Source organism: Mytilus edulis, chromosome 3, assembly GCF_963676685.1.
Source record: "Mytilus edulis chromosome 3, xbMytEdul2.2, whole genome shotgun sequence".
NCBI classification, from domain to species: domain Eukaryota; kingdom Metazoa; phylum Mollusca; class Bivalvia; order Mytilida; family Mytilidae; genus Mytilus; species Mytilus edulis.
Window position 1 is genome coordinate 61827827 of NC_092346.1, and position 72089 is coordinate 61899915.

General features: G+C 32.2%; 5 protein-coding genes and 2 long non-coding RNA genes across 10 annotated transcripts in view; 3 read left to right on the top strand and 4 right to left on the bottom strand.

Annotated features, from left to right (window-relative positions):
* Window positions 1-151, top strand: part of LOC139517039 (uncharacterized) — a 2237-nt gene extending 2086 nt beyond the window's left edge. Inside the window, exon 3 of the mRNA XM_071307633.1 lies at window positions 68-151. Within this exon, the coding sequence (XP_071163734.1) occupies window positions 68-78 (11 nt within the window). The 3' untranslated portion in view covers window positions 79-151. The remainder of the gene's footprint in view (window positions 1-67) is intronic.
* A 16221-nt stretch (window positions 152-16372) lies between these two features.
* Window positions 16373-18523, top strand: LOC139517037 (uncharacterized). Of its 3 annotated transcripts, none has more exons than XM_071307627.1 (4): window positions 16373-16490; window positions 17703-17959; window positions 17993-18169; window positions 18450-18523. In XM_071307627.1, the coding sequence occupies exons 2-4, from the start codon at window positions 17713-17715 to the stop codon at window positions 18458-18460; spliced, it is 435 nt and encodes a 144-aa protein (XP_071163728.1). In that variant the 5' UTR covers window positions 16373-16490; window positions 17703-17712; the 3' UTR covers window positions 18461-18523. The 3 variants fall into 3 exon arrangements, with proteins under 3 accessions (XP_071163728.1, XP_071163730.1, XP_071163727.1); XM_071307629.1 differs by having other exon boundaries at window positions 17703-17908; XM_071307626.1 differs by having other exon boundaries at window positions 16374-16490; window positions 17703-18169.
* Window positions 18524-20656: 2133 nt separating this feature from the next.
* On the bottom strand, window positions 20657-23311 carry LOC139517040 (uncharacterized). Its single transcript, XM_071307634.1, has 3 exons — window positions 23223-23311; window positions 21172-21598; window positions 20657-20763 (listed from the first exon to the last, which is right to left on the bottom strand). Exons 2-3 carry the CDS (start codon window positions 21587-21589, stop codon window positions 20750-20752), a joined length of 432 nt encoding a protein of 143 aa, XP_071163735.1. The 5' UTR covers window positions 21590-21598; window positions 23223-23311; the 3' UTR covers window positions 20657-20749.
* Window positions 23312-35660: 12349 nt separating this feature from the next.
* LOC139517041 (uncharacterized) lies at window positions 35661-37296 on the bottom strand. The gene is made up of 3 exons (XM_071307635.1): window positions 37203-37296; window positions 36121-36547; window positions 35661-35767 (listed from the first exon to the last, which is right to left on the bottom strand). Exons 2-3 carry the CDS (start codon window positions 36536-36538, stop codon window positions 35754-35756), a joined length of 432 nt encoding a protein of 143 aa, XP_071163736.1. The 5' UTR covers window positions 36539-36547; window positions 37203-37296; the 3' UTR covers window positions 35661-35753.
* A 7204-nt stretch (window positions 37297-44500) lies between these two features.
* On the top strand, window positions 44501-49626 carry LOC139514910 (uncharacterized). 2 transcript variants are annotated; one of them, XR_011662746.1, is made up of 4 exons: window positions 44501-44544; window positions 47324-47408; window positions 47929-48024; window positions 49407-49626. It is a non-coding gene; the product is annotated as an uncharacterized lncRNA (long non-coding RNA). The 2 variants fall into 2 exon arrangements; XR_011662747.1 differs by lacking the exon at window positions 44501-44544 and adding an exon at window positions 46128-46204.
* Window positions 49627-53782: 4156 nt separating this feature from the next.
* On the bottom strand, window positions 53783-55685 carry LOC139514911 (uncharacterized). The gene is made up of 2 exons (XR_011662748.1): window positions 55547-55685; window positions 53783-54063 (listed from the first exon to the last, which is right to left on the bottom strand). It is a non-coding gene; the product is annotated as an uncharacterized lncRNA (long non-coding RNA).
* A 2608-nt stretch (window positions 55686-58293) lies between these two features.
* On the bottom strand, window positions 58294-63013 carry LOC139514912 (uncharacterized). The gene is made up of 4 exons (XM_071304500.1): window positions 62801-63013; window positions 61352-61522; window positions 60601-60711; window positions 58294-59451 (listed from the first exon to the last, which is right to left on the bottom strand). Exons 1-4 carry the CDS (start codon window positions 62868-62870, stop codon window positions 59435-59437), a joined length of 369 nt encoding a protein of 122 aa, XP_071160601.1. The 5' UTR covers window positions 62871-63013; the 3' UTR covers window positions 58294-59434.
* Between the last annotated feature and the right edge of the window lie 9076 nt (window positions 63014-72089).

Consider the following 72089-nt stretch of genomic DNA (forward strand, 5'->3'; position numbering starts at 1 on the left):
TATTAAAAAAACCAAGAACCGACGTAACCTTTACATGCAACTTATTGTACTATTATTTCTATTTCAGCTCAATATTGAGGAATCCAGTATTCAGAACCAATCCAAAGTGCCAATGAAAGTAAAATTTCATAAATAAATCATCCGAAACCTATATGTTATCTTGTTTTCAATTTTTACTGTCGAAAATATCAAAATATCAATTATCTATGATAATGTTATGAAATACAGCAGAAAGTAAAGAAAGTACAAAAATAAATCGAAACAAATTAAAAAACAAAACACTTACCTACTACATGGTTAAACAATGTTTTATAGATGCCATCAATTGAATTCCGCACTCTGGCATTCGAAAATTAAACAACTGCATATACATATTGAAATAGACTACTTATTACAAAAAAGCATGAAGATGTTTTATATCAGATTTTTATTTCACATATCTGATCCCACAACACTTTCTTTCATTAAAGTTATATATTTCGAAAACTATCGCAATAAATTACGCTGATGAGAGACTTTACTCCCTAAAATGTATGTTTAAATGTAAAGTAAATAAACAAAACCCGTATTCGATGGTAGGAAAAGGTAATTTTATATAAATTATAAAAAAGAACATGTGGTATGATTGCCAATGAGACAACTCTCCACAAGAGACCAAATGGCACGGAAATTAACAGCTATAGGTCACCGTAAGGCTTTTACAATAAGAAAAGCTTATAGTAGCGCATAGTCAGCAATGAAAGGCCCCGAAATTACAAATGTAAAATAGCTCAAATGAGAAAACTAACGGCATAATTAATGTACAAAAAAGGAATGAAAAACAAATACGTAACACAGCAACAAATAACAACCATTGATTTACAGTCTTCCGACTTGGAACAGGCACATACATACAGAATGTTACGGGGTTAAACATATTAGCGGGATCCCAATCCCCCTTACCTGGGGCAGTGGTATGACAGTACAACATAAGAACAAACTATAATAATAATTAGAAATAGGCTTAACCCATCAGTGCGTACTCTTGTGGTGATGTCTGATTATTTCAATTTTAGTGAACATTTAAAAGATTAACACAAACTGTTTTTGTTAAATAATTTGTAATTTCTGTATTTTATAAGTATCCTTAATTATAATGTAATTTATGCATTTTTTATTCAGAAATAACTCATATTTATCAAATGGTCATAAATTGAGAAAAAACGTAATTTTTTGCTGTATATTTATCAAAATTTAAAAAATTGCACTAAATATCTGAGCCGGACCCACTTACCAGATCACCCTAGCTTTAGTTTCTTTATTTTGCATGCTTTCCTTTGGTTTGTAACATTTTGGCGAGAATGCCACAATAAAACTTATTTTTAATTTATACGGAAAAGACTAACTATCAACAAATGTGGCTATGCTGGGATTCGAACTCAAGCATAACAGCCCACGACTCAAACCCCAATACCAGTACTATTGAATATGATTTTAACTCAATGTTAATTTAACATACTTAAAGTCACATGGAACCTCAAATTAAAAAAAAATGATGCATGTTTTTTTATAACTCAATAGACAGTTTTCATCATAAAACTTATGTACATATATTTTTTTCTGAAGACAATTCTTTAATTTTTCCACATTTAGAAGAAGTTAACTTGCTTTTTGTCCTGTTTTTAAAGCTAATACAAACAAATTGGACATTTCCCGACAAGGAAGACACATTTTATATTTATGAAATAATAGACACATACAAATGTAGCATTATTATCGGTTAAGCTATCACTGAATTAGAACTATTGGCTTTAAACATGTACTTTAATTGTTTAACACAACTGATATCACATGTGGAGCAGGATCATATTGCCCTTAACCTTCAAATTCATCAGTTTTCGTTGTAGACTTTTGTAGACTGCTGTTTGTCTTTTAGTAATTTTTCGTGCTTTGCCATGCTTTTGGATTTTTCTCTCTCTATATATGAATTTTGATAGGCCCTTTGTTATCTTTTGCTACTCTTAGCACTTATAAATTTTATATTTATTGAATAACTAATCAATGTGCTACACTAATTATCAGTTGGGTTTTTTTTTCGATCACGAGATGAATATTTTTTGAAATATTTTAATTCATCGATTAGTTATTATTCTAATCACATTGGGCATACTGTTGATACTTATAAATAAATAAATGATGCAACGTCATCGCCAATATCTTGACACCACACCCATTGTTGTATGACGTCAGCAGAGTGAAATTGTCAGGGTTTTTTTTTTGAAAATGTTCGGTATTTCATTGAATACAACATAATTAATCCCGATATCGTTTCTAAATTATGTTTATATGACACAAATTGTTCCATACCTTTGTTCATGGGAGCAGCTTTGGTTGGCTGCAACACAATTATTTGATTCGAAGTTCTTTTTGAGTTTAGTACAGCTCTTTGTAAAATGCAGGCAGAGGGGGATTCATGACCCTTTCAAAAAGACATGAAATTTTATCACAGTAGTAGGATTAACCCCTGAAAAAAAAATTTGGAACTTTTTTTCCAAAAATTGTACTGGTTGCCATGGTAACCAGGGCAGTACTTTTACCTAAAATGGAGGGCTAAATATGTCAAAAATCAACAAATTTCAAATGTCAATATATTTTATTAGGATTGACAACAAAAATAAAACAACATATGTTTTGAGCAAACCAACTCATACATTTTCATATTATATTATCAACATTTAGGTAATCGATATCAGTAAAATGAAATAATAGATGTGAAAATGTGAAAAAAATGCAAATTTGCTATTTCTCAAAAACTGTGATTTTTTAGGCTTAAGATCGTTTAATTTCTTCAGTTACCAGATTCAATTACTTAATTGATGCTGTGCATTATACTATCCAAAGTATACTTGTTTAACAAAAACTTTTAAAATTTTGGGATCTGCGCCCATTTTTTGTTGCAATGGCAACAAAAATCTCTTATTTTTGAAAATCTCAAAAAATGTGAATTTCACTACTTTTCCAAGAAAACCTATATTTTGTCACAAAATAATAGTATAGATATAAGAAGTGTGCCTAATAATAATTTAAATATAGATATCACAGAAAGCTCTTAAAAAATGTGATATATTACAAATTTCTGTTGCCGTGGCAACAAAAAAACTCATATTTGAAATAATTGTAAAAAAGTGAAATTCCCTTCTATTTTCAGTAAGATTATATTTTGTCATTAGATAATATTATGCAATTGGTGGTGTTCATAATAATGATTTAAGTACAGACACTATTTGAAATTTATTCAGAAAAAATAATTTTAGAACCATTTCAGTTTCCATGGCAACAAAATCTATGTAATCAAATGTTGAAAGACACATGAATAACACTACTTTTCCTGGTAAGATTTTACTTTGTCACAAAATCATAACATGAAATTGGTGTTGTGCCTTAAATTGATTAAAGTTTTAAGACATATATGAACCCACTACAAAAGGTAGAATATAAAACCTGTTTTTGTTGTCATGGCAACAAAAACCTTAAATTTTGAAAATGTAAATGAAATGAATTTAACTGCTATTTCAAGTCACTAATATTTAAAACTATGCTTAATGACAATCAATATAATAAATAACAACGGTTTCAAAATGATTTTTGTCTCCTACTGATACTTTTAGAGCTTCTGCTCTTCACAAAAGAATCCCTAAGGGTGACTGGGGAATAGAAATATGGTCACTTGGTCTTCTACCGAACTACTCTTACATTATCAACAAGCAATTATATTTCTCTATATTTACATTTGATTTCATGGAAGGGTCATTTGGCAGGGGCGGATCCAGCCATTTTAAAAAGCGGTTCCTAACCCAGGACAAAGGGGGGGGGTCTAATTACATGTCCCCATTCAAATGCATTGATCGTCAAAAAAAAGGGGGTTATATCATAAATTTCACGCATGTCTGTCATTTTCTAATTTTAGTTTGCCTCAACCAAATGTTATGAAACATATACACAATGCTTATTACCACAACACAGAGATCAAGTTTGAATTTAGTTGGCGTCACTTTAACTGTTCCCGAGATATGCCCGTTATGCGTTTCTTTTCTTTGTTTGATACTTTAAAAATTGTTAAAACCGAGAACCAGATCAGTTTCATAGGCGGATCCTGGATGGCCCGGGCCCCCTTTTGTAGGAAAAATTTGGTTGATTATATAGGGAATCACTGAAGTGTGACTGGAGCGTCCCCCCCCTTACAAAAAGTTAAGGATCCGCCACTGAGTTTAGAACTGTATAGTTTACCTTAAATGACCTGATTAAGTGAAGAAATTTCTAAAAGTGACCATTTGATCTTGAAGAAAAAATTTCTTGACAATGATTTGGACTAACTTGAAAACTAGGCCAATAACCAAAACCTAAGTACATGTTTAGATTCAGCACATCAAAGAACCCCAAGAATTCAATTTTTGTTGAAATCAAACAAACTTTAATTTTGGAACCCGATTTGGACCAATTTGAAAACTGGGCCAATAATCAAAAATTTAAGTACGTGTTTAGATTCAGCATATCAAAGAATCCCAATTATTCAATTTTTGACTTAGTTTAATTTTGGACCCTTTGGACCTTAATGTAGACCAATTTGAAAACGGGACCAAAACATTAAGAATCTACATACACAGTTAGATTCGGCATATTAAAGAACCCCAATTATTCAAATTTTGATGAAATCAAACAAAGTTTAATTTTTGGACCCTTTGTGCCCCTTTTTCATAAACTGTTGGGACCAAAACTCCCTAAATCAATCCCAATCTACCTTTTATGATCATAAACCTTTTGTTTAAATTTCATAAATGTCTATTTAAGTTATGGTGCTAAAACCAAGAAAAATGCTTATTTGGCCCCCTTTTCCTAAATTGTTGAAACCGCAACTCCCCAAATCAATCCTAAACTTCCTTTTGTGTTCATAAACCTTTTGTTTAAATTTCATTGATTTCCATTTACTTACACTAAAGTTAAGGTGCAAAAACTAAGAAAAATGCTTATTTGGGCCCTTGTTTGGTCCCTAATTCCTAAATTGTTGGGACCTCAACTCCCAAAATCAATCCCAACCTTCTTTTTTGTGTTCATAAACCTTGTGATTAAATTTCATTGATTTCCATTCACTTATACTAAAGCTATTGTGCAAAAACCAAGAATAATGCTTATCTGGGCCATTTTTGGCCCCTAATTCCTAAGCTGTTGGGACCAAAACTCCCAAAATCAATCCCAACCTTCCTTTTGTGGTCCTAAACCTTGTGTCAAAATTTCACAGATTTCTATTTACTTAAACTAAAATTAAAGTGCGAAAACCATGAAAATGCTTATTTGGGCCCTTTTAGCCCCCAAATTCCTAAACTGTTAGGACCAAAACTCCAAAATTCAATCTCAACCATCTTTTTATGGTCATAAACCCTGTGTTAAAGGTCATAGATTTCTATATACTTATACTAAAGTTAAAGTGCGAAAACCAAATGTCTTCGAAAGAAGACGACGCCGGACAACGACGCCAACGTTATACCAATATACGACCAAAAAAAATCAATATTTGCGGTCGTATAAAAAGGGGGGATATTCCAGTTTTCAGACAATGCTTTGAACAGTTATCAAACTTTGGTGACGGGTGTATATCTTAAATCATAACCTCCCTTTAGTTTTCATGAATTTGTGATACTAGAACACACCCGTGAAATCGTGGGGAAATATACTGACTGGAGAATTTCAGGAGAGGTATCAAAAGTCGAAAGGTACTTAGGGATTGGGAACATTTTGTTCCCCTCCCCCTATTTTTCAAATACCGGTTTTTATACCTTCTGTTTTTCTGTACTCTTTGAACATATTATAGATAACCATTGGAATTTATAGTAAATTATAACAAATACAGTTATTCATATTATTCATAGTAAATGTATGTAAGCATACAGAAATATATCCGCAGTGACAGCCGTTGATAGTAAACCATAGGCGGATCCCAGGGGGGCCTGGGGGCCCTGTTCCCAATTTCGTTGAAAGAAAATTGTTGCTTTTATGGGGAATCACCCCCCCCCCCCCCCTTTTCCCTTATGAAAAGTTCTGGATCCGCCACTGTAAACTAATTGATAGTGAATAGTAAATATTATTCATTTTCGTTTCGCTCCTAAAATAACCCAAACTGAAACACATTAAGCAAGGATGATACATGCTAGAACTCAAAATGATAGCAGAAAGCAAATTTATATACTTTATTCATAGTCTTTGTATGTCAAAGAACAGAAAAACTCAAACTGGAAGTCTAATCTAGCTTAAAGTTTTGTCCAATGACGGGATAATATTCGGACGCTTTCTTTTTCGTTTTTATCCAAATTTACCCAAACTAAATGATCATAAGAATGGATGACAAATGCGACTATAAATGTTACCTTTAGGACACAGAGGCATGATGATTAATTTATTGTGGAAGGAGGAGAAGCAACACACGAAATGAGGTATTTCGTTTAGTAGTATAGATGACACTGAGAAGTTATTATTCTTAGAAAAAGCGACGGGCGTAACATGCGCTGTTTATTTTTATTTTATGGAATTACACTGTTAGGATCAGTTAAGAGTACATTTGAACTTTGCAGTATATCTGAGGTAGTTAATGATTATTATGTACACCTTAGCTGTGCATGATCCTGATCTATGAAAGATTCAAACAAAAACGACTCAAGCTCCACTCCTCCCCCAAAATGCAACAGGGTATATATTTAAATTTGTTGAGTCTTTTCAATAAGCAAAGACAGTCATGACAGTACTGAGAGTGAAACAAAGCAAAGCATGCAGTTATATTCCCCTTAGAAAACTGAACACTATTAACAGAATTATATGTATTTTTTTACATAAACTATATGATTAAAATTTGATTGACTGGTATGGGTGATATGTGTTACCATGGCAACTGTTGAAATAATACTTAACGATTGTAGTTTAGAGCTTTTATATGCTTCAATGCATGTCTTTTCATAAAGGTTTGGAAACAGTTGAGAACATTGAATTCCCTATACTGCAGAATTCAACAAATAATAACTCTTTTTCCAAGGAGAAAATACGTTAACATGGTGATAAAATTTAAGAGAGCACCACGCAATGGTTTTTTTTTTGGTCAGGTAGTATTCAAACTTGTAACTATAATGCTAGCTATGATTTACATATTTTCAATTTTTGGAAAAACGCATGAGAAAATTTGACAATTCCACAATTCCACAATACTTCATGATTCCGAAAAAAATGAATGTTTTTTTTATTATTTTTTAACAAAAAATCTAAAAGTCGGGGTTGAACTGCAATATTAACTAAGCTCTGAAGCTAAACCAAAGCTATATAGATGAAACCATCATACTTTTATCGGAAAGAGTTAATTTGGTTTGGTGCAATAAATATTTAAAATAAAATGTGCACTTTGCGAGATTTTACCCCAATCCCCTTTTATAAAAAAACGGTTGTATTTGTTAAATATATACATTTTGAATATAAGAGTTAAACCAATCACCTTTGCTATATAAGTTGTATATATGTTGCAGAACATATCTAAGATTAAAAAAAGGGGGACGAAAGATACCAGAGAGACAGTCAAACTCATAAATCGAAAATAAACTGACAACGCAAGAGTGCTATGCTGGTAATCACCATTCCTTGTTTAAATTGATTTGATTGTTTATCTTTATTTCCTCCATCTATTTAAGAATTGAATGCTTCTTTTTGTAAATTTATTGGGGTGTAAAAGCGTTGACCGAAGTACATTTTGTATGAAGCGCGGAAGCGCTTCATTCTAAAAATGTACGCACGGTCAACGCTTTTACAACCCTATAAAGTTACAAAAAGAAGCATTCAATACTTATAATTACATTTTTTAGCTATGATCATGAAAACACGAATTTTATATATTTTATTATTTAATTCATCTGTGCACTTTATTGTTGGAGCACGTGTTATCATGAGTGAAAAGTTGTATTGAGCAATGCAACTGCTTATGGAATAACATGTGATGTGCAGTTAGCCAATCAGAATAAAATATTATAATGAAACATACATCTAATGTAATTATAAGAATATTAAATACAATATATATATTATACGAACAACATAAAGAAAACAAACATATTTACATATTCTAAACAGCGTCTAAGTATAAATCCAATCAAACAAGGATTTATATAGTTACACAATTAAAGGTAATACAATAAAAAAAATCTATTCTTCACCAATTTTCAAACATGCAGGAACAATAATAGTTCAGATTAAATATGTGACTATACAGATAATTTTTGAAGATTTAATATAGTTTAAACATACAATCTACTATAAGGCAAACCAAGAGGCTCCAGACAACAGCATTTAGAGTTTGCATTTTATGATTCATACTTCCAAGTAACGACTCTCAACGATGTCATCATCTTGATTAAAGAACTGACAGATCTTTTAAGTCAAGAATATTAACAATTTTGTAGAATATGTCTATCCGAATTGTAAAAGGGATGTTCAGCGTAATGTATAACGCATAAGTAGATCTGTATAATATAAAACAAGAGGCTCTCAAGAGCCTGAATCGCTCACCTTAATTCTTTTGGTTAAATCTCTCATCAATGATTATTTTGGCTTTTCAATTTATTTAAATGTTTTTTGGATCGTCCTATTTTCTTCAAAAGCCAAAAAAAATAATCATTTTCTCCTATGTTCTATTTTAGCCATAGGAGCTATGTTTCTTGACATACAAGGAAATAAAATATAAAATTTATACTAGATACTCTGAAACTCATTTAGCCTAAGTTTGGCTGAAATTGATACAGCAGTTTCAAAGGAGAAGATTTTTTAAAGTAAGTCAACATGATGAACAAATTGTGAAAAAAGTCTTTAAAGGGCAATAACTCCTTAAGGGGTCAATTGACAATTTTGGTCAAATTGACTTAATTGTAAATCTTACTTTGCTGAACATTATTCCTGTTTCCAGTTTATCTCTATCTATAATAATATTCAAGATAATAACCAAAAACAGCAAAATTTCTTTAAAATTACCAATTCAGGGGCAGTAACCCAACAACAGGTTGTCTGATTCATCTGCAAATTTCAGGGCAGATAGATCTTGACCTGATAAACAATATTATCCCCATGTCAGATTTGCTCTAAATGCTTTGGTTTTTGAGTTATAAGCCAAAAACTGCATTTGACCCCTATGTTCTATTTTTAGCAATGGCGACCATGTTTGTTGATAGATCACAACTTCGGATACAATTTACAAACTAGATACCCTAAGGAACATTCAGTTAAAGTTTGGAAGTATTTGGCCCAGTAGTTTCAGAGGAGAAGATTTTTGTAAAAGATTACTAAGATTTACGAAAAATGGTTAAAAATTGACTATAAAGGGCAATAACTCCTAAAGGGGTCAACTGACCATTTCCGTCATGTTGACTTATTTGTAAATCTTACTTTGCTGAACATTATTCCTGTTTACAGTTTATCTCTATCTATAATAATATTCAAGATAATAACCAAAAACAGCAAAATTTCTTTAAAATTACCAATTCAGGGGCAGTAACCCAACAACAGGTTGTCTGATTCATCTGCAAATTTCAGGGCAGATAGATCTTGACCTGATAAACAATATTATCCATGTCAGATTTGCTCTAAATGCTTTGGTTTTTGAGTTATAAGCCAAAAACTGCATTTGACCCCTATGTTCTATTTTTAGCAATGGCGACCATGTTTGTTGATAGATCACAATTTCGGATACAATTTACAAACTAGATACCCTAAGGAACATTCAGTTAAAGTTTGGAAGTATTTGGCCCAGTAGTTTCAGAGGAGAAGATTTTTTTAAAAGATTACTAAGATTTACGAAAAATGGTTAAAAATTGACTATAAAGGGCAATAACTCCTAAAGGGGTCAACTGACCATTTCCGTCATGTTGACTTATTTGTAAATCTTACTTTGCTGAACATTATTCCTGTTTACAGTTTATCTCTATCTATAATAATATTTAAGATAATAACCGAAAACAGCAAAATTTCCTTAAAATTACCAATTCAGGGGCAGCAACCCAACAGCAAGTTGTCTGATTCATCTGAAAATTTCAGGGCAGATAGATCTTGACCTGATAACAATATTACCCCTGTCAGATTTGCTCTAAATGCTTTGGTTTTGAGTTATAAGCCAAAAACTGCATTTGACCCCTATGTTCTATTTTTAGCAATGGCGACCATGTTTGTTGATAGATCATAACTTTGGATACAATTTACAAACAAGATACCCTAAGGAACATTCAATTAAAGTTTGGAAGTATTTGGCCCAGTAGTTTCAGAGGAGAAGATTTTTGTAAAAGATTACTAAGATTTACGAAAAATGGTTAAAAATTGACTATAAAGGGCAATAACTCCTAAAGGGGTCAACTGACCATTTCCGTCATGTTGACTTATTTGTAAATCTTACTTTGCTGAACATTATTCCTGTTTCCAGTTTATCTCTATCTATAATAATATTCAAGATAATAACCAAAAACAGCAAAATTTCTTTAAAATTACCAATTCAGGGGCAGTAACCCAACAACAGGTTGTCTGATTCATCTGCAAATTTCAGGGCAGATAGATCTTGACCTGATAAACAATATTATCCCCATGTCAGATTTGCTCTAAATGCTTTGGTTTTTGAGTTATAAGCCAAAAACTGCATTTGACCCCTATGTTCTATTTTTAGCAATGGCGACCATGTTTGTTGATAGATCACAACTTCGGATACAATTTACAAACTAGATACCCTAAGGAACATTCAGTTAAAGTTTGGAAGTATTTGGCCCAGTAGTTTCAGAGGAGAAGATTTTTGTAAAAGATTACTAAGATTTACGAAAAATGGTTAAAAATTGACTATAAAGGGCAATAACTCCTAAAGGGGTCAACTGACCATTTCCGTCATGTTGACTTATTTGTAAATCTTACTTTGCTGAACATTATTCCTGTTTACAGTTTATCTCTATCTATAATAATATTTAAGATAATAACCGAAAACAGCAAAATTTCCTTAAAATTACCAATTCAGGGGCAGCAACCCAACAACAAGTTGTCTGATTCATCTGAAAATTTCAGGGCAGATAGATCTTGACCTGATAAGCAATATTACCCCTGTCAGATTTGCTCTAAATGCTTTGGTTTTGAGTTATAAGCCAAAAACTGCATTTGACCCCTATGTTCTATTTTTAGCAATGGCGACCATGTTTGTTGATAGATCATAACTTTGGATACAATTTACAAACAAGATACCCTAAGGAACATTCAATTAAAGTTTGGAAGTATTTGGCCCAGTAGTTTCAGAGGAGAAGATTTTTGTAAAAGAGTACTAAGATTTACGAAAAATGGTTAAAAATTGACTATAAAGGGCAATAACTCCTAAAGGGGTCAACTGACCATTTCCGTCATGTTGACTTATTTGTAAATCTTACTTTGCTGAACATTATTCCTGTTTCCAGTTTATCTCTATCTATAATAATATTCAAGATAATAACCAAAAACAGCAAAATTTCCTTAAAATTACCAATTCAGGGGCAGCAACCCAACAACAGGTTGTCTGATTCATCTGAAAATTTCAGGGCAGATAGGTCTTGACCTGATAAACAATATTACCCCATGTCAGATTTGCTCTAAATGCTTTGGTTTTTGAGTTATAAGCCAAAAACTGCATTTGACCCCTATGTTCTATTTTTAGCAATGGCGACCATGTTTGTTGATAGATCAAAACTTCGGATACAATTTATAAATTAGATACCCTAAGGAACATTCAGTTAAAGTTTTTAAATTTTTAAATTATTTGGCCCAGTAGTTTCAGAGGAGAAGATTCTTGAAATAGTTTACGACGACAGACGACGACAGACGACGACAGACGACAGACGACAGACGACGGACGCCAAGTGATGGCATAAGCTCACTTGTCCCTTCGGGACAGGTGAGCTATAAAAAACATAGACAGTATTTGCCTGTTTTGATAGATATGACTCCTAATTTCACAATCGTCATAAATATGAATTTAAAAATGTATAAGTTACCGCTATTTGTAACAATAATGCTCCGTCAAACATGTATGTATTTTATAGTACCGCTTAGGTTGTGTTCGCAGTTCAACTGAGTATTTCCATTTGTTTTCTCCGTTTATGTCTATAAGGCTGTTTTACAGTTTTTCATCACAGTCGTTTGTCTGGAAAGAAATCAGCCACAAAGTTTTCAACAAAAACATCAAATTCATATTTCATCAAAAATTTTTTTATATAATCTTATTATAAGTAAATGATATTTGACTGGACTCACCGGCTTATATTTGTCCAATATGAAATTGAATATCCGTTTATGTATTGTTGTTGGTTTTGTTGCAATGTCTGAAGAAGTTATATTGGTTTACTGCATTACAGATTTGTAAAACTTTTGCAGGAGAAAAACTGCAGATTAAAGAATCTTCAATCGATGTGGTTATGATAATAGGTTTTTTTTTAATTTCGGTAACTACACTGATTAAAACTCATTTTGAAATGGCAAAAGTGAATTTACTGAAATCTTACTTGAAATAACCAATATAGTTTCCTTTCTTTTAAAAACAAAATGGTATAAGAAGCTTGTCAACTTAAAAGCTGTAAGGTTTCGCTATGTATTGACAGAAAAATGTTTGACTGAAAATGTATTATTTACAACCACTGGGTCGATGCCACTGCTGGTGGAGATTTATTTGTGCTGACATGAATTATCATTGATATGGTTATATTTATAAATTAACTGTTTACAGAATTTAGAATTTTTGAAATACTAAGGCTTTTCTACCTCAGGCATAGATTACCTTAGCTGGATTTGGCAAAACTTTTAGGAATTTTGGTCCTGAATGCTCTTCAACTTCGTACTTTATTTGGCCTTTGGATTCGAGCGTCACTGATGAGTCTTTTGTAGACGAAACGCGCGTCTGGCGTATATACAAAATTTAGTCCTGGTATCTATGATGAGTTTATTTACATTGTATTACACACATTATTACACAAAACTTAACAGAATGATACAATTTCCCGTAATTTACCAATTTTCAACAACTATGCCTTCGAGCACACTGGTCAACTCATTGTAGTGGGAACTTTCCGTTTATGCTAAAACATAAAAGGAACAAAGGAAAAGGTTCACTTATGCCACAAAATGGCTTGAAATATCAACTTTATCAAAAAAGACCAAAACATCACAATTTGGTTCGTAAAGGGGTCTATTCCAAAAGCCTTGATGTTAATTAAATCAGTTCTTTTCAGAAGAGTACATACTATTCTCCAAAGGAAGTCCATTTTGGACATTTTGTCAATTATATAATTATGATGTTTTTGTGCAATTTTCAAACCTAAAAACTTTACGAAAAAATTGGACGCCACCTACGATTCAAAATGTTTTGTAACCAAAAGATTCCAATTATGATATATGATCCCGCTAACATGTTTAACCCCGCCACATTATTTATGTATGTGCCTGTCCCAATTCAGGAGCCTGTAATTCAGTGGTTGTCGTTTGTTTATGTGTTACATATTTGTTTTTCGTTCATTTTTTTTTACATAAATAAGGCCGTTAGTTTTCTCGTTTGAATTGTTTTACATTGTCTTATCGGGGCCTTTTATAGCTGACTATGCGGTATGGGCTTTGCTCATTATTGAAGGCCGTACGGTGACCTATAGTTGTTTAAAATGTCTGTGTCATTTTGGTCTTTTGTGGACAGTTGTCTCATTGGCAATTATACCACATCTTCTTTTTTATATCATAACTTCATAAATTTTAAAGAGGTGCTAACAAAATATGTTTTTGTCTTAATAGTATTATCACTAGTGAAATCATCATTTTGTGAAATTTGATTTTTTTGGCCCGATTAAAAAAATAACATCAAAAATTAAGGGCAAATTTCAACCCTTAGTGAACCATCTCCTTTTACCCCAACCCCTTTTCCACAACACCACCACCAAAACAAAAAAAAAAAAAAAAAACAGAAGATTTTTGTATATATTGAAACCTACATTATATCGGGAATGAACACAAATGGTAATAGAGATCTACTGAACACGATGGCAAACTCTATTGAATCGCAATTACGTTCAGACGAAAGACAAAAGTAAACTGTACACACGACAGCAAACACATTTGTTTTGGGTGACAATCTAGGACACAAATCATGTGTGATAGCCTGTAATATGGTGGGTACAAGATTAAAAACATTTTTTTTTAGGTAAGGCCGTTTCGGTTTTTGAATTCACAGATATGTGCAGTCTCCTTCACCAAATTGGATTCAATTTGTATATCCTACTATTAAAGTTCAATTCGAAATAGCGTAAGTGACTACCAAAGAGACAGACAAAGGATACTAAAGGCACATTCAAATTAAAATAAAATAAAAACAACTTTATACAAAAATAAGAATGTGGTATGAGTGCCAATGAGACAACTCTCAATGCAAGTCACAATGTGTAAAAAGTTAACAATTATAATACTATTAGGTCAAAGTACGGTCACAATTATAGATCAAAGTACGGTCTTCGACACGGAGCCTTGGCTCACACCGAACAATATGCTATCAAGTGCACACCATGACTAGTGTAAAACAATTCAGGGGAACCAACGGTCTAAATCTCTATATAGAAAAAAACCGAAAAACTAGAAACACTAATGCACCACACCAATAAACGACAACCACTGACTTAGGACAGCTGCAAACAAATACAGCGGATTTAAACGCTTTAACTAGCGCCAACCTTCACCAAACCTAAAATAGCAATGTCTCATTACAACAGTAGAAGACGCACAATAAAATTTCAATTGAAATGACTTAAACTAAATTTAAAAGAAACATTAACAAACACAAGTAAGCATACACTTTACGAATGAATTTGATATAATGCACAATGTAGATACAATATTAATAAAAATATATCAACAGTTGATTATATAACATTTTTTATAACTGCTTACAGATCTTTGATACGATATTGCTTGATATGATCTTACTTGTAACTGTGTTTTGTCGTAAGCTGTGTCTGCATTATTATTTTAATGAATGTCTATGGTCCGGCCATATGTTACATTGTATAGACATTATTGTAATTGTGCACGCTTTGGTTAAATATCGTTAAAATTCTAGAACGTTTCACTATAATAGTTTAAGAAATTAAAAAAAAAAAAAAAACAATCCTGCTTTCTCTATTTTTCTCTTTCGGGGACAACAAACAAGTATATGTTTTTATACCTATAATGGTTTACTTTTACAAATTGTTACTTGGATGGAGAGTTGTCTAATTGGCACTCATACCACCTCTTCCTATTATCTATTGACTCATCATTTTTAACCTTTTATTCAAAGGTTTGATAACTTGCTGATCACAGTCAGGAATATCATTAGTAGTTGCTTTTTATTTAGACTCCAGACTATCGGGAGTTTAAAACGTGGATAGCTATTGACATGTATCTTTTAAAAGCCGACAACAATATTTTTTTTATTTAAAACCTCTAAATATCTGTATTTTTTATATTGTTCGGTTGCTGCTTTATGAACATCAACACATTTTCTTTATTTATATAATATACTGGTTTACAAAAGACGTGATGAATGTCAAAGTATTTTCCAAGACCGTACCTTGACCTATAATGGTTTACTTTTATAAACTGTGAATTGGATGGAGAGTTGTCTCATTGGCACTCATACTACATCTTCCTTTATCCATGTAAAAGAAAGATTGGTGAGGACAATACCAAGTGAAGATTAAACACTCTCAAGTTGTAGAACAACAAACATCACCACGAATACACGGCATCAAGCCTAAACCAATAAGTGTATTATTTTTAAAACCACTTACTACTGGCATAAACGCGATATTTTTAAATCGTCATTTTATTGATTTGAAAAAAGAAAAAAATTACCAAATATTTAAAAAATCGATATTAGTTGAACATAAACCTGGTCTTATTCGAATTTCGAGTCCCTTCGTAGCTTTTTGAATTCCAGTTTCTCATCTTTCAAAGTTAGTGTCGATTTGTGCCATTATTTACCCACAAAACAAATGTGATCTTTATGTTCAATAACACGGTATTTTCTTACTTTTCAACTTGGTAGGATTTTCTTAACTATATATGCATGCCCATGCATTTATTGAACACAATAATGTTTTACATTGGATTATTTAACATTTTCCCTATACATATTAAAGAACAAATAGGGGTTCATATTAACTTGATGGTTTATCGTTTCTCTTGTCGTTTTTGTATATTATGAACTGTTAAAATAACACTCGGATGACAAAACAGAGATCATGTGTCCATCCTTCGCTTGTTGCGACAGTTATGCATGTGTCAGTATTGCATAATTGACAACCCTTGTTGTCCACCTTGATGGCTACATGAAATATGGTTACATGCATCAATGGGTGTAGAAAATAATGGGTATATAACCCAGGCAAAAATCTTTATTGGACAGTACATCTCAACTCTCCACCAAAGTAAGTACACTGTAATAACAAGGTTGACGGGTTTTTTTTAAAACACAATTTTTTTCTTCGATTTTTTTTGTTATTCTAAAGTTGTCCATACACATGGTCATGTTATTATAAATACTATTGATAGACAGTAATTTATCTCGGCTTTCCTTCAAAAATTTTCAGACAAGAATCAAAAACAAAATTGTTCCATATGTGAATGTAAAATATATTTTTCCAATTACTTTATTGATTCTTAAAAGTTGAATATTCGTTTTATACGATAAAATCATAATTCTGAAATCAAATATGAAACAAAAAAACGCGACTTCAGGCTAAAACAATACACATACAATTTCAAAGATAGGTATATTTCTTTACATATCTGACGGAAAGTATTCAGTTATAAGGCTTTTACTGATCATATATGTAGTATTTTCATGTCTACCTCTGCTAGCTTTGTTCTATTATCAAACAAAACAAAATTACCGCTAACAATATCAAATATGATATTCATCGTACACGATAAATAATTTTAAGTAAATCTAAAATTTTGCAGAACTATTTTTATCAAGTCAGATAATTTTCTTTTAAATTATGAAAGAATAAAATAACAAAAACACCGAACACCATGGCAAATTTAAAACGGGAAGTACCTTATCTAATGGCAAACACATCAAACGAATGAAAATCAACTAAAATATTCCTGACTTTGAACACACGTACGCAAGGATTATTTTCATTCTGTTGAAGAAAACGTTGTAAATCTTGCAAACTGATTAAGATAAAGATTCCGTATCACTTCTTCGATAAGGGACTGTTTTCCAATCAGATAGTCTTGCTGCTGTCTTAAATTGTGACCATTTTTAATTGAAATTTACGATGTACAATCTAAGGAAAAAAAATACATTTTTTGTAAATGTTATCGAGACAGTACGATCAAATGAAGACAAATTCGTGTTAAATATGTCAACTTTTAAATGGCTCCGAAAGTCAGCAACTAGAAGATAAAACAATGAGTATATACATTTAAAAGTCTGTTATTATTGTCGAATTCCCTTCGGAAAAATTAAACGAAAAGCTGAATAAGAAATAAAATTAAATACATAATAATGATAAACTAGCAACATTAAAAAAAAAATAAAAAAAATAACAAAATTTAATAATTTTGATATAACTTAATCAAGCATTGGACAAACAGAACACATTATAACATTTGTCTATTTATATTTTCAGAACACTCACCATGCTTAGATTCGTCGCTCTTGCTCTCTGTGCCTCAATGGCCTTCGGTTTCGGATATGGAGGTGGATATGGCGGTGATTTTGACGGTGGATATGGTGGTGGATATGGCGGCGGTATCCAAATCGGTGGATACGGTATCGGAGGTGGACAAGGATTCGGAAAAGGATACGGTGGACAAGGATACGGTATCGGAGGTGGTCAAGGATGGGGTAAAGGATACGGTGGACAAGGATACGGTATCGGAGGTGGTCAAGGATGGGGTAAAGGATACGGTGGACAAGGATACGGTATCGGAGGTGGTCAAGGATTCGGAAAAGGATACGGTGGGCAAGGATACGGTATCGGAGGTGGACAAGGATACGGTATCGGAGGTGGACAAGGATACGGTATCGGAGGTGGATACGGACACGGTATCGGAGGTGGATTCGGTGGTATCAGCATTGGAAAAGGAAAATATGGTTAGTATGCGTTGCCTTTACACGTATATCAATAACTAATTGATTTCCATTAACTTGTTAGAGCTTTTTCAGTAATATGATTAGTATTTTATTTATACAGGTCAGTAAAAAAAATAGAATTTAAATATAAAAAAACCATTTAAAACACATTTTTTGGTTAACTTTAAGCAGGTTCCTTTGGAAAGCAACCTATAATTGAATGTTGGAAAAACTCAGGAACAATATAACTTTCACGTGTTTTTACTGTATATATCTTAACGCATATTATTTTATTTTTCAGCTCAGTATTGAGGAACCCAGTTTTCAGAACCAACCAAAGTGCCAATAAAAATAAATAAATCATCCGATACTTAATCAGTTTTCTTGTCTTTTTCAAACAAAAGGTAACTTCAGTCACAATTTTCTAGTTACATATGGTGTTTTTTTAATTGATATCGAATTATAATTTTTTCCTGTTTTGGATTTGCTAACCCTTGCCCACATGAGAATCTTCCCGTTTTTGTGGGGTTCGTGTTCTTTAGATCTACAGTTTTCTCTGTAGAATTTTGTAGTGTGTCGTTTAATTATTTTTCGTATTTTGCCATGGTTTAGTACGGAGCCCCACTAAGTACATGCAAAGAAAAAAATATATTGTGCGCACAAAACAATGTCCATAACCTCCGTAGTTTAGTCTGTTTATAATTTTATATTTTGTAGATTTATGAATTCCAATATCAACTCCAAATAATGTTTTGATACACGTTGTCCTATATCGGGGCGGGGGGGGGGGGGGGGATTTCACTAGTATATTACGCTGTAAACTTTAGCTATGTAAAACTCTTTCCATTGTTACACAAAAGTCTTTCGCATCCCGCTTATATGTTTAACCCCGAAACATTCAGGGGGCCTGTTATAACTGAGTATACGTTATGGGCTTTGCTCATTGTTGAAGGCCTTACGGTGACTCATTGCCAATCATACCACATCTTTTTTTTTATATATTTCGAGCACTTTCAATTTATGTTAATAAATGATAAGACTATAATTTACCGACAAAACAGGTGTTTTGTACTCATTAAAGCGCACGGGAAATCGGTACTGCATATTAAAAAGATAACACTACTGAAAAGAAAAATCACAAAAAAAAGCGAACGCCGAGGAAAACTCAAAACGGAAAGTCTCTAATCAAATGGCAAAATCAAAAGCTCGAACATATATCAAACAAATGGACAACAACTGTCATATTCCTGACTAGGTACATGCATTTTCTTATTTAGAAGATGGTACTGGATTAAACATTGTTTTGAAGCTAGCCAAACCTCTCACTTGTACGACAGTCGCATAAAATTCCATTGTATTGACAACGATGTGTGAACAAACCAAACATAATAGTTAAAATTTCAAAAATTAACGAAAAGCAGTTATAATCTTAATCACTATATAATCAAACAAATGTGTAACAAAAAGGAATATAGACAGAGCACATTAGTAAAGATGAAAGACTTGAATAAAAGAATTTACCATAGCACAATATTACTATGACGGGATGTATAAGTACAGAACCACGTCATATGTAACATAGAAACATAAAAAGGGCATATAGACAAATCACATTAGCAAAAAATTCAAACGAAGAATTCAAAAATTCACCATAGCAAAATAACCCAAATGACGGGATGTATAAGTACAGAGCCACGTCAAATGTACAGTACCAAAAAACAAGTAATATTCATAAAGACAAATATAAGAATAGTATTATAAACACGTTATTAAAGTGACCTATATTTGTTAAATTCAATATCATTTTGTCTCTTGCGAAGAGTTGTCTCATTGACAATAGTACCACATCTTATTTTTATAGTTCACAAGGTAACATTCCACAGGAAGACATGTCATATATTTATATATATTCCCAGTCGATCAGCTATTGTTCTTACTCCTATTTAAATATGCTGTGTGGTTAGCAGAGAAATACAAATTTTCAAATCTTTGGTGTGACCAGGCTTGTGATGGAATCCACCTCCCACACTACAGAAAAAACATATGTGTACGGTATATTTGTTGTTGAAGACCATGTGATGATCACAACCGGAGTATTTTAGTCTTTTTGTTGCATTGGGTTACTGCCTATAATTGACAATCTTGTTCTAGTATATTACATTGATTGCATCTTATCTGATTCTGGACTATAAGTTGAGATGTACATCGACACTGAACAGCAAGAAATGTCTAATATATGGATATAAGAAGATATGTTGTGGGTGCCAAATAAGACAACTCTCCATCCAAGTAACAATTTATAAAAGTAAACCATTAAAGTTCAAAGTAAGGTCTTCAACACGGAGCCTTGGCTCACACCGAACAACAAGTTACAAAGGGTAGTTTGTTTAACTGATGTGTACTTAAATATCAATATCATGTTTTAAATATTCTGTATAAAAGTTCAGGTTGTGAATCTTTAACCTTCCAACTACAATGTATGTATAGTATAATTAATCAAATTAACTATTATCAGTATATACTTTTATTGTTAAAATATTTTTAGAGTCTCCTAAAGTTGTTTTATTTTCGGCAAACAACACTGGACTTAAATCTCTGGTCTCAGTAGCCACCTCCTGCAATGAAAAGAATATATGTTATTAATTTCCACAAGTAACATAAGGACACAATTTCCCAACTAAAACGGGTCACAATCGATTTACCATATACATTTGAATTTTTACGCAATTTGAATATGCAATGTTAATACATGTATGACATGAAACTGGTGTACAAAAAGGAAATTATAAAATACACAAGCCAATTGTGCACACCTCTAATATAGTGAAAGGGGTGGGGTTGCATTTCATCAATCATGATATATGTATACGATATTGTTTTCTTTAGAATAAAGGTTCCTTATAACGATGGTATACTATAATTTAAAGTAAATAAATTCATCATAGATACCAGGATTCAAATTTTGTACGCCAGGCGTGAGATAGTGTAAATTATAGATCTGAGAAATTAACGGTTTGTTTTACCTATTTTCCCTTTCCCTGACACAAATCCACTTCCGTATCCGATACTGTTTCCATATCCATATCCGCCATTGTATCCACCGTTTCCATATCCTCCATATCCCTTTTCGTATCCACCATGACCCCCGTATCCTCCATATCCCTTTCCGTATCCGCCATAACCACCAAATCCTCCGTATCCGTAACCACCGTATCCGCCGAAACCACCATATCCTTTTCCGTATCCATCGTTTATCCCTCCTCCGTATCCTTTACCGTACCCGTCATATCCATATCCTTTACCATATCCGTCATATCCATCATAAATGATTTTACTGTAACCTCCGTGACCCCCAAATCCTGGTCCGTATCCACCATAACCTTTGTCGTAGAATGCGCAGGCCATTGCGACACATACACTCAACAGGATAAGTTTCAACATACTGGATTTCTGAAAATTATAGATAAAGAAAAATGTATAATGACTTTCGAGTTTCATCCTACATTATCTGCCTTATCACTTCTTCTACATGCAATGTAACAGAGTTATATAATACCAATAATAATTGATTTTCAACAAAAGATTTATGATTTTAAAATCCCAAAGACTAGAAACATTAAAATATAACTAAAACAAACACTTACGAGGTTCATGACTTGTGATGAGGAAAATTCAATGAACATGTTGCGGATTAAACTGATTATTATGCACCTAACATTCACCCTTTTAATAAAGGTGTAATATCACCATAGAATTTCCCCTATTAGTCTTTGTTAAATTTGCACTTTTAAAAAAAATGTGCAGAATTTATCTTTGTTTCAAATTAAGAAATACTTGGCATGAGTAAAGTATTATCCTGTCCAGTACTACAGAAAAAAATTCACATAACATTTCATTGCATATAAGAAAATAACCATCACTGGAAGTTAACCAATCAAATTTCTCCCCTTATTTAACCTATGTACAAGATTTAGGAACCATGTAACCTCAATTACAAAATAGTCTATAGAAACCCCAAATAAAACAATAATGGTGCTTTGAAATACCTAAGACATAAAATTATGTTTATGACGCAGAAATATTTTACTGCAATAAAATGCAGTATGAATTACCTAATTCTGTCAAATTCAAGGGAACATTTTTTTTACCTATTTTCGTATACAACCGGATGTGACGTACCAATACCCAAAAAATAGTGCACACGAATTTTTGTAGCTACTAGAAGCAATTGAAAAGTCAAGGTTTTTAAACTAAGTATAAAATATCAAATTATCGTCTGTCGTATACAAAAGTAGTATTCTTGAATTAACTAGCGAACTTTCAAAAATGACCGCAATTTCACAATTCAATGTGGTATTTATCACTGAATTTTCGACAACTGATGACAATGCATGATGATTAGAAGTGAAGTTTGAACAGGATAATAATAATAACAATTTATATATAATGTTTGTACAGTTAAGAAAATACACTAACATTAATTTGTAGGAACAATAGAAACTGAAAGAAAATCTAGACTCGTAGAAAGAACAAAATTAATAATTTCAAATCATTAACGATGCATTTTTTACTTTTGCCTTATACAGTCCTGGAATGGTTCAAAATGCTTTTGGTTTGCAGGTAGATTAGCTTTGCTTGAATTTTTAGTTACGTGCTTCAGTTTTTTGCATGTTTAGATATGTAGTTAGTAATGCTTTGCATGTATTTCAATATGATTGTGCTGTTTCTCTGCATACGAAATAATTCGCTGTTTAAATATCTTATCTGCATTTTCTGTGTTTTAATTTTGTATTGTTATATATGTGAACAGTATTAAGATAAAACTTTCGTATTCAAAATACGATGGCCATAATTTTTGACCAAATAATACTGATTTTTTAACCGGAAACATCTGTGTGTTAAATTAGAATAAATTTATTTTGATGTAAAAGAATAGTCTTATTTTGGTGCTTTCTAGGACGAACCAATTGTTTAACAATATGAAAAGAAAACTATCGAACTATTTTATCATGACAGCGTAATAATATGAAGAAAAAAACAATGGCTTTGTCAACTAATAGATATATGAACTTACTTGATGTCAGGTCAACAACACTGATACCCTATGTGGGGGTACAGTAACTATATATACCCAAAATTTTAGTGGTCATTACAAACATCCATCTATCAAAATATCCTTATGTGCATGTATTTTATTACTTACATCATTGACCACAAAGATTTTAATCTATATCTATAATAATTACATGATTTTATGTCGATTATTGGACAATTAAATATGATGGATCTGACTGCTTTTAATTGACAATTTGTTTACCTTACATTTCCATTCATATCAACAATTATTAAGCATGATACAATTTTGAACAATATTAAAATTTTCAACATTTGTAGCTTTCGAGTATATCGAGGGAACTTTCAACACGTTAAAAAAAACCCGAAAGGATCAAAGTACTTTTTAAAAGTTTAGTAATGCAGATGAACAAATGTCAAATAGATCAAAATATCATGGACACGATAACAAAATTCATTGTATTGCAATGGGCTTCGGAAAAGCAGAACACGATAGCGAAATACTTGTTTTAAATAATAATCGATAACACAAATCTTATTGTTCCTGCAGGAATGATACTATGGTGGTACAAGATTTTACTGTTTTTTGTTTAACAATAATAAAATGAGTAGGTCGTCTCAAATATTTCCCAAATATGACAAACCCTTTATTTGAATAAAATGTTGATATCCGTTTACATGATTTAGGTCAATTCAAAATTACCTTTCTGACCTTATTTCAAAAGATTTGATCTTTTTTGCATATTGTTCTATTTTCTTTTCCTAAACTTCTTTTATGTAGCTTCGAACATAGTTTATACTAACTTGTTTTTGTGACGTGTCCAGTTAATAGAAAAATCAATTAAAGAAAATGACGCAACGTCAGATATTGCTACCATTTAGTGTAACAGAAAAATGACGTTGAATTGGAAACTCGCTTTATTTTATTCTTCCTGCTTTCCTTTTTGGGTAAATGCAAAGTATAGCACACAAGTATAAATGCCGTGAGAATCCAATCAAATATGATTTTATAATTAACATAGGATATTCAATTTTACTGCTAGTAATTATGTGTTTTTGGAGGAATATTGCTGCATTATATATTCAACCCGAGTATGATTTTATTCAAGCAGTGACATACAATAGCTTATACTAATGATACAGAAGTTTTCTTACTTTTCAATTTGATCGTCTTATAGATCTGTATTTTTGTAATATGTGTGCATGATTTCGTTTTGTTGAAAGCAGGACATTTATATTTAGTGGAGGAAGGAAGACGCGAATGCAGTTCATGCCGTCCCTAGCATATTACGCTTGTGGCGACGTCAAATTATGATAACGGACAAACTTGCAAGACATTTTCATTAATTCGTATTTTTTTTATAGATAACCCTGTAATCTTAATGCTATTTGGTGTACCAACTTCAACTTTGAAAGTACTTTTTATTGATATAGTTATCAATGCCGAAAAATAATCTTCACGAAATCAAATCTCTGTTTTTTTGGCCGTAAAAGGTTTGTGAAGGCATGGAAGTTTAACTCGGACATTTCCGCAAGACCTTGCAAATCTCTTGTTTTGAATTGAATATGTAGCTCAATTTATTTTTCAATTCGAATTTTGGGAGCTAACACTTAGTACAAAACGATCGTGCTTACAATTTAATGAATTGTCTGTCAAAATTTTATTTTTGAACTGAAATGTTTCAAGTTTCCAAATTAAATTTCCGTACATCCTATTCTTTTGAAAATATGTAGGAAACGTCGCACGCTACTGGTGTTACTTTGGTAAAATCACGGACAAGACACATTCATCTTCTTAATTTTTAAACATAAAAGTTGATATTATAAAGTGTTGTATATCATTTTAAAGCTTTTAAACTCTTCTTTCAGATTATTGCAATTTTGTATATGTAACAGACCATTTTAGTTAATCAAAACTCAATAAAACCTTTATTTTGCAATATAATTTCCTTGTCCCGCGTTACACTTTTAGTTTTGTGAAATTCTGAATACCGTAAAAAACCTATAAATTTTATTACCAAACGATATAAAAGTTTGTCTAGAACAAGCAATTTATAATTGGGCGTTGACGTAATGTCGATTTTTTTCTCTCGAAAAGACGGAAATATAAAAAAAGGGGTCAAGATGATAAAAATTATGTGTCCCATGCACGAAAGGTTGTCGTAATTTTTGTTAAATTGTCCAAAAAAAGGGAATTCCAGAGTAATCCCCATGTCGAAAGTAAATAATTCTTATACTAGTATTTTGTACAAAGATCACACTTTAGCCTCATGCAATAATCAGGAATTTTAAAAATAAATTCTTATTTTTCGAGTTGAATAGCAATGTCCGACATTTTGTCCCCTTCATACCAAATTAAACGTAGGGTTACGTTTTCTGTTTTTTTCATGATGTTTATTCAATATAGTGCCATTCGCTACATAAAAAATCTTATAATGGATAAAAGTACAAAAAATTATCTCTATTTTGGTATATTAAATTCCCATAAATTAAATTTAATATACGAGATATCAGATAAAACTAAAATGTCCGATACAATGTCCCCACATACGATTTTGACGTTATTTAATAGCTTAATAAGAAAACTTTAAAATTAATGTTTTATGTTGAAGCTCTACCGATTCATAGAGAAGGGGTTGGGAGAGATTTTCTCGCGGAACTGAAGTGTTTTCCGGACTATAATAGTCGGATCCGCTATAATACAAATAAAAAGAAAAAAAAACAGCAATGTTAATTGTTCCCGCTAATTCCCTTGCATATATTTGTGCAGAACTGACATGCTACATATGCCGTAGTCCTTTCGCCTTGACATTCTGGAGTGCAAAGATGAGTGCATTTGCAGTGCATAGTTAAAAAAGTAATCGATTGCCTTTATAATTAAAATGTATATAAAACAAATGGTTTCAATTCAAGTTACTTTTTTATTTTTAATTTGTTAATAAAACTAAAGCTTAACATCTTTTATCTAAGAAAAAACAATTAATCCTTTCTTAGGGAAAAAAATCAATCCTTTAAAACTTATTGTAAAAAACCATCCGAACAACATGCATTCCAACGTTTTTATTTTGGCTTACGTCTTTGAGTGTGTAACGTTAGGTGACACCAGTATCGTGCGACGTTTCTATGCAAATTTTAAATGAAGACAGCCATGTTAACCAATACTGAAATATATCACGTCATAGAATGTTCATGCAAAATTTCGAAGAGTTGCGTGAACATTTCTCGAATTGTTCGAGTTTTATGTTTCAAGTTTGTTACATGGGACAACCGTTTTTCGGATAATCTGTGTCTTCCTTAAGCCTATGAATATTATATTTTTATTCTTTCTTTGTCATAATGTGAAAATTTAAGAATCAATCTTTATTTTCATGTATAATTTGAAATATTTATTTCAGCATTTCTATAAAAAAAATTCCCGTCAAATATTTACTTAACGCTATTTTTCGTGGTAGTAGCAATATCTAACGTTGCGTCAATACGTTCTAGGACTGTGTTCGAAACACCCAATTATAAACTAAACCCTATTATCTGCTATACTTTTGGTTAACTATATTAATAATTGATAGATATTTTTTCTTAAAATATAATTAAGATAGAAGACATGTGATTTCTCAAATTTACTGACATTTAAAATTGTATATCTTTGTCCTGGTGGCAGTTAAATGCCACGCAAGCTCGTTCCAACAACATATTTTTAGGTTTTGAAATATTGTTTTCCCTAGTATCTACACATTGTTGGTGCTCTGTGTGTTTCAAATTTGAGGAATGTAACTTCAACAACCTCACACTGCAAGTGTGAGAGAAAAACGTGATGAAACATGGCAAACAAACGAGCACTGGAAGTACTTTGTGACTGGACGGTTAATAGTAAAAGTTGATTTGTAAAGAACATATTATACAAACCAAAGCATTTAACAACTGTTATGGAATAGTTAAATTAGTTAATTGCATGGAAAATAATAATAAAAAAAACCCAGATTATCTTGCGATCAACAATCGCTGAATTTAATATTAAATATCTATAAAAGATATAAGTGCATATAAGACTTATTTTGGCATATATGCATGCATGCAGTCTGTCAATATCTATGTTTTTGGTGTTGCGCAACTTCATGTGTTTTTTTCTTTGACTGCTGATGTTTTATTAGTTGTATTGGCTTTGTACTAGCTGCCAGAAACTTCTCAAGTACCATCAAATCTGACTTTTTGTTGTTGTAACGGATATATAAACACCCTACCACGTCCTTTATGTGTTTTGTAGATGTTTTTCTGCTTTCTATCGATTTGATCAGGTAATATAAGTAAGAAGTTGTGGTATGAGTGACAACGAGAAAACTCTCCATTCAAGGCACAGTGTAAAAAGTTAAATATAGAATTATAGGTCAAAACACGGTCTTCATCAAAAACCTTGGCTAAGCCTTTTTCAACAGATTTTTATAGCTTGTTCTTATGCTGTGCTGCTATGTCCCAGGTAAGAGAAGGGTTGAACATTCACTAACATGTTAAATAAGGCCGTTTTATAGTGATAATCTTATTTGAATTATTTCATATGTTTCATGTTGCATGGTCTTCAACGACAATGAACAAGCCCATATAACACAAAAAAAACCAACCTGATTAGTTACAAACAATAAACGAAAACCAAATAGAGCAGACAATAACCAGTTGCTAAAAACCATCGTGCAATATACTGTGAATCATGCTACTTCTGGTGGCATATCAAATGTGCGAACATCACCCCAACAGATTATAAGATGTGGGGCAATACTGACGATCCGTGGGTATGTCCAGAGTGCAACTCGTTTCACTTCAGCGACTCCTTTTTCAACAATTCCTATTAGATCAATAGTAATGAGGAAAATTCTTTCTCCTCACTTTCATCATCACTTATTTACCAAAATGATACATCAGCCAGTGATGAATCACCAAGTGAAAGTGATGTATTTGACAAACTCAGAGAACTTAAAAAGAGACATCTAATGCAATTCACCTGTGCATACTTAAATATAAATAGCCTAAGACATAAATTTTGCTTAATTGAAGACTTGCTATCATCTAGTCTAGTTGAAATGTTATTTATTGCTGAAACTAAAATAGACAGTTCTTTTCCAGATGCTCAGTTTCGTGTAAATGACTATCATCTTTGGAGAGCGGATAGAAACCAGAACGGGGGAGGACTTGTCGCATATGCTCGATCAGATCTGGTATGTGACAGGAAGTGTAATTTAGAATTTAACTCAGTAGAATCAATTTGTGTAGACCTATTTGTCAATAATAGAAAATGGCTAATAACAGGGTTATATAGACCACCATCTATGTCAAATTCAGAATTTATCAAAGACTTTATAGATACCTTTGACAAAGCTTCAACAAAATATGATTATATTTTAATGTTAGGTGATCTCAATTATGATATGCTAGTAAATGAGAAAAGTAATACTTTAAAAGATGCTTGGGATGTTTGTGATTTAACAAATCTGGTTCATGAACCTACATGTCATACTAAGGGGAATAATCCAAGTCTGATAGATGTTGTACTGACAAATAAATCTAGTTTATGTATGAATATAAGAAATTTTAATACTGGTATTAGTGATGTACACAATATGATCAGTGTACAGATAAAGGGTCAAATTTCAAATAAGACCACAGAGTATAAAACTTATAGAAGCTTTAAAAAAATTAGATCAAGATAATTTTATTTCAGACTTAGAAAAAATTGAATTTTCTAGAATAATAGATCAAGATGATATAAATCAGGCATATTCAGATTTTGAAAAGGCTGTGGTAAATGTTTTAGACCAACATGCTCCCTTGAAAAAAAAGAAAACAATGTAAACAACCAGCACCATTTATGAACCAGGAGCTACGAAAAGCAGTGTACAAAAAAAGACAACTGTACAATAGGTATAACAAACAAAAATCGGGTAATAACTGGGAACTCTATAGACAATAGAGAAATCAAGTCAATAAAATAAAGAAAAAAATCCATTAAAACATACTTTTTCGAACGCTGCATAGGCGGACCAAAAACATCTGATTTCTGGCCTACTATTAAACCTTTTATTACAAACAAAGGTAGCAACTTCACAAAAAATATCATTCTATGTGATGAAGAAACCATAATAAGTGACCAAATTAAAGAAAGTAGCAGAACACTTCAATGACTTTTTTTATAAATGTGGCTAAAGATATTGGCAACAACACACCTGCTAATAATAACCATCCAAGTGTTAAAAAAAATACACGAAAACAAAACCGCCACACAACAACTTGAATTTAGTGCCATCTCAAATGAATTTGTAGATAAACAACTTAAAACATTAAACATAAAAAAGGCAACAGGAATAGATGGCATATCAGTTAAAGTTCTAAAACTAGCACAACCAGTTATCACAAAACCAATAACTGAATTGATAAACAAGACTATAAAATCAGCCACTTTTCCAGACAAATTAAAAGAGGCACAAGTTGTACCACTGCATAAAAAGAACAATGTACTTGATGTGGGCAACTATAGACCAGTAAGTATACTTCCAGCAATTTCAAATTTTTTTGAACGAGCAATTTACAACCAGCTAGTTGAATACTTCAATACACACTTTCATCCATACTTATCTGCTTTGCGACCAAAATATGGATGTCAAACTTCTCTACTCAGAATCATCGAGGACTGGAAAACGGCACTTGATCAAAATAAGTTTATTGGCTCAATTCTAATGGATCTATCTAAGGCTTTCGATTGTCTCCCTCACGATCTTCTACTGCTTAAGCTTGAAGCATATGGTCTTTCAACTTCCTCATTAAAACTCATTTAAAATTACTTTTCTAACAGGAAACAATGTGTTCGAGTTGGCTCTAGTTTGAGCAATTGGCAAAACATATATAAAAGAGTACCACAAGGTTCTATTCTAGGTCCTATACTGTTTAACATCTTCATTAATGACATATTTCACTTCACCACAAACAGTTCACTTTACAATTATGCTGATGACAACACATTATCTTATGCAAATAGAGATATCGACACCGTTATCTCCACACTTGAAAAAGACAGTTTGGCTCTGATAGAATGGTTTTCTTCCAATCAAATGAAGGCAAACCCTGACAAATTTCAAGCTTTGGCAATTGGCAAAAAAAACAATGGGCAAAAACATTACATTTGATCTAGCAGGTAACAAAATAAAGTGTGAAAAAGAGGTCAAACTATTAGGCATCACCGTTGACTTTGAACTAAATTTCAACACGCATATATCAAACATCTGCAAAAAAGCATCCAGACAACTAAATGTTTTAAAAAGACTTGGCAAATACTTAAACAAACTTGGAAAACTAACAATATATCACTCCTTTATTATGTCAAACTTTAATTTCTGCTCATTGTCCTGGCATTTCTGCAGCGAGGCCAACACTACAAAAATTGAAAAAGTACAAGAAAGAGCACTTCGCTTCATTTACCAGGATCACAATAGCACATATGAAGACTTACTTTTAAAATCAAAAATGCCATCACTTAAAGTAAGACGCCTAAGAACCATGGCAATAGAGGTCTTTAGAACAGTCAATTATGAAAACCCAGTGTACCTCCATGTTCTTATAAATATTAAAAAAACAAAATATTCTTTCAGATACCAAAATTTAGCTGAAATACCTGACGTAAGAACAACAACGTATGGCTTGAAATCTTTCAGATATTCTGCTGCCAAACTATGGAATGAGTTGCCAAACCACTTTAGAACTGAAACATCTTTTACCCAATTCAAGAGTCTACTGAACTCATGGAATGGCAACTCATGCCATTACAATGCATGTGCTTAGTTTTATTTATTTTATGTTACAGCTTGAAATATAATAGTGTTGCTTTTTGTGAATGTTTGCTTAGCTTTTTATAATTTGTGAATGCTGTGCTTTATTTTTTATGTTTGCTTTTAGTGCTTATTCTTATGCATGTATAGAATATAGTATTTAAATAGTGTAGCCTAAATGTGCATGAAATGTATGTTCTATGTCTTTTATGTTTTAATATTTGTATTGTGTATGTTTGTTATGTAAATGTATGCATTTGTCGGTTATAAAAGCTCAGAGAGCTTATGTTTATTTTTTATGTAACATGCCGACTATAAATAAAGCTTTGAATTGAATTGAATTGAATTGAATTGAATAACCAACGACAAGCAAGTTGTATTACAGGATTCATGGGCTCTTTTAACAAAAGTTCTTACGACTTGAATTGGTAGTAAGTTATACTGAAATGTTAATCACGTACGAATATTTTGTTTTCTCATTAAATTTTGGTGAAATGAGTCGTTGGCTTTGGAGAGACAAAAAAATGTGTTTGGCTGAAACATGTTTATTAGCACCCATCCCTTCAATAGCCTAAGCCAGTTGTGTAGCATTACATCATATAAAAGAATTGTAAAAATTGGTTGGAAATGGCTTGACTCGGTGAATTGACACGATCTAAAACCTCTATACCACATGTGCTATAGAAGTCTAAGGCACGAAGCACAAAATTCAATCAAAAACATAAGAAAGAAGAATGTAGGATCAGAACGTTAGCGACGGTCTAATCTAGATAAAAATCGAGAAACGAAAAACATTTTTCGAACCACATCAACAAACGACAACCACTGAACATGTTCTTGACTTAGGACAGGCGCAAACAAATGCATCGCGTTTACACGTTTTAAAAGGTATCAACCTTGACCCTTACCTAAAACAAAAGTGTAACATCACAACATAGACAGTATATATAGTATGAAATTCAAAACAGTGTAGCTGTGGCCATTGATTGACACATTAAAATCATTCATTGACTGGGACAATTTAGGTGAACGTTTGTATGTAACGACCAAAGCTCACTATGTACTTTTTAAAGACACTTAAACTATGGGGTCACCAAAGGTTCTCAACACCTAAATAAAGTAATTCGAAAAATTAATCAGAAATAACACGATATTTTGATTTATATCCATTGATATAAATCAAAACACAAAGGTTATTCCTGATTAATTTTTCGAATTATTTTATAATTAAAGGCGTTAAGAAACCTTTGTTGACCCCACAGTTTAAATGTCTATCGTAGGTACGTCATGAACAGTGGTTGTTACAGACAAACGTTCACGTAAATTGTCCCAGTCAATGGATGATTTTGATGGGTCAATCAATGGCCACAGCTACACTGTTTTGAATTTCATACTAGATAGACACACCATATATGAAATATTAATTGAAATGACTTAATCAATCAAAAGACATATAAAAACAAGTGCACAAACACTGTTTGATGTTCATAGTACGAGAACAGAATTAAGTGAAAATTTATAGTCATACTAAACACTTATCAAAGCTAGTATATATTAAAAATAGAGAGATAACCCCTAAAAAAGTAAACATTTAATAACAAAAGCAATACAAATTGTATCAACAGGTCAAATTAACACGAAAGTACTATTTGACAGTACTCGAAGTTACTAAAAGCTAGTTTTAAAATAGACAAAAACAATTATTGTAATGAGTATGTTTAAATTTATATATAGCGAGGTGAAGATGTACAATGTTCAGGGTTAATGTAGCTGGTTCCACAGGAGTTCAGCCTTACATTTTCATTTTGAACTAAATAAAACAAAATTCCAAGGAAGCTGGTCCTCCCAGTTTTGACGTTAACACCTGCCTCCTGTCTCCCCGAAAGGTATCATTATAAAACACTTTATACACTTATTTAAAACAACATCTTGTTAGATCATTAATTTTGATCAAATAGTTCATGGAAAATAAGAAAAATCATAATATCTGAAAATGTCATTTTCCATTCTTTGTGAAAATTCGTATCCTTAAGTTTTCGCTCGTTTTCATCCGCAAAAACAATTTAATGTTATACACAAGAAGCATAATTCATCAGAAGCAAATTATCTGTTTTACCATTTAAGCACAATTTGTGTATTTATGGTGCAGTTACAGTTATATCAAATAGCTATAAATATGAAAAAAAGGAGATGTGGTATGATCGCCAATGAGACAACTCTCCACAAGAGACCAAAATGACATAGAAATTAAAAACTATAGGTCACCGTGCGGCCTTAGATTATTGGAAATTGGAATATTGGCAGAAAAAAAAATGTATTCCAAGAAATCAGATCGAAGCTTTTGGCCAAAGTCCAAAAACGAAATGAAAATTATTGTCTCATTTTTTCTCTACAATAGTTATAGTGAATCGAAAAAGTTTTGATAAATGTCTGAGGCAAGCGAAAGACAGTATCAGGCGGAACAACGCAACAAGCTAAAGAATTTTGGAAGGAAGTAAACAAATTGGGACCAAAAACCACAAAACAAAACATTGATTCAGTTTTTCGGGAAGATGGAACAATTTCATATGACACAAACGAAATTCCGGAACGTTGGCGAAGTGAGTACTCGAAGCTTTTTTCAGCAGAAATTACGAAAGTTGATGACTTATTTATTGAATGAATGAATGTTTATTTGAAAAATAATATATACATAATGTGACAAAAGACAGGTAACAGAGAACAATACAAATGAATAACATACATGTTATAGCTAACCAATAATCTCAAATCTAGCTTTCCATGTACTCTTTATTAATAGTTACAGAGCTTAATTATAAGAGATCCGGAATTAGCTTTCAGCAAACAAGATAGTTTAAAAATAGTAGGCCATGAACAATAATAGCGTGGCAGAAACAATATTCTAATTGCCCTATATGCTGGACATACCAATACAAAATGGAATTCAAAAAGATATTGAACATTGAACAGTTAAATGCGCAAATGGAAGCTGAAGTTACGGATGCTACACTAAACAATGATATTAACATTGAAGAGACTAAAAGTGCCATGAAAAGACTGAAATCAGACAAATCAGTAGGAGTTGATAATCTACCAAATGAAACGTAATAGTCGAGTAGTGAAAATATTCTATTGGTAAAGGAGTCCGTCAGGTTGAGAATTTAGCGCCGACGCTATTAGCCTTATTCATAAATGATCTGATACCTGAAATCAACGCTGTTAGCTGTGTAGTCCTACTAGGAAATGACTAGAGTACTGCACGTACGCACAAATAGTTGACTTTACTTCACAATACCGCTACCTTTGTCTTACAGTGTTATGACAAACTGTGCTGGAGTATAGGGGGGTTTAAACGTATGAAGGACTAGAAAAACTGCAAAATAGGGCTATACGATCTTTCTTAGGAGTCGGAAAGTTTACACCGATACCGGGAATGACAGGTGAAATGGCATGGATTCCAGTCTCTATCCGAAATCATTGTCAGATGATAAAGCTTTGGTGTCGTATTGTAAATACGCACTCGGAAAGATTACCATCACGGATATATGCTTGGGACTGTTTTTCACGAAATCATAAGGATACGTGGTTCAACAATATAAAGTCGACCCTTAACATTTAAAGACAACAGAAAGAATTATTTATGAAGGAAGTGTTAATATCCATATCATATATTTAAACATTTAAATATAATTAAGGATGTATATGTTGAACAATTATTACAATAACGAACACATGTACCAATGTATATGTTTATTATTGTGACTGAGGGGTAAACAAAACGAAGACTACTTCACAAAATTGGGGAACCTTTTGCGTTGAAAGATTTGATCCAGATAAACCTCACTGTACCATAAAAGTAATGTGTTAGGAATATGACTGTTAATGTTTATTTTTATTGCCCAATTGAAAGTTTTTTTATGTCAATGTATGACCCTTATTTGGGGGGGGGGGGGGGGGCTTCAATAAATAATTGATGGAGGGTATCACTAGGTTTCTGTTATTGTTACCACATATATTGCGTAGGTAAAAATGTTACCTTTTCCCATATTGTTTACGTTTCATTTGGTGTGTAATGTAACAGTGGAATACCAACGTGCCAAAAGAGAGAAAATTGGTTAATATAACACAGCCGGTAACACCAAGAAAGATACAGACGAAGTTTTGTGAACTTTATTGACCTTGTCATATAGTATTTCGGATAGTTTTCCCGACCTATTCACATATTTTTAAGCCTGAAAAAGTGACCTATTCCAGCGGTACGTCCAATTACCTTGAATATAGAAAGTGGATCCCCCTGAGTCCTATATCTCTTCCTGTTCGGTGGGAGGCAAGGCTTAGTGCTGAAGTTCGTACTTTGACCTGTAATGGTTTACTTTACAAATTGTGACTTGGATAGAGAGTAGTCTCATTAGCACTCATACCACATCTAATTCTTTTTATATCTATCAGTATATAATTTTCGGCTACAAAATTTTAAATGCCAAGTATCTTGCTTCGAACGTTTCAATGATATAGACCTATTACGAAACACATAACTAAGATAACTTCTTGTTTCGAGGTACTATTGATTCAACTGCAATACATATTTCGTGTCAATCTGTGTATATTCTATGTTTAAACTATAAAAGACCAGAAACTTTGTAGATTTGTTTATTGTTAAATAAGTATTTTAGAGTCTTTGTATTGTTTTTCTGTCAGAAAACAACTCTGGACTGAAATCTCGGGCCTCAGTAACCACCACCTGCAATAAAAAGAATAAAATTTATAATGTGCACAAATAACGAAAGCACAACATTTTTTAACTTATACGGCTCAAAATAAATTTACCATATATATATATATTTGAATCATAAAACTCAACCTTAATAGGTAATATTTATATGACATGTTTAGCGTGTTTGTACACAAAAAGAAATTGTAAAATTCACAAGTCAATTGCATACATAGTATGTCACCAATATCATCGTGGTAATGCTTTATAACTAAATGTCCTTCTTCTAACAAAGAGATATAAAAGTTAAGAGTATTTATCACTGATAGACATAACTATGATTATATGACAATTTCAATTTAAAATATAAGAGTTTATGTTACCTATTTTCCCTTTCCCTGACACAAATCCACTTCCGTATCCGATACTGTTTCCATATCCATATCCACCATCGTATCCACCGTTTCCATATCCTCCATATCCTTTTCCATATCCACCATGACCTCCGTATCCTCCATATCCTTTTCCGTATCCGCCATAACCACCAAATCCTCCATTTCCGTATCCACCGTATCCGCCGAAACCACCATATCCTTTACCGTATCCATAATTTATTCCTCCTCCGTATCCTTTACCGTACCCGTCATATCCATATCCTTTACCGTATCCGTCATATCCATCATAAATGATTTTAGTGTAACCTCCGTGACCCCCAAATCCTGGTCCGTATCCACCATAACCTTTGTCATAGAATGCACAGGCCATTGCGACACACACACTCAACAGGATAAGTTTCAGCATACTGGATTTCTGAAAATGATAAATGAATTAAAATACTTGATGGTTATAAAATGCTGTCAAAAAATGTAAAAAAATGCAGGATAAAAGTAATTATAGGTCACTATCATGTAACAGTAAGAAAACCCATACCTTATATTCAGCTATAAAAGGTCCACATGAAATAGTTCAAACGAGAAAAATAACATTTTAAAAACAAAACAAACAAAAAATACCTGAAATCAACGCTGTTAGCTGTGGAGTCCTACTAGGAAATGACTAGAGTACTGCACGAAAAAAAACCCCAGAAAATGAGATGTTGATAATATTAGCAATTTAGCTTCATACCAGCATAGTATCAAACTAACGTTATTATATGTATCAAAATAATCGTCTAGCGAGTCTACTGGAATTGTCTAGTTAACTATTGAAAATGACCGCATTTAATTTGGTATTTATCATTGGGAATCTTTGACAACTGATAACAATGCATGATCAATAGCTTTGATAAAAATATAGTGATATACACTAGAGATTAAACAAAAGAATTGTCATAATCTTAAAGAAAAAAATGCCGTATTGGTTTAACCAGGACGATGATATATTCAATCTTATGAAAACTAGCTTATCTACTAAAGCGAAATAATCTGAAGAACAATTATGTCTACTAATAGATACATGTACTTACTTGATTTCAGGTCAACAACACTGATACCCAATGTGGAGGTACAGCAACTATATATACCCAAAACTTTACTGGTCATTAAAAAAGGCAATCTATCAACATATCCTTCTGTACATGTATTTTATTACTTACATCATTGAACCACAGATTTTAATCTGTCTATTACATTATTGTATGTCGATAATTGGATCATTAAGTAATATGGATCATCTGCCTTTAACTTACAATTGCAAATTCTTCTGATATTATACTAGTATATAAAAAAACGAGTCATTTTAGATAACACATCGTTACTTGATCAAAACAAAAATATTGACATACATGTACATAATCAATAACCTTGTGACATATCTGGTTTAAAACAAATCATAAATAATAATTATATTTTTAAGAATAATACTTTTAGAATCATGTTGTTTAACCATGTACCTATCTTGTTTAAAACTTTAATCTGGTCTGTAAGTGCTGAAATATTTCTCTATTTAGAGATAAATCCAATTGGATAACACCAATTTTTCAATTAGTATCTCCTTATACAAATAACAATTACATTAAAAAATTTAGTTACTTTAGTACTTATGAGAAGAAAACATCATTTTCTTAGATCAGATAATGCAAATTCTTTACAAATCTTTCACATTTTAGGAATAAATCCTTATTTATGTTGTTTATGGTATTAAATACAAGAAGTCACGGCAACCGAAAATTTCTACGCGAAAAACTGTTATTTAAAATTATCTTCACCATGATTTATCCAAGGCAAAAGTTCGGAATGATAAAAACTGAATCTGGATCTTTTATTTATATAGAAATAACTATTTTCCCTTCTCACCCTTCCGGAACACTTGAGATAACCCCCACTTTTTTAATGACCCAAAAATATCTGGAACCTTTATTATAGAAATAACTATTATACCTGCGTTTACTTCCGGAGCACCTGAGATAACCCCTAGCTTTTGATGGGGTTCGTGTTGCTTAGTCCTTAGTTTTCTATGTTGTGTCTTGTGTACTATTATTTGTGTTTGTCTTTTTCCCTTATTATCCATGACGTTGTCAGTTTATTTTCGATCTAATTATGAGTTTAAATGTCTCTCTGGTATCTTTCGCCCCTCCTCTACAGATCCTTAAATTAAAACATGCAAAGCGTTTTCATGGCATTATTAAATACACAATGGAATCTTTTAAAGCCAAAAAAGGTTTACTATTTCAAATTGATGATTAAAATTTTATCTTATTCCTTATTATCAAACTGAATTCTTATTTGTGCACGACAACTTTTAAATGACAATTAATTGTTCCGAAAAAACTCATTTCGAATATAATTGTGTTTGCCATTGAAAATAAAAGAGGTCAATAACATGATATAAAAAAAGTTTTATCACGCTCCCTATATAGAATTACTTGATGTGTATTATAGTATAAACAAACAAAATTTATGCTATATAGATATAAGAAGATGTGGTTATGAGTGCCAATGAGACAACTTTCTCATCCAAGTCACAATTTGTGAAAGTAAACCATTATGGGTATTGTATGGTCTTCAACACGGAGCCTGAGCCTTGGCTCTCACCGAACATCAAGCTATAAAGGGCAAAAAAAAATGACATGTGTAAAACCATTCAAACGGGGAAACCAACGGTCTAATCTATATAAAAGATATGTTCAAAGATACCAGGATTATGATTTAATACGCCAGACGTGAGTTTCGTCTACACAAGACAAATCAGTGACGCTCAAAACAAAATAGTTACAAGGCCAAACAAGTACAAAGCTGAAGATCATTAAGGACCCAAAATTCCCAAAAGTTTTGCCAAGTACGGCTAAGGTAATCTATTCCTGGGATAAAAAAAAAATCCTTAGTTTTTCGACAGGAAATTTATTATAAATGGCCATATACTAGTAATTGAAATTCATTTTAACACCGAAATGCTGACATCTTGCCTGGTTATACCGTCGGGGACGAAACGTCCACCAGCAGTATGTATAGACTGAGTGACCTGTGTGAAACTGAAATATCAAAATCTAGAAACAAGGAGAATTATTATTGTTTATATCATATCAAATTAGAATAAATTCCCTTGGGTAATCGTCCGCATATAATTAGTTAATTCTTGATTTATTAAAGATTATAGGCATTTTCTGGTAGTTAATCTAATGCATTGTAGTTTAAACTTTGTTGATGTCTATTGGTTGTAATGTTTCTCCATTCATCTTGACATAATATATCTTATATTAAACCGAAAATAAATAAAAATTTATCCGTTAAGACAACAACTGTATTTTTTTTCAAACAAACTAGACGCACTGACAATACTATCATATTACAGTATGGTCAATATTGTCTGCAATGAACAAGAGTTATGCTTCTTAGTTCTTTTAACAGAAAGAAATTATTGATTGTCAGTTCCGGTGTTTGGTGAAACTTGCATTGGACCGTATTTAACTGAACTAAAACGTCAAGGGTCTCTCTCATTTAAATAAAGTTCTATTAATCTGCATATAGGCGTCTCAGCCTATTTTTAAAATGCTTGTCTATATCATTTTCCATAGACATATCGTTGTCTAAAAGCTAATAGTTATGAGTATATCAAAAAGGAGATATTATACCAATGTGACAGTAAAAAAACAGAAAGCGAAAAAAATTAGTAACACCCTTGCCTATAGAAAAGAAACAAACAGACAAAATAGAGTACACTAAAAAATACATAGTTACGGAGAAATCCATCCGCTTACAAACTAATACAGTTGTTATCTGTTGCAAATATTGAATTACACAATTTGGGAATATTTTCAATATCAACAGAAAATAATTTAGTATTAAATAGCATGTAGATACCGATAGCATACGTGTGTTCACATTTTTTTGTTCAATGCAGTATATCATTCTTCGCTCATTGTTTTTGTGTATTATGTTATAATAGAATAGATGATGGAAACAAGGAATGTGACACAGAGAAAACAGCCCCACCAAAGAGCAGACAACGACATAAGGCCACCAATACCAATTGCTTCAACGCAGCGAGAAAATCACACATCATAAGGCGGCTATCAACTGGTCTCTAAATAACAATGTATACTAGTTCACACAAATAAACGCTACACACTAAGCTTTGATACACACAAATGAACTTTAAGTATTAGGTGCATTACTATTATAAGTTACATCTATTATTGGCTTTGGACTAGTATTATTCTAAGTGTCTTTTTGTTGTTGGGATGCTTAAGTAGCCTGCCACGTCCCCCGTGTGCTTTTGTTAGATGTATTTCTGTTTGTATTCATCTGATGAGTTAAGCCTTTTTCAAATGATTTTTATAGTTTGTTCTTATGTTGTATTGTCACACCACTGTCTCGGGTGAGGGAAGGGTTGGCGCCTTAATACAAGTTTAACCCCTCCGTTTTCTATCCTGAGTAAGTAATGAACCTGCAATTCAGTGGTTGTCGTTTGTAGGTGTATATCATATTTGTTTTTCGTTTGTTTTTTACACATAAACTAGGCCGTTAGTTTTTTTTACAGTTGTCATAACAGGGCTTTATATAGCCGACTATGTAGTATGGGTAATGGTGACGTACAGATGAATAGCACAAGACTTACAAAGGCTGTATCCTATAAGCTGTATTTAATTTTGAAATTAAGTATCTATAGGCTTATTCTTAAAAGGTTACCAATTTATAAATTTAGCACTGTTATAAGATATTTGAATATTATATTATCTGTTCAAACATTGGCTGGTTACTACTTTATATTTTGATACATAATGATTTTTAAGTTGTTATTAACTTTGAACTATATTGCAGTAACTGCAAGAACCCTCAGATCTGTTATTTGTGTCTTGAGTCTTTTTGTTAGTTTCTTTTTGATGTGTGCTTTTTGCTGATCTAATGAGTCAAATCTGTTTTGAGTGACGTTTATTTTATGTTTGTGTCTATTTCAGGACAGGAGCCTGGTATTCAATGGTTATTGATTGTTGCTTTATATCAAATTTGTTTTTCGTTAATGTTTTTTTTACACCAACAATGCCCGAATTTTACTCGCTTAAATTGTTTTGCATTTGTCATATTGGGAATTTTTTAGCTTGCAATTCTGTATTGGTATTGCTCTTGCTGAAATTTGTGCGTTGACCTTTAGATAATAGCATTCAAGTCATTTGGTCTCTATCGGAAGTTGATATCGAAAGGTATGGGCTTTGCTCATTGTTGAAGGCCGTACAGTGACCTATAGTTGTTAATGTCTGTGTCATTTTGGTCTCTTGTGGACAGTTGTCTCATTGGCAATCATACCACATCTTCTTTTTTATAATCAATGGCAATTTTTATATTAACAGTTATTGTGGTTTCCTTTATTTCAAGTTTCATCGGATACATGCGTTCAACATGTGCACCAAACTGAAGTGAGGTGACATAAATTATGTAGAGGAAGGTGAAAGTAAAAGATAAAGCTAGCTTCTTTTAATTTTTCTCTGGATGCTCCTATATTATGTCTTCCTCGTATGAATAAAATACCAAGTCTATGAGAAAATGAACACTTGTCGATTGCATGTTGAAATACACCCCAAAACGTAACAAAAGGAGTAGGTCCAGTAAGACCCTTTTTTGGCCCCAAAATATAGCAGTTTTACAAAATTGTTAAAATATATATATAAACTTTTAGTTATTTATTGGACAGTAGAATGCTTCTGCTACATAAATATGGGCTGTGTTTGACAATACAATGCACACATATCGGGTACCAACACCATAAAGTCATGCTACATTACTGAAATCTTCACAATTCTAGCATTTTAGTTAAATTTTAGACGGTTTTCGTGTAAAACGAAAGTGGCCGCATTCGTGTTCATCCTTAATATTGAAATGTAAGTTGTATTTTATGATAATACATAACATATATAAAGGTTGAGGATGAACACGGATGTGGCCACTTTCATTTTTGACAAAAACCATCTGAAAAGTGTCATTTTTCGGCATATTTGGTAGATTTTTCATATTTGAGCTTGAATTGGATGGTTTTAAATGACTTAATCAATTCAAATCTTTCACATGTACTAATTGATTCAAATGAAATAGACACTTACGTGTTTAAAAAGTGGTCAAAATATTTGGTCAGATGAACCTGAAATTTGAGGCCAAAATCGGTCCTTACCGGACCTACTCCTTACTGGCAATAAAAAAAAACCCAAGATATTGATGATGTCAGTCCAGAGAATTCCTATTTTGTATCCGAGTAGGGTTTTCTTTGTTTCTACGTTAGCCTTATGAACAAATTTGGACACATGCTTACATTGTCTATTTTATTAAAGACGACATAGAAGTTAACAACTATAGGTCACTGTATGGCCTTCAACATTTACCAACACATGAAATTCCAAATAGGAGACCAAAAAGTCCCGTAAATGACAAAGGTTAAACAATTCAAACGATAGAAACCTTTGCCCTGATTTATGTACAAAACAATGAACACAAATCCAATTATGACATAAAGAATTAAACGACAACCATTAAATTTACAACCTCCTTAAGACATGCACATACAGAATATGGCGGGGATTAACATGTTTACTGGCGGCCAACCCTCCTTGATATATATACTAATAAAATATGTTAAAAAGAGCTAAACTCATCAGATTGATACAAAGCAAAGACAACAACTAACAAAAACGAAAAAGACACGTAGTGCAGATCTGCAAGAACTAGTAGTTACTGAAAGCTAATTCAGAGCTTACAACAACTTATAATGCAAACACGTATCTACTACCAAAATATAAATCACGACACACCCATAATCCAATGAATTGAGTTTGTTTACAATCAGAGAAAAAAACATGACATTGCATGTACAATGCCAAAATATAGGTATATTTGTAAATGAAGATTTTCTGGGTGCAGGTATAAAAAGGCACGTTGAAGACTAAAAAAGTAAATTTGGACGTGGATATACATAGAGGTACTCATTTGACAGTGATGACGACTGTGATAATGATGTTGATAATACTGAATCCCCTCATTTACATTTAGCTTGTTTGTAATCGGCTATCGCTCACTCAGTCTCTCAGAGACTTTCCAATAGGGATTTAATTAGATAAAAAAAAGTAATGTTCATGCATGTTTGTGCATGAAAAAGAATAAAACGACACACTCCCACTCAAAAAAGTAAGAATAGTAGGTTAATACTCTGGAATACGTTTATGTTGCCATGGGGTTTTTACACGCATAATTTGATGAAAAAATATTGTGGTCTAGCAGATGACAAAAAAAAATATTCTACTTCCAAATTTTCCCAATACGATGTAGTGTTCAATTTTGAAACAAAACTATTTTGATTAGAACACCTAGAGTAGAAAATCTGAAAAAAATACCGTCACACACTTTTAAAGTAATAAAAAAATGTTTTTAAAAGTAATAAACACGCCCGTATAGAATGCTTGAATATTCAAAATTATGTAGTTTGAATCTAATGATGTTGAGTAGAAGCTTTTCATTTAATCATTGTTGAGACTTTGTCTACATATACAAAAGCTTTTCTTTTACAGAAACGGATCTAAAGAAATTTGCAGTTTCAGTTTTCACATCAAGTATTTTGATTTAGAACATATAGATTTGTCTCATTGGCACTCACACCACATTTTCCCACATCTATGTCAATCAAAGACAAAGAAACACGCTTTCGAAGAGTGTGACATATTATTTAGTTTTGAGTGTTTAGAACGAAATTTCCTTGCGCTTTTGACTGATAACCGAACGTATTTTGTATAATTCCGTGGATACTATCCCTGTCGTTTATTCATCATTCACACAAAAACTTTTCTCCCCAAAAAATGGATATCTATGTACTTTCACGTATAGAGATATGATTTTTTATGACCATCCAGCGGAACTTGCGGTTATCCGATGTTCAGTACTTCAGTACTTAGTTACTAATACTATAAAATATTTCATGATAGCCCAAGTTTATTGTTTGATCTTACAAGACAAACATATTGACCCATTTAGAGAAATGTCTTTAATATTATTGCTTGACAAAAAACTGATGATTTTTACACGATTTTTATGCTTTTTTGTTGTTTTCATGACGATTCAATAGTAATGGTCAAGTGCTCTATATTACAATTAGCCACTTATGTGTTAACATAAAGCCTTTAGTCGTATTCATGTTGTCAAAAAGTAAAAACAGTTGTTTGGTGTAGGTTTTTATATTCTTATTTTTTTATGTACAGATAAAATTATTGATTGTAGTATAACAATCTGACATTTATATTTATTTATTATGCATACTTCCTCCATGCATGATCTTATATAAAAATGTATAAAAATGCTATTCCTTTCCACTGATACTCACAGGACAAGAGGCAGGTAAATGTGTTTCCATTTGTTCATAAATATGATTCGCACAATCGACCCTTTTCGTTTCTTTTGTTTAAAAATACAATGTATTCGATTCATTGCTTTATCTCATTTTACAAAATGATACTATGAATTTTTTATTTGATTTTTGCATTAATTAATTTTGTTTTTGATTTTTCTATTATGGTGTGTGTGTTTGTTTGTATGGTTTGTTTTATATATTCTGGGTACATTATACATTAGATAACTTGTTACGATTTGAAACTTTATAAAATTTATAAACTCATAAATCTAAAGCAAACTGACAACGCCATGGCTAAAAATGAAAAAGACAAACAAACAACAGCACACATGACACAACATAGAAACCTAAAGAATAAACAACACGAACCCCATAAAAAAAATAGGGGTGATCTCAGGTGCTCCGGAAATTTAAGCAGATCCTGCTTCACATGTGGCACCCGTCGTGTTGCTTATGTGATAGCAAATCCTGTAAATAGTCTAATTCGGTAGGTCACATTCATGAAAGGGAAGGGGATTGTAGTTACGACGTAAGGAACATATCCGATATCATTTGTGAAACGGTTATTCCATAACGGTCAACCAACTCGTGATGGCGTCCGTAAAATTAACGAAAGGATGATTTCAACTTCACCATTTGGAACTCTTGGTTTAATAGCTTCCTTGTGAGCAGCAACCCTCTATCAAGAAAATCATGATAGGAAATGCAAGCACGGGAATATAATATATCTCATATTTACCATAATGTAAATCTGACGTTGCTACTTGTTGTGTTATGATCTATCTTTGGAACTTGCTTTATGGACTTGGTCTACCTTCAATTTTATTCATGAGACAAGTAATGCACCTATTGCAGCAGAAGCGTGACATATTGATGGACATGATCTCATTCCGTTGGTGTTCATGCTCTTTCGCCTTATCTCATTTTGATCAGTGTATAACTAGAATGCCTGTTTGTATTTGTCCATGGTTGTTTGTTCTTTTATTTTTGTCTTTTTATACCTTGCTTTGATTGTTTGTTCTCCCTTTTGTCTTTTTGTACCTGGCCTTTGATTTTTTTGTCTCCTTGCACTTTGCTGTGATTATTTGTTCTCCCATTTTGTTCTGTTTTTACCCTGCTCATTATTATTTTATTCCTGTTTTTGCCTGCTTTCACGTTGACTGTTAGGGTTCAAGTGAACTATTACCCATTACCGTTTTAAATACCATAGCCTTAAATATTTACTACTGTAACTGTCATAGTTTAAGTTCTTAAAGAATTGTATGTATTTTAAGTTTAAAACCATTATATAAACTACTTGGAAGTTATGATGATCTAGTCTCTATACAACAAAAGTTGACATTTTATTAATGTTATGAATGTTTTTGCGGACTGCTGCCCAAAATATTTGTTATATTTGGTGTCAGTTGTCACTATTTAAATGGTTATGTTTTGTTAAGTGCAATAATTGTTCTTTATTCTGGCGTCGTTAACGATAAATTTATGGGTTTCTATATTTGTCCCAATTTACTACCGAAAAGGTACTAGAATTAGATTATTCATCTAACTACAAATAGTGTGGGATCAGCGACATGGTTCTTAATTTAGTATTGGTTATAAGTAAGAGTTTGCTTCGTTGAAGTTTAATATCCACAGGACAAGAGGAAGGTAACGGCTTCCATTTTATATTTTTATGACATTTAGTTCTGAGCATAAATATTTATTCTATTAACTCTTTTTTTTTTTAACTTCTAATATAATACCATTTACAAAGGATTATAATAGCATTGCAGACAAAGTGAATTTTAGAATACTCGTATCTATTCGAAAGAATATAATCAAATTTCAAGTGCATGTGCGTAATCTTTTATCTTCGTATAAATAGTTCAAAGGTAGTTCGAAAATAAAAGATAAATGACAGTCAATGATCAAAGCTAAAAGAAATAATGGTAGTACATTATTTTTGTTTATCTATTTTGTGTCTTGATTTAAAATTTACTTTACAATGACACAATTTCAATATTTATGCATTTTATGTCATTGTCTATTATAATGTGTTAATTATTGAGATTACCCAAGCCGTTTTCTAAGACACAGTTTTATGATAGAATGAAATTCAAAACAGTGTGGCTGTGGCCATTGATTGACACATTAAATTCATCCACTGACTGGGACAATTTACGTGAACGTTTGTCTGTAACGACCACTGTTCACGACGTACCTACGATAGACATTTAAACTGTGGGGTCACCGAAGGTTTCTAAACGCCTTTAATTATAAAATAATTCGAAAAATTAATAAGGAATACCCTTTATGTTTTGATTTATATAATTGATATAAATCAAAACATCGTGTTATTTCTGATTAATTTTTCGAATTACTTTATTAAGGTGTTGAGAACCTTTGGTGACCCCATAGTTTAAGTGTCTTTAAAAAGTACATAGTGAGCAGTGGTCGTTACATACAAACGTTCACCTAAATTGTCCCAGTCAATGGATGAATTTCATATGTCAATCAATGGCCACAGCCACACTGTTTTGAATTTCATTCTAATCAGCATTGATAAACAAAATATGCTTAAACTGGGGCTTGAAAAAGCTGTGAAGTTTGGACTTTTACTGTGACTTTGGGATGTACAACAGCACTAAAAACATTGTTCCTGCGGTTTTGGTTTTGTTAGGTGAATATAAAGCGATCTACTTTAAATCAGTATTAACTCAATAGTTTGTTGTATAATAGTTCATCAATGCCAAGTTGTGTAAACCAAATTAATGTTTATAATTTCAGACAATCAAAATTATCATCAAAATGCGATTGGCCATCATTTTGATTCTGTTGACTCTTGTAGCAAGTGGATATGCAAGATTCTTTTGTAAGTACAACTTTAACTTAATAAAATTAAGAATGGAATATAGGTTTTTTTATGATTAAATATAACAAATGCGTACAAAGTGAATAAGACAGCAACCCACAGACCCTAACATTGTTTTTTTTTGTGATTAAGATTGTGACACGGTGTTGACTGCTGTACCCCTATATTGACACTTTTGCGTATTATGTCTGTTTGTTTTATTCACGCATCGTTGTCAATATAATGGAATTTGATGCGACTGCCATAGTGAGAGGACCAGGTTCAATCAACCATTTTCTAAATAAGAAATTACCTGTAACAAGTAAGGGATATGGCAGTTGATGCGTTTGTGCTTTTATTTTTTGTCATTTGATTAAGGACTTTCCGTTTCGAATTTTCCCCGGAGTTCAATTTTTTTTGTAATTTAACTTTTTATAGATCAACTTCTGTAAAATAATGTGTCTTTACGATATGTCAAGCTCTAAAAAATTTCAAAAATGATAAATCTCATGGAATATATAAATCTTTATTTTTATTTCAGTTTACCGTAGACCATATTACCGACGAAGTTACTACCCTTCTTACAGATCATATAATTATTATGGTGGATCAAACAACTACTACAAGGACGCCGGAGGTAAGCTATTATCCATAAATGTTTAGGGGCAAGCTGAATCTGACTCCGGGTGCGGGAATGTCACGCTGTTTTGAAGACCCATTGGTGGCATTGGGCTGTTTTCGGCTCATTAAGCGGTGTGTTGACTTTGAAATATTCATCGTTTCCGTTCTCAATTTTAAGTTTTGATGCAGTGCATTGTAAAACTTGTTTGAACATATCTTTGACTAAAATAATCGCTGCTGCGTTTCTGACTAAATGGAACTGCACTACCTTTAAATAAGCTTTTATTTAGAACATTGCAATGGGGTTCACCTTATTTCATTTCAAGGACACACACATTTAAATTTTTTTTTCAAAAACAAAATGTATACCTCATAGATGTCAGACGTTAGCATTAAATCTCCTATGGACTTCGAAAAGCGAAAAACGAGATTAAAAAGCTGAAAAGTGATTATCTTTGGTCAAAGTGAATTTTAAAGTAAATTGTTGTAAAAAGATGAAAATTTTTTGTCGATAGACGATTTAGCGAGTGTTTAGACATGGTTAAAGAGGGACGAAAGATACCAAAAGGGACAGTCAAACTCATAAATCTAAAACAAACTGACAACGCCATGGCTAAAAATGAAAAAGACAAACATACAACAGCACACACGAAACAACATAGAAAACTAAAGAATTAACAACACGAACCCCACCAAAAAACTAGGGGTGATCTCAGGTGCTCCGGAAGGGTAAGCAGATCCTGCTCCACATGTGGATAAAGGACCAAGCTTTAGGTTTGCATTATACCAAACAGTAACTCCACATTATTTCATGTTAATCCTATGTTCGTATGACCTTTAAGATTGGGAAACAATGTGCTGTTTTCAACATATAAATGTACTTGTTTACTATAAACTGATCACGTGCATTAGTGTATCAGTGATACATTGGGCGAACATACGTGTTTAACGGTCAGACAAGTAATTAACCAAATAAACATGACATATATTATCTGAAAAAAACAGTATAGTTAACAGGGTCAATGTATCGCCTTTGAGGCCAATAATTGTTCTACACCTTATAGGCTGCACTAAAAACATTGTCGAGCTTAATAAAATGAAACGGTCTTTCAATAAATCCGGCTGTGTCATTAGATCTTGTTGCATTTTTGATGAATCGAGTGCAAGAACTGTATAAAATGTTAATATCATTTACGGTTGATGTATTTTGCACAAAAACTGGACTAAGACTAAGAAGACTTTTGTCTTCATTTGGTTGCCTAATCTGCAGACTTTAGGCTAAATGTTAACGTTTGTTATGTTCAGCATGACTTGCACTTGGTTGAGTTTCGAAAAATAATCAATGTGTATTCAACAAAATTTCTAGAATTTCTATTAAACTTCTCCTTTTTTTTACAGATCGCAACGAAATTTGGTCTGATGCATAGTAAAGGAGTTTGAGAAACATGGACAAGAATCAGAACTGGCCAGAAAAGTTTTTAGTGAGCTTGTGTGATTCAATAACTTAGCTATTATGTAGATTTTTTTATAGAGATGAATACCATTGTATTTCCGGAATGTGATAACACTTTTTGATGTAAAAAAAGACATATTAAAAACTTTTTTATAGAAAAAAAAATCCTTCTTGTTTATAAGCTTACACATTTATCGGTTTTTTCATGACAGTTAAGAGCTTACCAACATATGTACATGTCTTTATGTAGCTAATAAGATTCATAACTCATAGTTCAATTACCATATTTTATTGTTGTTATTATGTGTTGTCATTCTCCGTTTATAACTCAATAATTCAGTTCCCTTTGTATTTATAAACAAAATTTGCATAGTATGCTCTAAAGCACTGACGCTTTTAGATATACTTTACTGAAATGTCGAAAACTCATTTGACATAGTATTATTGTGTTTACCACAACTACACAATGTGTATAATTAAACTCATGACAGATACCAGGCTTTCAATTTTGGACACAAGACGCGCGTTTTGTTTGTCCTAGATTAAAACACCAGCGACACTCGAATAAAAAAAGCCCATAAGCCGAAAGTTCTAAAAGGTTTGTCAAATGCAGCTAAGGCAGCAAATGCAGCTAAGATAGAAAATCTTAAGTATTTCGAAAAAAGTTTTGTCAACAATTTATTATGTTCATATCAATGAAATCTCATGTCAACACAGAAGTGCTAATTACTGGGGTGGTCAAGCCTTTGGGGAGGAAACCTCAACCAGATGTGGTATCGACCCAGTACTTGAAGTAATTTTATCTTTGATACTTGGCTTAAAAATTTGTATTCCAAGAAAGCGTTCTGCCGGTTAAAGACTCATTCTTCTAAACATGTAACAATTTTATGTACAATATTCTCCATCGAATAACACGTGGTCATACAGGACTAACACCATTATAAGAATATAATTTGTATCAAATTTAGCACAATAATGTTAAACCTGCACATTTACGTTATCAAATTTTGTAGCAATAAAGCTGAACGTGAAAAATTAGTCGAGATATTTTGGACCAAACAGTTCAGAGAAACATAAATAATTGTATATAATGAAATGATTATTTTACAAATGATAAACAATCGGCCTAGACTAGTATGCATGACATATGTCTACAGTAGAAAAACATTTGTTCAGTATGTTGCATAAATCGGTGTTTGTGGAATAAAATAAACGAACCAAGAACAATATGGTTAATCATTTTGAGCACAGAAGCAGTAATATTATAAATACCAAAAGGATATAATGGAACATCGAAAGACTCAAAGTCTCCGAAACTGGAAGTTAGTTTCCAAAGTGCAATAAGAAGTTAAATCACAAAAATACTGAACTCCGAGGAAATATCAAAACGGAAAGTCTCTAATCAAATGGCAAAATTAAAATATCAAACACATCAAACGAATGGAGAACAACTGTCATATTCCTAACTAGGTACAGACATTTTCTTATGTAGAAAATGGTAGATTAATGAAATTGAGAATGGAAATGGGGAATGTGTCAAAGAGACAACAACCCGATCATATAATAGACAACAGCAGAAGGTGACTAACAGGTCTCCAATGCAGCGAGAAATTCCCGCACCCGGGGGCGTCCTTCAGCTGGCCCCTAAACAAATATATATACTAGTTCAGTGATAATGAACGCCATACTAAACTCCAATAGTTATCAAAGGTACCAGGATTATAATTTAGTACGCCAGACGCGCGTTTCGTCTTCAAAAGACTCATCAGTGACGCTCATATCAAAATATTTATAAAGCCAAACAAGTACAAAGTTGAAGAGCATTGAGGATTCAAAATTCCCAAAAGTTGTGCCAAATACGGCTAAGGTAATCTATGCCTGGGATAAGAAAATCCTTAGTTTTTCGAAAAAATTCAAAGTTTTGTCACAGGAAATTTATTAAAATGACCACATTATTGATATTCATGTCAACACCGAAGTGTTGACTACTGGGCTGGTGATACCCTCGGGGACGAAACGTCCACCAGTAGTGGCATCGACCCAGTGGTGTAAATAGTTATCAAAGGTACCAGGATTATAATTTAGTACGCCAGAAACAAGAAACTAAAATTAAAAATAATACAAGACTAACTGAGGCCAGAGGCTCCTGACTTGGGACAGGCGCAAAAATGCGTCGGGGTTGAACATGTTAATGAGATTTCAACCCTCCCCCTATTCCTCTAGCCAATGTAGAAAAGTAAACGCATAACAATACGCTCAATATGTATAAACCTGGGTTTTTTTTGGCTAGCTAAAACGATATGGGTCCTTTAAAATATTGAAAGTGTTCTTTGCATTGAAAGATAATTTTGAAGGGAGCTGATAAATTCTTAGCTTTGAAAAACCTTTATATATTTTTGTAAATACATAGAACAGCATAAAACGAAGAAGGATTTTTTTACAAATATAATCGTAAAATAAGACCGTAACCAAACACCCTAACTGTTCAATCAACATATATGGAGGCTAAACATTCGGCTCAATTTTGATATATATTAAGTTAAGAGAGAAGATGATAAGTAAGCACCAAATTTTTCAAAAAGATACTAGATAAAAAACTGTATTTTTACACATACAATGTTAACATTGTCATAATTGGCATGCCATGAAACCAGGTGCAACCCACCATCTTTTCTTAAAATATCATGTACCGAGTCACCGAGTCAGGAATATGGCAGTTGTTAACAAATAGTTCGTTTCTATGTGTATTGACGTTTGTTTTTGGTTCACTTCGATGTTCCTATTGTTCTTTTGTTTTCTTCTTATAGTTGATGTGTTTCCGTCGGTTTTGGTTTGTAACCTGGATTTAAGAATACCGGTATAATACTGTTCCCTTAATCTAACAATGTAATTTGCCTCTTTAATACTGTTGTTTTATCGGTACAAATAACGCATCATAGATACCAGGACAATAAGGGCGGGAAATTCTATTAAGACAGGAAATAAGAATGTATTAGATAGGGGCCAATATTTCGCCTTACAACAATCCATCCACGGATCAATTCTAGTTGTTGCAATGGTACATTAACTTGTAATACCCCCTTAGTACCGATAAAAAGTGTCAACCCCTTTCAATTCCTAAAATTCTAAAGATATACTCTCTACCAACTTCAATCACAATATTTAAAATTTTGCAAGATCGACTTCATTAAACAGAACTGTGTCTACATTTTTGGGATTATTAAAACACATACATTTCAATGTGCGAAGAGTTATGACTACTCAACAACGAATTCACTGTAGATCATATCCTAAAATGCTGACAACTTAAATTGTCTACATGTTTGTTGAGTTTGGCGGGTAGATATTTCTACAAACAGCTGTTATTATAATATGTATTAATTATGCACCCCTTCTTTGTGATTTGATTTAATTTGTACTATTGAAGCAGAATTCAAATAAGACAATCTCCAAGTCAAAGATGATAATTATCTAGCATCCTCATATATAATATAAGGTTTTAAAATATGAATTTAAACTGCCGGTTAAGCGGTTAATCGGTCGAACAATTATCCGAGTAACCGGTTAGTCTTAACTTTTCGATTTGGCAACACTAATATGTACGGTGTTCTGTCAGTCAATATTAACCACAATTTTAGTGAGTGATTACATCTCATATTTCCTAGTGAATTTGAGATAAATGATATTATAACAAAACTAGGGGTCCGTTCCATATCTTGAAATTTTCCTCGATATTAACACAGGTGGTCTTCAAGCTAGAACCTATAACAAACGAGATGATGTCTACCTGTGGTTAACTGCTCCATTCTCATTTATATCATACGTCCTTCCCTTCTTATTGTGTGTATATATCCAAACTAACACGTCGCACTTGTGCATCTTCACAATATTTGGATATCATGAACAAGGAAGTGTTCCTTACACAAAAATTCCCCACAGATTTATGAGGGGGACAAAAATTGACATAACTTACGACTTACGATCGCTTTCAAGAATTGGTTGACCTCTGATCGGTTCCGAAAATTTACCGATTGTTTCATTTCGGAAGTGATATTTTGACTAAGCACGTATTAACTTACTTTGTCTATGTACCCAATTTCGCTGCATCTAAAATACAAACGCTGACATCCAATTTTGTCATTTATCTTGATTCAAACCTTTGTAATAGAATGATGCTACTAATTTAGTTAATTCTTGAATCAAAATGTATGTAAATGTATGCGCCAAACTTACCTTTCAATGCATTTTTATGATTATAAACAGTACAAAACAAAATATAAACTTTGTAACTATATGAAATGTACAAAAAATTGTAAAAAAGTTAAGACAATCATATAATAGTTTATTGAATTAACATTTCCCTGATGTTGAACGTCTTTGGAATTTATTGACCCAACGAATGAACACATTGCACACGAAGTAAATGGCAGCTTAGATATCAATAATAGTTGTCAAATAATGACTGAAGCCATATGTTGTAGAATAGTTGTCCGTAAATATTGTTAAAACCATTCTCATCGTCTTCATAAGTGTAATCATGGAATAGAAGGTATGTCAAAACAGGGGGCGGGAACACTGTTGGTTTAGAATTAGTTCCTTGTCCTGAAGTAAAGAATGTAATTTTCAATTATCTTTTATAATTTTATTGTAGAAGAAATAAATGTTGCGATATCAATCATCGGGTCGGCGACTCGAGAGCAGACATAGACTAAAGGGCACATAATTGCTGATTATTCTACTAAGGCAAAAAGAGAATTTTATTGACTTGTTTTTAAAGTTGTTTTTTTTTGTCTACGTGTGTGGTCGTTAAATGAGTTTCATGTCTCATTTTGTTCAGTAAGAAAATTGAAAATGGAAGTGGGGATTGTGTCAAAGCGACAACAACTAAGATCCTTTCTGATGTTCCCGGGGTTTTGTCTATAATAAGTGTCAATTCTTCTTACATATAATATAAACATTATGAGTTTTAGATTGTACATTATGAATATATATTCCTAATTTTCTTATCTTCTGCATGATCTTAGGGGGAAAGAGGGATTTTATAACTGACCATCAATGTATTAGTGCATCATAGACTATGCATACATTGGTACTGAAAGCATATACATAATTCCCTAGAATATTGAATCGAAAAGTTATTAAGATTTCATACGGAGATTTACATATGAGCACACATACGTTCCAATTAACCAACGAGTTTGTATAAACCATATGAGCAACTCGACGGGTGCCAATAGTAGTACAGGATCTGTTTAATGTTTTAGAGCATCATAGATCACCCTAATTTTTGGTGGGGCTCGTGTTATTCAGTCTTAAGTTTTAAATGCAACTTCTTTAGTTTTTTGTCATATCAGTTTCCTTCGACTTTTGTGTTTGGGCATCTCAGTACATCTGCCGCCTCTATTTTAATAACAGTTTTTTTTCTAGCATAGAATTTTGTCCTTTAATATTGAAATCAGCACCGCCGTTCTTATCGTCCTACCAATATTTGCGGACCATAGAGTCCCTCTTGTACGCCCATCATTAAATAAATATCACAAGGACAATAAGAATTAAGCAGCTTCTACATAGTCATAATACTTCACACGTGTCATTTCGGAGTCTTTTATAGCTTGATATGCGATTTCGGTTTCGCTCATTGTTGAAGGGCGTAAGGTAATTTTAATACATGTATGTAAAGTTGTTATATATCATTTGATCTCTTGCGAAACCAGGTTCAATCTAAACGTTTTCTACATTGGAAAATGCCTGTACCAAGGCAGGAATATGACAGTTGTTGTCCATTCGTTTGATGTGTTTTATCATTTGATTTAGCCATTGATTAGTGACTTTCCGTTTTGAATTTTCCTTGAAGTTCAGTATTTTTGTGATTTTACTTTTTGTGAAGAGTTGTCTTATTAATCATTGCATCTCATTTTCTTCATTTACTTTATTTTTATGATTTGCACCAAAAACCTTATTGTTTGTAAATATTAACTTACGTGTTCACTTAAAAAACTATATCTTCTTAAATTTACCATTATACAATAATGTCAATTAGGTTCTTGATATTAAGCATTGCGTATATTCTAAACAGATTACTTACGTTGTAACATATTTTGAAACTGTCCATTTATACATCCCAAACTCAAGACAATTAAAATACAATATTTCACAATCATTGTTCACTTCTTACTCGATCATGAGTTCTGACAAGAAGTATTTACATATGACATTTTAGTATGAAACGTCATTTCAGGGAAAATACCAAACATGATGCAACGTTACATGTGGTAAACATCTTTTACAAGATAAACTAAATTGTTTCTATACAAATAACTGTCAGAAGACAATGAAATTATTATGTTAACCACTAATTGTCCAGACAAAAAATGCAGAAATTCTTCATGTAAACTTCATTATAAATAATTAAACCAATTCTTCCGACGTAATGTTAAAAAAAAATTAGTCCATAGGAGTTTCCTAACAATATTTTCTCACGGAATTGTGAATTGTAACAAGAATCAGCGTGATTGGCTATATACCATTTGTATTAACTGTGTATTTCTAGTATACTCTAACATATATATACATGTACCTACATATGTTTAGTCCAAATGGCATTGCCTATGAAAGCATGCTAACCGGATAATGAGTACATACGTACTTTGAACTATTTGAACGAAGTGTGATTAATTTGTATGGAAACAAACAAAACGTGTTTTAAGCATATCAAAAAGAAAGGCAATAGCTAAACTTCCATTATGCAGGATTTGTTCATCTGGCCTTTGATTTCTGTTTAGGATTTGAACAGATAAAAGATATCAATGGGAATCGATGTAATTCAAAAGATAGTCATCACATTTCTATAAAACATTATTGAAGACCACTAATTTGTTGAACTGATTAATGAATTTTACTTTTTTTGTTTGTTTTCTCATAGTTGTGTACCGAATATCACATTTTGATTACAAGATTGTAACGGTCTTGAACATAAGCCCGTAAAATAAACTTAACCCCTTTATTCTGTGTTAGGACATTGAACAATATATATTCGGAACCTTCAGCAACGCTTAAATTCACCAAATAGAAAATGTATATTCTTTCAAAAGTACAGGTATGCCAGCAACGTTCAAACAATGGAAATTTGTATTTTTACATCTCAACAACCCCTCCTCTTTTAAGAAGCAGCACCTTATCTGATTTTTTTTAAGAAGCAGCACCTTATCTGATTTTTTAAAGAAGCAGCACCTTATCTGATGTTTTTTAAAATGTTAATCGAGTCAGTAACATGTTAGTTTCAACTTCCTAACCGATATCAATAATAAATTTCATATTAAAACATGATAATAAGAATACATTTCCGGCACATATTTACCCTAAGGTAAAACATTAAAATTATTAAAAAAAAACATCTAGCTAGACATGTTTATTAATATTGACCGTTTATCTTTTATGAAGGTTTTCCTTTATTGTTATAGACAGTTATAAATACTTGAATTAGGATACATGATGTAAAAGGATTTTTTGGCAGTATATTCTTTTGTTTTAGTAGCAAAGATACAAAATAAGAATTCTTTGGTACATATAACTTAATGACTGTTTATTTGAATTTATGAAATAGATAATACATATAGGAATATGTGGTATGAGTGTCAATGAGACAACTCTTTATAAAAAGAAATTGAAAAAAATACTGAACTCCGAGGAAAATTCAAAACGGAAAGTCCCTAATCAAATGACAAATTTAAAAGCTTAAACACATCAAACGAATGGATAACAACTGTCTATTCCCGACTTGGTACTTAGAAAAAACTCACTAATATGACAGTCGCATCAGATTCCTTTATATTGACAACAATGCGCGAACTAAACAAACAGACATAATAGGTAACAGTGTCAAAAATAGCGGTATAGCAGTCAACATTGTGTTATAATCATAATCACTATAAAAACAAACAAATATGTAACAAAGAAGCACAAAAAGGCATATATCAAATTTAACAACTTCAGCCATTGCTTTTTATTATACGATTTTATTTATCTATGTTAAATCTAAGTCGTAATTTGTAAAAGTCAACCATTATAGGTCAAAACGGAGCCTTGTCTCACACAGCAAGCTATAACGGGCTCCAAAAATGACCAGTGTAAAGGCATTCGAACGGGAAAACCAACGGTCTAATCTATATAAAAACGAGAAACGAGAAACACTTATGAACCACATGAACAAACGACAACCACTGAACATCAGGTTTCTGACTAAGGACAGGTGCAAACAAATGCATAGTATCAGATAATTCGTTGTGCGAAACTCCCCCAAAAATGTTTATCTATTTTTTTCAATCTCAGTTTTCATTCAAGGGAGAAGATAAACAGAGCTTTCGAATACCAAAAGTCGAAGAAAAGACAAACGGTTACAAAAAAAACTAAACAGAAATCTATAGGTTAAACAACACGAACCCCATTAAAAACTGAGGGTGAAAATGGCTGTTTCGGAAGGGTCCATAGTTCTATTCCAGAAAATGACCCGTTGAGTTAGTCCTGTTAAAAATGATTTGATGAGAAATATCTAATGAGTAGACATTATGTAGTGTATATTTTCCTACCCCAAGACAACATAAGTTCATAAAACATAAATATTCCTCTATTTATATCTTCTAATCCTAAAACTTGACCGAATGTAAAAAATCTAAATGCCAGAACAAATTTTCCCCCGTTGATCATTACAAGGTAAGAAGTCAGTAATACGTCACATTCGAGGAAAGGAATACCCTAATGTAACTACGACAAAAGGAATACAACAATGTTCATTTGTGACACTTATATTTCATACAAATCAGTGCAATATAGACAATGTATTATGTATACATAATCAATCTTTCAAAGAAAAACTATACTTTGACTATCTTATTCAATTTAAAGTTAAGGAAACCACCGAATCAACGTTGTCTTAGAAAGTGTTATACATTAAAATTACTATTCACATTACGAATAAACTTGCATCATAGAAATGGCTACTAGGCAGGCGATATCCATGGGGTCTGTCTGTCCACTGACAGCGATACACTCGGTTGCCAAGTGGTCTATGTATTTCATCTACAGTGACCAATATATGTTGAATCACCAACATGCCAAGGTGTGTCCGATCTTCTCTTAATTGACTAGTATTGCCAGATTTTCCTCCATTTTAAACTCTTACTTAATGTTATATTTAACATTGTCTTAAAAGCTCGAGGTTTGGCTAGCCACAAAACCGCGTTCATCCACCATAAATGACAGTTGTTATCTTATAGTTCATATCTTTTTGTGTTGAATTCTCTTTTGTTTGTAGTTGCATTTTAGTGTTTTTATTGTTTCGTTGTTTTCCTCTTATAGTTGATGAGTTACCCTCGGTTTTAGTTTATAACCCGGATTTGTTTTCTCTCAATCGATTTATGACTTTCGAACAGCTGTATACTACTTTGTCTTTATTTGGGCTACATTGTTAAAATATGTACTCTATGTTTTGCTATACTGATATTGTTACGATTTGCGTTTATGTGTTTTATTCCAAAAAGTATAATTATTCATATAATTCTTTAATCAACAAACAGAACTTTTACAATCAACACATGGAACTACAACAAATTGTAAAACAAACTATAACAATGACAAGATTACAAAGTTAATCAAATTCAAGGTTGACAACATAAGCCATTGCAAAGCACTTTATTATACCTTCATCATAATTCCTGTGTAACAACAACAACATATTATAGTTCTCGCACTATTTATAATAGATGTAGATAGTTATAAAGGTCGTTTACGGAAATATGTGATCATAGTTTTAGTTAAGCTAGAGTCGAAAATTTGTGATTTGATACACTGTCCTGTTCCGATATGCGTCATGTCGTTTATGCTGACTTTTTAATATAAAAAGCATATATTGAACAAACCAAATATACCATAAGGTAAATAAGTTCGTAGAATGGCAAAAACGGACTTTTCGTTTATCCTATGCAAACAAAGCAGCTGAAAATAAAACAAATATAAAAATATGAATTTGGTTTTTACGGTGAATACTCTTTAGGTAGAAAAGCAGGAGAAACAATTTCAAAGTAACATTGCTTTTAACTTTTCAAATTACATCACGTTTAAGACCTATAAATTCCATTTTATTATGTTCTTTTTAATTTGTTATTTTTTTGGAGGTTGCACCGTCAGACTAATTGTGGAGTATTTAGAGCTGGCATGTCAGTTAACTGCTAGTAGTCTGTTGTTATTTATGTATTATTGTCATTTTGTTTATTTTCTTTTGTTACATCTTCTAACATCAGACTCGGACTTCTCTTGAACTGAATTTTAATGTACGTATTGTTATACGTTTACTTTTCTACATTGGCTAGAGGTATAGGGGGAGGGTTGAGATCTCACAAACATGTTTAACCCCGCCGCATTTTTGCGCCTATCCCAAGTCAGGAGCCTCTGGCCTTTTTTGGTCTTGTATTATTTTAATTTTAGTTTCTTGTGTACAATTTGGAAATTAGTATGGCATTCATTATCACTGAACTAGTGTATATTTGTTTAGGGGCCAGCTGAAGACGCCTCCGGGTGCGGGATTTTCTCGCTACATTGAAGACCTGTTGGTGACCTTCTGCTGTTGTTTTTTTCTATGGTCGGGTTGTTGTCTCTTTGGCACATTCCCCATTTCCATTCTCAATTTAAGATCTAGTTTGGTGATTGTGTCTCCTGGCCATGGTGTCTTCTATCCTCCATATTACATTACATACATCATGTTATTACTCATGTTATTTGAAATAACTATCTACGTTTTAACTTTAAGAGGTAATATTAGTTTTAATATAATCACCTGCTTGCTTAAACTGATGATTTAAATCTAATTTAGGATGCTGTAGTCATATTTCTTTACGAAACTACAGCAATAACTATAATTTCAGATTTTATTTTCATAATATTAAAACACAACTACTTTCCCATTTTTTTGGTAGGGTTCGTGTTGCTAAGTCTTTACTGTTCTATGTTGTGTATTGCGTACTGTTGACTGTCTGTTTGTCTTCTTCTTTTTAAACCATGGCATTGTCAGTTTATTTTCGACGTATGAGTTTGAGTGTCTCTTTTTAAGCTTTCGGCCCTCTTTATAATACAATATGAATGACTCACCCATTAACAGGGATGGATTTGACATTAATGAACGCATATCTCCAACAGTCCCACGTTCCCGCACATGTTCTAATCCTTCATCTAAAAATCCTCTGGACTGTGTTATACCACCTTAAATCATAGAAAGAAGAAATGTAATCAATTCATCTTTCCTTTTTGTAATGTAATTTTATGTTTACAATGTTGACTTTGTGTTTAAAAACTATTCGCTCTTGGAAAACTACACTTAATAACAGAATCGTAATTATAAAAAAAACCAGTTAAAACAAAAGAAAGACAAGAAAAGTCACAATTGTCATATTTATTCGGATTATTAGCATAAAAAGATGTACTTCAGATATTGAAATTTAATGTTATTTTTCCGTCCATTTCAATATTTCAAAAGAAGTAAAATTACTGAAATTTCCCTAGCATGGAACTTTAAGTTAATTCATCGTGCAAAATGTTATCTTGAACTCGAAATCCAAAATAAGTTACTCGAAGTATAAAAATACCAACTACATTGCAACATTGAAAAGCAAACATTTAGTGACACTAACTAACAACATTTTTCCAGTGAAAGTCAAATTTCTCGATCAGCTTTTATTTTAGAAACTATAAATTGTATGAATATATATCCTCCTGAATATGCAATAATTGGTGTCTCGTCAAAATTATTTACACAGAAAATGATGGTACTCGTCAATCGCATCACCTGTCGATGATAACTACAACCGTTTATATAAAACTCGCTAGTATTTAGTCTACTTACTGCCATAGGAATTGGATTGTCTCTGGGGTCTATAGGATTCATATATACTGGGTCTTCTTGTTTGTCTCGATCGTGGATATAGATATCGAGAAAAACTGTTATATTGAAAAGATGGAGATTCACGTAGATATTCAAATCCTTCGTCCATGAATTTTCTTTGTGATCGGTAGTCTAAAAATAAAGTCAACATTTCGGTTATATATGTATACAGGAAAACAATGTAAAATTCTAAGGCATTGGTTGCAAATTTGGCACAAAAAGACCATTTCAAGCTTTTGAATATTTCTTTTATCCTTAAACTATTAATGGAAATCAAATATCTTTTTTTAAATATTCAGTTTGCTGTTAATTAAATGTTATACAATTTTAAATATTGATATTGAAGAGAAATACACGTATACAGTCTGTGCCTATTTCTGAAATGTTTGTGGTCAGACAAGTATTTTTCACTATTTGTTGTTGTCTTATTAGTATAGTGACAAATAATACGTTATAATTCACGAAAATTGTTGGTATTTTCTTTCATGCATGATACATGTGTGAACGGGCTATTATTTGCATGGCTCTGAAAAGGCGTTAATGTCTAGTCGGACTATCTATAATACTAAAATTACGAGGTCCAATTTGTCAGCCGTCATCGGGTAAAAACGACACATCAAAGAATTCAACTCTATATATAACTAATATAGGACAATGGTGTAGATTAAAAATTACACCACTCCAGACCCTTTTGTTTTCAGCATAATGATTAATATTGCCAATAATTAACAAGTTCCGGGTCGAATCCGATACCGATACAAATAGTATATTCAGCTATTACCTTATCTGTACGTTCCGCATTTGACAGGCGCACCACCAAACGGTGTATTTAGGATTTTGCTATATACACGGGTCATAATCAAAAGACTGACACTACTAAATTCAATCATTGTCAAATTGTTCCCTATAGTTGTTTTATTCAGCAATCAGCAAGACTTTCTAAGATAACTAATATAGGACCAAGCTGTTGATTAAAAAATACTCCATTTCTGGATAGCCAGGACCTTTTGTTTTCCAAATAAATAATATTTTCAATAACTGATAAGTTCCAGGTCGACGGGTTCAAACAGAAAGATTTGAAAGCAGAGAAAACTGTGTATCTTATAATCGACATGACTTATCAGATGACAATACCAATTACTAAAATAAGGCTTAGGCATAGTAATATACTTTAATTCAGTCACGGACCCGCGATATCACGGGTGTGTACTTGTATGAACTAAATTATGGCTGCAATCCTTTTAACGGTAGCTGAGGACCAATATTATTGGGTTGTTTATCAGGCAAATCATAATAGAAATTTGTGAAATCTGACTTTTGAAGTTCAACCCCAATTTGGAACGTAAAGTTGTTTTGTGTGAGGAAAAATAATTTCAGGTAATCAAAGTTTACTTTTCAACAATACTATACCTTGATAAAACTGTGTTGATGCTTCCAATATAGATAATGCAAATATCAGGCAAACAAATATGTAATTCATTTTGTATATCCTAGATATATGCTGAAATTAAATCAAAAAGAGCAATAATGATATTTGGATGGATTGATTGATGGGTACTTCGAAACTAGCAGCAAGTATTACATGAAAAGTGTTAATGTACAAGACACGCCGAGTCGAATCTTTAACGGTAAAATCAACTAATTTTTTACGTTTTCTTTAAAAAATTAACATTTCTACATACGAGAGAATATGTTATATTAGGTCTCTATGTTGTTGTGCTCGTATATTTCTCCTGTGTGTCCTTTGTGGTGCATTGTGCTCATTTGTGCTAAAAAGGAGGTTCTTTGTCCTAAATTGCAGTGCTTTTAGAACACGTTTATATAGAGTTTTAAAATTTACATTGTGTTAAATTGGTTGCATACGAGTAATCTTTTAGCATTCTTTTTATAATACACCTATATTTATATCATTATCAATATATCACAAAGAAATCCACTTAAACCGGTTCTAAAAACATGTAGTGGCCATTTTGAACTTGAGTGAGTGAAGTGTGAGGTTTTACTTATATAACCCCCATTATTTGTATTGGTGTGTTCTTTTTTTTCGTGGTTTGTATGTTGTGTTTTCTAGACTATTGTTTGTCTTGTTTTATTTTGTTTTTGCATGATTTTGACGGTTTCTCTTCGTCTTATGAATTTTAAATCTCCCATTAGAATTAAAATGATGTAAAACCATAGAAGAATTGTAATTACTTAGCTTTGTGCTTTCCCAAATGCCTGCAGAGATTTTGTGAGATGTATTAAAACAGCAGAGTATTTATTATCCATTTAAGTTCAAACCAGTCATAGAAGGTATTGAGTTTGTCATAAGTGAAGGCTTTATACTGAAATAAAGTTCCTTACACACACATCATTACAACTGTTGTGAATTATTCTCATTTGCAATTATATTCACACCCACATCTCCCTATTGTTATATAAATTCCCCAAATATTCTGAAAATTGCAAGAAATAGTTATTTCAAAAATGTATTCCTCCCCCTAAAAAGACGACAACAACATAGTTTCACAACAACTACCAATACAGGGTCAAGTACGTTATTTCTTAGTTCATAATGATTATCCCTATATATGTCCACATAAATTCATATAATAGTTTCCATATGCCACAGATTTCCATATGTCATTGAACCTCTGTTCAGGGCCGTTTAGTGACCAGCAATATAGGTAATACGTGGGTGTCAATAATAAATATAATACTAGTTTTGTCACATGTAAACGATAGTTAACATAAACATATTTATTGACATGATATTTATTAGCTTCATGAGTATCAATAATAATATGTCATTCAAATAATGATATACTTAGGCTAAATGACAATAAGACAAACAAACGAAGGAACAGAAAATAAGAAAACCCACACGCAATGTTCTGAAAAACATGTCTGTTATGCTTACGTGCATTCACCATGATAGTAATGCTAGTAAGATTTGTTTTCTGTAAAAATTATAAGAGATAAATGCATTTATTCATATTTTCAGATAATTGCAAGAGTTACAAACCTAGAAGAATAAAAAAAAATCAGCGATATAGTTCATCTGCTCCCAACGTACGTTGTGCACATGTATGATGATAAACCCTAACTGAAACGAAAGTAAATGGCCGTAGCTATTTCTATATGTGCTATGTGCTTGTCTTATTATCTAATTAAGTTGATAAACAGACATGTGAAAACCTGCATTCACTCTGATATATTTAAAGGATGTTTCCCTCAGTTTGTAACTCGGATTAGTTTTTTCTCTATCGATATATGAATTTCAAACAGTGGTATATTACTGTTGCCTTTATTTATGAAACCTTATTATATTAAGAACAATCATGTAGTTAAAGTTTTGTCTCTATTTTTCTTGTAAATCATTTATTTCACTCTGAATGAAATGTTTTAATTTCGGATTCCATTTTACATTTTGAAAGAAAAACATATACCTTCTATAAACATATAGATTTCGAATCTAATTCTTGAAAGCCAAGAACTACATTCATAAACTCAACACCGATACCAGGAATACATGTTTATCCTGGAGACGATCCGTTTCGTCTACAATAGACTCATCCGTGATGCTCGAATAAAAAAAAGTAAAAAAAAAATCAAGTTCAAACTGAAGAGCATTGAGGACCAAATATTCCAAAAATCAATTTCATTTCATCTGGATCTTTCCAAGACTGCAAAAATACGAAACGAATATAGGAAAGCTTTTACTTATAAAAAGTTGAATATCGAAAAACAAAAACTTCTAACCGACAAATATCCTGTTATAACATAAAATTTGCTTAAGGATATATCAAACATCGATGACCTATTACTTCAAGGTATTCATGATCATACATTTTTTTCTCCGGCTAAGAACGAGAGAGACTAACGAGACACGATTACAACAAAATGTCTTACAAAATTCTTTTAAGTAGTAGTTTTTTTCTTTCCGTTTTTTTTTATCATTAATATACCACATGTGGGGTGAATTACAGGACAATGTATTATTTATTGTTATCTATGATTATAATTAGTTTTATATGTCAATGATGTAGACCATAAATGAAAACAAAGTTGATAGATTAATGAGTGTCTTTGAGTTAACATTTGTCCCTTCTCATGTATAGATATTGAATATATAAGCCAAAAAAAAGTGACAAGGCAAATCACACTGTCAGTTTTATATTAAACCAATATAAAAGTAGCATATTTCTCCATATTAATAGAATTTGTTATAATATATGTTGTAACCTTTTTTCCCCGAAGAAATATTTAGACATTTTGAATCTAACTGGCTCTCAGCTGAAATGTAAAAATAACTCCGTTTTTCTATGAACTCAAATATGTTGATATAAGGCAGAATATATGTGTTTTGGAACATGATTTTGAGGGTATGTGATTTCGATAATGCGCGTATGAAATAAGACAAAGTAACATAAAAATCAGCAGATGTTATGATTGTCAATAGGCAACTCTTCATTAGAGACTAATTTTCAACGATAGGTCTTCATACATCAACTAGCAATGAGTAAAACCCATACCGTATAACAAGTTATAATAAGCTTAAGGATAACGAATTTAAACTTAAGCTCTGATAAAGATACAAAAGAATAAATGATAAAAACAAATATGAGAAACAAAAACCACTGACTCATATGCTCCTAACCGTGGCGCGGTTTAACATGTTTGCAGTCGCCAACCCTCCATTAACCTGGGACAGTGGTGTAACAGTACGACATAAGAACAAACTTTACAAATTTGTTGGTAAGGGTTTAACCTAGAAGATAGAGTACAGACATGTGAGTACTCGCAGTTATTGAAAGTTATAGTATGAAATTCAAAACAGTGTAGCTGTGGCCATTGATTGACACATTAAAATCATTCATTGACTGGGACAATTTAGGTGAACGTTTGTATGTAACGACAAATGCTCACTATGTACTTTTTAAAGACACTTAAACTATGGGGTCACCAAAGGTTCTCAACACCTAAATAAATTAATTCGAAAAATTAATCAGAAATAACACGATATTTTGATTTATATCAATTATATAAATCAAAACACAAAGGTTATTCCTGATTAATTTTTCGAATTATTTTATAATTAAAGGCGTTAAGAAACCTTTGTTGACCCCACAGTTTAAATGTCTATCGTAGGTACGTCATGAACAGTGGTTGTTACAGACAAACGTTCACGTAAATTGTCCCAGTCAATGGATGATTTTGATGGGTCAATCAATGGCCACAGCTACACTGTTTTGAATTTCATACTATGTAGTTAATAAAAATATCAGATATCTAAGACTAAAAAATCAAAGATTCCAAGATCTCATTACAGTGTTTAATTGATAACATTTTTAGAATATCCAGTGTATTTTAAATTGCTGTTTATGTGTTGTATGCCTATTAACACATGTTATCAAGTTTTATGGATGCTCTACCCTTAATGTATTTCACTTATCGTCTACACGGTGCAATATGTCAATTTTGCATATATCAACATAAAGAGCAAATTGTTATCCACTGTTTTACTAGAGGTCATTCGTCAACGGACTTCTGTTGTTAACAGTCATGTAAACATAACATTAATGTCGGTCAATTTGTCTACAATCGCGATAATCAATTTACAGTTACTAATTTATGTTCAAATAAAATATGTACATGCAAATTATAATACCAACACAGCCTAAGTTAATCATGTGTTCATTTAAGTATATAATATGCAGCGTGTTCAATTAAAAAAAAACACAAAAAAAAAAACACAAAAAAAACTTAACGTTAATACTAAAAAGATTTGGTACATTTAAGACCATTTAATCTTTTTGAAGCTGAAGGGTAAAAATTTTCTCATAAAGTACCGACTCCTGGCGACAAAATCGTTTCAATTAACTTAAATATTTATGTACAAACTGTTATTTTGTTAAATGGAAGCACGAAATTACCACACTAACTCAATTAATAAATATTTCTATTTTATAAACCTATCTTCTAACGTTTATAAGTGTACAGTTTGTATGTAAATATACTGAGTGCCAATGAAAACGCAACACTTTTGCTTTTCAAGAAAATCTTATAATTTTTATTTTATTTATATAAGAACTTTTTTATAGTTGGTTGAAAATGACTATTGAGACAATTGTCGACAACTTTACGGTTGAGTGATCCATGATTCAATGAAGCCTTTCACAGCATACAATTGCGCGAAGACTGAAGTTTTAGTCTCTTATAAGAACCCAAATCATCCACAAATTCTAACAAAATGGATCATTTAATGATAAGCCACATCCCGGGGTACAAAAAGCAAGAAACGCTCAGCAAGACCGATACATTTGGTCTTTAACATATCCGATATCGACTCTGATGCGGCTGTCCAAAGGTCACGAGAGTTCCATGGTGGTCACGGTAGAACCATTGGAGCAATTTCAGTAAAGCACCATTTGTGCAGAAATTGTTAAAGTGCACACAGTCTTTCCTAAGTGACATCTAAACGGCAGTCTGGCGTACACATCGAATTTTGTAGACCAAAAATCATTCATTATGTACCAAAAACCGTCAGTGGTGGTTACATAGACATTTGGCACCCGCCTTGGTCAAAAGTCATGCTTTTCGCCGGATTTTGGTCCGATCGAGCAAATTTTGCATCTGATTTGACATGGTTAAGACGATGAAAACCACCACCAATATCATAAAGTCAGCTTAAGTTTGCTTTGCGGGACAAGTGGAATAAGATTCCTCTGAATCACATTAAACATCCGGAATGATCAATTCCACGGCGCTGTCGAGATTTCGCTGCACCACGGGCTTGTAACATTTTTTGTTAGGACTGTGAGTTAATGATTCGACATTGGATGTTTCGTTTACCTATTGTGCCCAAAAGATGACAATGACACATTTTTGTTTGATATCGATCTATTGTTAATGTTGTTAATTTTCAAGAACAATTTATTTTGAAAGATTATCATTTCTAATACAAATTTTATCTTTGAAAACCACGTGTTGCGTTTTCATATAGAGCCTATGTAAAACTTTTTAGATATAGGAAGATGTGTTATGAGTGCCAATGAGACAACTCTCCATCATAGTTATAATTTAAAGTAGTAAAACAATTATAAGTCATGGTACGGTCTTCAACACGGAGCCTTGGCTCACATCGAACAGCAAGGTATAAAGGGCCCCAAAATTTACTACTGAACATCAGATTCCTGACTTAGGACAGGTGCAAACAATAAAACCTTTTCTTCGTTATGCTGTGCCCAACCTTCTCAATGGTTTACTGTTTTTGTCAATTATAAAATGTTAACAGTTTGTAATAAAACAACGAAACAACTATAGTAATAAAATTGAGAATGGAAATGGGGAATGTGTCAAAGAGACAACAACCCGACCAAATAAAAAACAACAGCAGAAGGTCACCAACAGGTCTTCAATGTAGCGAGAAATTCCCGCACCCGGAGTCGTCCTTCAGCTGGCCCCTAAGCAAATATATACTAGTCCAGTGATAATGAACGCCATACTAATTTCCAAATTGTACACAAGAAACTAAAATTAAAATAATACAAGACTAACCGCAAAGGCCAGAGGCTCCTGACTTGGGACAGGCGCAAAAATGCGGCGGGGTTAAACATGTTTGTGAGATCTCAACCCTCCCCCTATACCTCTAACCAATGTAGAAAAGTAAACACATAACAATACGCACATTAAAATTCAGTTCAAGAGAAGTATACAAACAAGAAGAATATAATAAACTGAATCTACTAGCAAACATTAAATCAGATTGTTTCTGTTCATAAATTATTTTGGAAAAAACGTGTTCCTTTAATTTATATCTTTAGAAAGAGATCATCGAATTTGATCGCATGTTTAAGGTTAATTAATGATGCTATTGAATTGCAGAGTACTTGAAAAATAACATTTCATCAGTTACGAAAAATTCATAGGAAACCAGACTGAGCGTAAGAATTACCTTTTTAAAAACACAACCAAACATAATCTGCGCTTTGTCAGTCGTTAAGTGTAACGATTGCACTTTGCACCGCACATATATGTGCCCTAAAATAGTCGTTTGAATTTCCAAGTAAATTTATATGTTTGTTTAGCAATTATCATCGTGAGAATTTAGAAATCAAACAATCTCTTTAACCTTTCTCATTTGACTGACTGAAGTTTTGTGTTGTTGTCTATTAAAACATACCTTTACTCCTGGGTATTCCTTGGACGTGAAGGTAAAAATTACTTGAGGTTTTTTATTTATATATAGTCATTAGCTTCGTGTATCTTAATGATTGTTCTGACAGATTTTATATTTGATACACAGATAGTTAATAGGTTTGTCGTAAACATCAATAATTATCTGAAAGACAATAAACATCTATTTTGGGCCCATTATTTAACACTATTATACGATTTATGGCTATTATTAACTTTTCTGTGGGTATCAAATGGCTCTTTCAGTTTGTGCATGGTATCACACGTGTCGTGAGTAATTAGTACACTAAATTGCTCTATTTTCAACGATTTACACATACTTTAAGGGGAAAACCAATCTTAATGTATAGTATACATGATGCATAATCTTTACCAGGTACATTTGTTATTGCTATTTCAATAAGTTATCTTTACAAATGGTTCTACTGATTGAATGGAAATAAAGAACAAATGGTTCTACTGATTGAATGGAAATAAAGAACAAATGGTTCTACTGATTGAATGGAATTAAAGAACAAATGGTTCTACTGATTGAATGGAAATAAAGAACAAATGGCTCTACTGATTGAATGGAAATAAAGAACAAATGGTTCTACTGATTGAATGGAAACAAAGAACAAATGGATCTACTGATTGAATGGAAATAAAGAACAAATTGTTCTACTGATTGAATGGAAATCATAAAAAAAACTTTTACAGACGACTTGCTATTTGTATGTGTTTTACACACGACTTGTTATTTGTATGTGTTTTTTAATGGCGAAGCCTTTAGCCCGCTGCATGCAGTATATTTAACAATGAAAATCCAAAGAATCCGATTTATAAATGAATATATCATTGCATTAGTGTTAAAATGACCAAAAAGGGTACAATGTATGTTAAACGAAGAAAAGAAGGTACATTTGGCTAAATCACTGGGGTAAAAATGTCAATCAAAGATAAACTAACAATGAAGATTGTCACAAGGTTGGTTCTGGGGAAATGATACGAGACAAAAAAAAATAGTTCAAAGTTTTATTCTATATGACTTAATATAGCCTGCAGGTCTCAAGTAAATTTAAATTTAATTAGATTAGTCAGGAGAATTAAAATTAATAAACGAGTAGAGTAGGATCTGCTTACCCTTCAAGAGGTCAGGAGCTCACCCCGGTTTTAAGCGGGGTTAGCTTTGCTCAGCCTTTAGATTTCTATGTTGTGTTTGGTATACTGTTGTTTGTTTATTGGTCTTTTTCGCCTCCTTGTTATTTGCTTGACTGGATATCGGTTATCAAACAGTTTTAAAAGGTACAATTTGTGAACAATTAGATATTTTATAGTGCTTTTAAAAGTGAATTTGTTGCATCTTAAACACAATTTTACTTCCTTTGTATCTACATGTACACAGATCAAATGAATATAAATCAAATGTACTTTTTTTACAGTGATGAACATTTAGTGGCCCATAAGTTGACAAAAGTGTAACATCAGCAACAAAATAAATTATGGTCTTCCATTCATTCACTTCATCATACATAATTATATGATAATGTTATAAAATGTTTATTTATATTTTATGTCTTGTTTATCAACATTCCTTGCCGTATATGTGTTATGTTGATTAGTTGGGTATGTTTTCGTTATTGACAGATTTTTAATGTCATACAAGGGCCCCCCTTTGACGTATAAAGCTCGCCGGTATATTTTATTAACTCTCTCCGTATGCATATTAATCTAGGATATGCTTCGAACACATCAATTCTGTAGACAATTTGACAAAGTCATGTCGGTAAGAGCAAATAAAATGTACCTTTGGTTAGATATCATAAAGAAAAACTACCTATCAGATTAACCAAAACTAACACGCAAAAAAAAATTTAAACGTTTCGATGAAAAGTGTTCTAGTTATAGTATTAAAAAAAGGAAATTCATGTAAAAAAAAACCTTAAAAATACCACTAAATTTATATATTATCATAAACAACATCCACAAAAACCGCAAATGTTTGTTTGTGATCAATGCACATCACATCATACCTACATATTGGTTTCTAACAATCTATAAGGGTTCTATAACAAATAACCAGATAAAAACAGTTGCACACTTAACCAAATACATAAAAGCTGTTGGGTCGCTGGAAACTGCACTTCGTGTAATTCATATATTTTGGAGAAAAGAAAAATATATGATTTGGTTGAATTTTATCCTTTGTTTTAGAGATATAAATCATTTGAATAATTTAAAAGGCATGAAACAACACAGCTGGTGGCAGATTTCCACCGTCCCCGACTGCGACATTTCTAAATGATATTGAAATGCAATTTGTGTGAGTTTTCATTTTTACACGTAGTTTGTATATCGAAGTGATCGTAATAAACAGAAAAATCGTCTGTGACATTTGGTTTCTTTTGAAGAGTTGTCTCATTGGCAATCATTCCATCTCTTCTTTTTTTATATATCTAAACACTCAGTATGTCGCAACCGTAGAACATAGACTTATGTTAATACGAGGTCACGTAGTTATTACCCCTCTCTATTGTCGTCT

What these genes read in the sequence shown, in the direction of transcription:
- LOC139517040 (XM_071307634.1), bottom strand. Translation starts at nt 21,589, where the DNA reads ATGTTGAAACTTATCCTGTTGAGTGTATGTGTCGCAATGGCCTGCGCA.
- LOC139517037 (XM_071307626.1), top strand. Translation starts at nt 17,713, where the DNA reads ATGCTTAGATTCGTCGCTCTTGCTCTCTGTGCCTCAATGGCCTTCGGT.
- LOC139517041 (XM_071307635.1), bottom strand. Translation starts at nt 36,538, where the DNA reads ATGCTGAAACTTATCCTGTTGAGTGTGTGTGTCGCAATGGCCTGTGCA.
- LOC139514912 (XM_071304500.1), bottom strand. Translation starts at nt 62,870, where the DNA reads ATGAATTACATATTTGTTTGCCTGATATTTGCATTATCTATATTGGAA. An exon ending in ATCAACACAGTTTTATCAAG is followed by an intron (nt 61,523 to 62,800) that starts GTATAGTATTGT and finishes CTTTATTTTTAG; the next exon opens with ACTACCGATCACAAAGAAAA. An exon ending in ACAATCCAATTCCTATGGCA is followed by an intron (nt 60,712 to 61,351) that starts GTAAGTAGACTA and finishes CTATGATTTAAG; the next exon opens with GTGGTATAACACAGTCCAGA.